At 41.7% G+C, this 72,089-nt stretch overlaps 1 long non-coding RNA gene across 2 annotated transcripts; it reads left to right on the top strand.

The window, feature by feature from the left end:
- Window positions 1-33,700: 33,700 nt before the first annotated feature.
- LOC121025876 (uncharacterized) lies at window positions 33,701-60,223 on the top strand. Of its 2 annotated transcripts, XR_005788181.1 has the most exons (4): window positions 33,701-33,983; window positions 34,682-35,290; window positions 38,545-38,739; window positions 59,989-60,223. It is a non-coding gene; the product is annotated as an uncharacterized LOC121025876 (long non-coding RNA). The 2 variants fall into 2 exon arrangements; XR_005788180.1 differs by lacking the exon at window positions 33,701-33,983 and having other exon boundaries at window positions 34,427-35,290.
- The last annotated feature ends 11,866 nt before the right edge of the window (window positions 60,224-72,089 follow it).

Genomic DNA, 72,089 nt, shown 5'->3' on the forward strand with positions numbered 1-72,089 from the left:
GTCCAAGCACCATTTGTTGAAAAGAATATGTTTTCTCCATTGAACTGCCCTTGTAGCTTTCGCAAAATTCTGTTGTCTATATATGTTGGGGTCTATTTGTGGACTCTTCATTTTGTTCCTTTGAACATTATTGCCTTCATCCTAATACCAACTGCCTTGATTACTTTCAAGTTATAATGAGTTTTGAAGTGAGGTCGTGCTTATTCTCCAACTTAAATCTTATTGTTCAATGTTATTTTCATAGTAGGCCTGTTAGATGCCACATGACTTTTAGAATAAGACTGTAAATTTCTTTTAAATACGTGTGCTGGTATTTCCACTGCTATTGCGTGGAATCTATAGATAAGTTCGGAGAGAATATACATCTTAACAATGCTGAGTCTTCTGACCCCTGAATACAGTACGCCTCTCCATTTATTTAGGCCTTGCTCAATTTCTCTCAGTAATGTTTTGCACTTTTCACAGTGCAGGCCTTGCATGTCTGTAGACATGGATGTGCCTCATGCATTATGTACATTCATAATTTTTGATGCCATTGTCATGACAGCATTTTTAATTACAATTCCCAGGAATTATATTTTGTTGAGCTATCAGTAGCCAAATGTTGCTGGGGAAACTTTTTGTTTGAAAATACAAGTTACTCTAGAACAGAGAAGCTACTTGTCACTTAACACATATATTAAGATTATCCAGAAAAGAGAACCAATAGGATATTGATATATAGATAGAGGGTTTTTCTGAGTTTTTATTTAAATTCCAGTTAGGTAACATACAGTGTAATATTAGTGTTGGTGTACAGTATACTGATTCCACACTTCCATTTATCACCTGGTGCTCATCAAAATTGCACTCCTTAATCCCCACCACCTCCCCTCTGGTAACCATCAGTTATCTATAGGTAAGAACCTATTTCTTGGTTTGCCTCTCTCTCTTCTTTCCCTTTGCTCATTTTTTTTTAACTCTACATATGAGTGAAATCATATGCTATTTGTCTTTCCCTGAGTGACATATTTTGCTTAGCATAACACTCTCTAGCTCCATCCACATCCCTGCAATGGCAAGATTTCATTCTTTTTAATGGTTGAGTAATATTCCGATATATAAATGTATATATTCTTTTTTCATTCATTGTCATGACTCAGTTATGTATGTACATACACACAGACACACATATATACATATATACACATATATTTATTCTTTATCCTTGTTTGGTATTTATTTATTTATTTATAGAGAGAAAGAGAGTAGGGGTGGGGCAGAGAGAAAGAGGGAGAGAGAATCCTAATCAGGCTTAAACAAACACGGGTCTTGAACTCATGAACTTTGAGACCATGACCCGAGCTGAAACCAAGAGGTGGCCACTAAACTGACTGAGCCACCCAGGTGCCCCTCCTTTTTTAAGATTATTTATTTATTTAGAGAGATAGAGAGAGAGAGAGGCAGAGTAGAAGAGAGAGAGGGAGACAGAGAATCCCAAGCAGGTTCCAGAGCTGTCACACAGAGTCTGATGCAGGGCTTGAACTCAGGAACCGTAAGATCGTGATCTGAGCCAAAACCAAAAGTCAGGTGCTTAACCAACTGTGCCACCTTGGTGCCCCTCTTATTTATCCTTAAACAAACTCACCCTGAAGAGCTTTTGGTTCAAGAATAAGAGAAGGAAGGCATGTGTGAACGTGTGTATGTTGCGGGCGGGGGGAGGATGAAACCAGGAGGAATATTTATTGTGAGGAATATGTGATGTAAATTACTGTGAATTAAATCAGTCTTCAGTTTTGAGCACATTAGGAGACAAATCAGGATGGTGGTTGTTTTTGTTTTTTGGTTTTTTTCCCCAGCTTTATTTGGCCAGAAGGGTGACTCAGAGACTCTTGTACAACTTGGGAGAAACTGAAATCTATTCATGATTTTTGCCTGAATCTTTCAAGTATAATAGTTGGTAAGTGTTGTTTTATGGTTCTGTCACTTTCTAGATGTATAAATTGACAATTAAAATATTGGGTAGAGCTTCTACCTTCTCTTCTATCACTTATTTATTCATGTGTATATTTCATGAATATGATTATGGATTCCTACTTTGCTCAAAGGATTACCATTTGACATTACAAGTGTATATTTTGATGCTGACATTGCCACAGAATTAGCCACTATAAGTCCCTGTAAATTAACTCCTGGGTCCATTTGTTACCCCCTTAGAATTCTTTGAGAATGGACTTTACTCTGTGAGCCTGAGTATCTCAAAATGTGGAGAAAGAAAGTAATATTGCCAACCTCAGAACAATGATTTGAGGATTTCAAAAGAAAAGCCAGAAAACAACAGTCTACACTGTGTGGCATCTGGAAATCCTTCCACATGTTAGCTGCTGGTTCCAGCTTTGCCTTCTTCATTCTATCAACATGATGCCTCTGACATGAACATCATAGCATGACTACCAGAGAGAACACTTAGACATGGTATAACAGGCAAAGATGAACCCACATTTCCATGATGTGAGAGGTTCAGTGTCACTGCACTGTGTGAGATGGAGCTGGGGAAGAGGCACCGTGTCATTGCAGTTTCCAGTGACCTGGGTGTGGACAGTGAAGCACATTTTCAACCGCTCTCCCTGTGATTATGTTCTTTGCCTTACTCTCTTTCCTCTTTATTCCATGCATTGTATGAACCCCTGACTCTCCCTTTTGTTGGGATAGCAGAGAAAGGTATGGACTCGATCCCCAGAAATAGGAGCTGATAGAGAAGAACAAGTATTGTATCCAATGTGCTAGAAAATTTGTTGTAGTCAGAGTGAAAAGATCATGGCCCTATCACTGGGACACTGTAATTAAGTCATTTCTTTCTTCCAGTGCTTTCTAAATAAGAAGATAACAATACCCAGTGCTCCCAACCACCCAGAATTATTGTGGACTTTAAGTGTGATTCCATGTGAGAATGCAATCTGTGGTCATAGGTGAGAGTGAAGGACCACTGCACATTTGACTAATCGTATTAATGGAAACACCCCCCTGAAATCACAGAAATATTCATGGTAGACATTAAATTTAATGTACATAAATGTCAGATATTTATGTCAGGATTTCTCCCAAGTGTGGTCCATGCACTAACTCATCAAAAAGAGCAGGGTGTGCATATTAAAATGGTGGGTATATTGGTCCACATTAGCTTTACTGTATACAAAACAAAAAAAGTTTTGGGATATCTCTCCATAATTCTTTGGAGCTTCTGGTGTTTTCCTCAAAATGTCTGTATTCCTTCACGTGCAGGTATTTGATAACCAACTCTGCCTTTATCATCACATGGCACTGTCCCTGTCCTGTCTTAACATGGCCATCTTCTTATAAAGATAACACTCACATACTCTAATATGACATCATAACTAATTACATCTGCAACAACCATACCTCCAGATAAGGTTACATTTGAGGCACTGGGTATTAAGACTTCAAAATATCTTTTTTTTGGGGGGGGGCAGTTGATGCAATTTAACCTATAATAGCCACTGAAAAAATTCATGGGGATACAACACAGTGAACAAGACAAGCCATATCCCCAGTGCTTTTATTCTACCTTGGGGAAACCGTCAATAAACAGACAAGCAAATCAATAAGCAGGACAATTTTATATGGGAATATATATTGTCCAAAGACAGTAAATGAATCCTTTTAGTAAGAAATGATGGGGTCATGGATTATTATAGATGGGGTTGTCAGTCTAGCTCGTTCTCAGAAAGTGATATTTGAGCTGATTCCTGAATGGCAAGAGCAAACCAAGCCTGGGCTGGCCTTTTGGTATGCAGAAGTACGCCAGTACTTCCAAGAGCAGATGATGAACTCAAGTGACTGAAGCCTGGCGGACAATGTGCAGATGGTGGAAGATGAGTTCCCAGGGCAGACAGGAGCCACAACATTTGGGACATGAGATTTAAATTTATTCTATTTGGATATTTATAGTATGAGAGTGACATGATGTGATTCATATGCTCAGTGGTGACTCTGGCCACTGTGAGGAGAATGGACTGGACAGGGACAGGATAGCTGTGGGGATAACCATAAGGAAAATCTTGTAGAAGTTCAGAGGAGGGACTGTGCCAGTGCTGCATCAGTGTGCAGGCAACAGGGGTGGCCCTGGACATGGGCATGTTGGACAATCAGGCACTACATTGGGTGTGGGTGGATGTGTGGGGGTAAGACAGGAGCTTAGGTGAGCCCTTGACTTTTTGTACCACCATGTGCAGAAATGGTGATGCCATTTTCTAAGATCTGTTATTTCAACCAATTTTGAGACATTCCCATGATAGGTATCCAATGGTGGATATAATTAAATTTAGTGATTTAAAAGACACAACAGTTGATGAATAGGATTCAGTTATAAGATTATCAAGGTTATCAACCTTTAATAAAGATACATGTAAATGTTTTTTTCTTTCTTCTTTCTTTTCTTTTCTTTTCTTTCTTTTCTTTTTTTTCTTTTTCTTTTTCTTTTATTTTTTTGAGAGAGAGATAGGGCCAGAGGCAGAGAGAGGGAGACAGAGAATCCCAAGCACCCTCTGCGTCATCAGTACAGAGCCTGATGCAGGATTCGAATTCACAAACCTGAGCCAAAATCAAGAGTCAGATGCTTCACAGACTGAACCACCCAGACACCCCATGGAAACGTTTTCTAAAACTATCCACAGTATTAGAAACTGAACTTTCATATATGTATGTAAACTTCCAGCTTTTATTAAGCTGTTACTATGTGCCTTTCAACTTTCTATGTGTGGTCATGTATACACTAAACCAATTCTCAAAACAACAATCCATGAGGAGTAGCTGATTGTTTTCCTCATTTACAGAGGAGGAAACTGAGGCATAGAGGTTCATTCATTTTCCTAAAGTTCAGAAACAGCCATTTATATCAACATTTCTGCAGTAGAATTTTTTAAATGACATGATTCCTGACCATGTGTCCTTGTAATTCCCAAAAGACAAATATATATATCACTATTTTTGTATCATTATATATACTATTACATATTATATTTGCATATTATTATATTATATATAGTTATATATATATAATAAACTATATATATAGTTACAGTTATATAATTATAATTAACATGCTATGTTATATTAGTTTTTGATGTGCAGCGTATTGTCAACAATTCTATACATTACTAAATACCATAAGGGTAGTCACTATCTGTCACCATACGTTTTGAAAATATTCTTGTCTATATTTCCTATGCTATACTTTTAATCTCCATAATTTATGTATTTTATAACTGAAAGTTAATACCTCTTAATCCCCTTTACTATTTCATCCATTCCCCCAATGACTTACCCTCTGGCAACTACTTTATTCTCTGTGTTTAGCAACCTGTATTTTTACAACTCACACTTGTCAGATTAGCTAAAATTAACAACACACACGCGCGCGCGTGCGCGCACACACACACACACACACACACACACACACACAAAACCGGCGTTGGAGAGGATGCAGAGAAAGGGGAACCCTGTTGCTCTGTTGGAGGGGAAGAAAACTGGTGCAACCAATCTGGAAAGCAGTATGGAGGTTTCTCAAAAAGTTAAAAGTAGAACTACCCTATGATCCAGCAATTGCACTACTAGGTATTTACCCAAAGGATACAAAAATACAGATTCAAAGGGGTACATGCACCCCAATGTCTATAGCAGCATTATCAACAATAACCAGACTATGGAGAGTCTCAAGTGTCCATCAAATGATGAATGGATAAAGAAGATGTGTTCTATATGTACATTGGAATATTACTCAACCATCAAAAAAGAAGGAAATCTTGTCATCTACAACAACGTACATCGAGCTAGAATGTATTGATAAGCAAAATAAATCAATCAGAGAAAGACAAATATCATGGTCTCACTAATATGTGGAATTTAAGAAACAAATCAGATAAACATATGGGAAGGAGAGAGAAGAGAGAGAAACAAACCACAAAGGACTCTTAATGACAGAGAACAAACTGAGGGTTGATGGAGGCAAGTGGGTGGGTGATGGGCTAGATGGATGATAGGTGTTAAGGATAGCACTTGTGATGATCACTGGGTGTTGTAAGTAAGTGATGAATCACTGAATTCTTCTCCTGAAATTAACATTGCACCGTATTTTAACTAACATTTAAATTAAATAAATAAATAAATAAATAAATAAATAGGATCTTGGAGATCTTTCCATATTAAAAAAAATGAGTATGTGTTTTTGTTCATTTGTTTTGTTTTGTTTTTTAGATTCCACATATAAGTGAAATCATATGGTATTTGTCGTTCTTTCTCTGATATTTCACTTAGCATAAAGCCTTCTAAGTCCATCCAGGTAGACCAAATGGCAAGAGCTCATTATTTTTCATAACTGAGTAACTATATATATATATATATATATATATATATATATATATATAGTTTCTTGAAATTGAATTGCTGATTCAATTTCATTATTATTCATTGGTCTGTTCAAACTTCCTATTTCATCCTAGTTCAGTTTGGAAGATTGATAAAATTATTGGCTAATTTTTTCCTAACATTTAATTCTTTCTGTTACTTTGTTATTAGCACGTAGAAATGCAAGATTTCCACATATTGATTTCGTATCCTGCAAATTTACTGAATTCACTTCTCAACTTGAAGTGTTTCCAGGTGGAGTCCTTAGGATATTCTATAAATAGTATCATGTCATCTCCCAAAAGTGAAAGGTTTACTTCTTCCTTACTAATTTGAATGACTTTTTTTTTTTTGTCTTTTTCTTGTCTGAATGCCATGGCTGGAATTTCCAGTATTAGGTTGAATAAAAGTGCTTAGAGTGGACATCCTGTTCTTGTTCCAGTCTTAGAGGAAAAGCTTTAAGTTTTCGCCATTGACCCCAATGTTAACTGTGGATTTCTTATACATGGTCTTTATTATCTTGAGGTATGTCCTCTCTACACCCCCTTTGTTGAGAGTTTTTATCATGAATGGATGCTGTATGTTATCAAATTATTTTTCTGCATCTATTGAGAAGATCACATGATTTTTATCCTTTCTGTCGTTAATGTGATGTATTGATTAACATGGAATGATTTGCAAATATTGTACGACACTTGCATTCCTGGAATAAATCTTACTTGATCACGGTGAGTGACTTTTTTAATGAACTATTGAATTCGGTTTACTAATATTTTGTTGCGCAGGACTTTTGCATCTATGCTCATCATATATATTTGCTGGTAGTTTTTCTATTTCTTGCTTTCACTATCTTTGTAGTGTATTTTTTTAAGTTTATTTATTTATTTTGAAAAACAGAGAGAGCGGGGGGTGGGCAGAGAGAGGGAGAGAGAAAAAATCCCAGGCATGCTTCATGCTTATATCCTTCCCCCCCACCCCCGCCACCGATGTGGGGCTGGAACTCACAAAACGTGAGATCACGACCTGAGCTGAAATCAAGATTCGGATGGTTAACTGACTGAGTCACCCAGGTGCCCCTGTAGTATGTTTTTCTTGTTTTGGTATCAGGGTTTTTGCTGGCCTTTTAGAATGAATATGGACATTTTACATTCTCTCCTATTGTTTGGAATAGTTTGAAAAGAATAGTTACTAAGTCTTCATTAAGTATTAGTAGAATTCACCTCTGAAGCCATCTAGTCCTGGACTTTTGTTTGTTGGGAGCTTTAAGATTACTGATTTGATTTCATGTCTGTTAACTGGTCTGTTCAAACTCTCTATTTCTTTCTGGTTCATTTTTGGAAGACTGTATGTCTCTAGGAATTGATCCATTTCTTCTAGATTGTCCAATTTGTTGCCATATAATTTTTCATAATATACTCTTATGATCCTTTGTATTTCTTTGGTTTCCGATTTGTTTCTCCTCCTTCATTTCTGCTTTTATTTCTTTGAATCCTTTCTCTTTCTTTCTTGTTGAGTCTGGCTAAGGTTTGCAGTGTTATTTTTAATAGAATCAAATGCTGGTCTTATCAATCTTTTCTATTTTTTTATTTGTTTGTTTGTTTGTTTTTAGTCTTTATTTCACTTATTTGCACTCTAATCTTTACTATTTCCTTTCTTCTACTAGCTTTGGACTTCTTTTTCTAGCTACTTTAGGTGTAGAGTTAGGTTGTTCCCTTGAGATTTTTCTTGCTTGTTGAGGTAAGCCTGTATCACTGTAAACATCTTTCTTAGAACTGCTTTTGCTGCATCCCAAAGATTTTGGATTGTTGTGATTTCATTTTCATTTGTTTCCACATTTTTTAAATATCCCCTCCGATTTTTTTTGGTTGGGACATCCATTGTTTAATAGCATGTTGTTTAGCTTCCATGTATTTGTTTTCTCTTCAGATTTTTCCTGTAACTTATTTCTAGTTTCATACTGTTGTGCTTAGAAATGATGTTTGATATGCTCTCAATTTTCTTAAATTTGAGACTTGTTTTGTGGCCTAACATGGGATCTATCCTGAAAAATATTCCATGTGCGCTTGAAAAGTTTGTGTATTCTTCTCGTTTTGAATAGTATGTTCTCTATATATCTATTAATTCCATCTGGTGAATTGTGTCACTCAAAGCTACTGTCTCCTCATCAATTTTCTGGCTCTGTGATTTATCTATTGATATACATGGGGTGCATCCATAGCTGTGCCAGAAAGACAGATTGCAAACACCTAGTCTGACTGTTGGACTTCCCCCCCCCCCCACCAACCAATGAAAGCCTCTCAGTTGGCCATGCACCAAGCAATACCTGCTATTCAGTGCACCAGAAACTATGGCAGAGAGGGTAATGGCAGACAGCTAGCCGGCATGCTGCCCTACCCACCTACCTGCCTATAGCAACCTCAGATAGGCTAATCAGCTACACAGGGCACAAAGTCTGCCAGTGCACCCACAGCAGGCAAAGTGGATCATTGCAGCAGCTTGGCTGAAGGCAAATATGGCTCAGCCAAAACAGTAGAGCACGTGAAGACCACCTAAGAAGTACCCCTGGGGTTCCTGGTTCTAGTGGCTGGGAGGATTGTGGTACAGGGTACCACAAGAACTCTTCTACAGAAGGCCACTCCCTTCAAGACCAGGAGATGTAGATGACCTCCCTAATGCATAGAAAAAAAAAACACAGAGAGTTAGAGAAGACAGGACTATATCTCAAGTGCAGAAACAACAGAAAAATCACAGCAAATGAGCTAAATGAAATGGAGATAAATAACACGCCCCATAAAGAATTCAGAGTAATGGTCATAAAGATGACCCACTGGACTTGAGAAAAGAGTGGATGAACTCAGTCAGAACTTCAACAAAGATATAAAAGCACAAAAAGAACCAGTCAGAGATGAAAGAGTCAATAAGTACAAAAAATACATCACAAGGAATCAACAACACATTACAGGATGAGGAAGATCAGATTTATTTTTGTTTTAAACTCTTTTTTCTGCACTCTGAAATGTAATTGCAATTTTGCAAATGAGGGAATTGAGTAACTGTGAGCTGAAGCAAAAGTCATCAAGCTCCTCCTGTTTGTAAGTAGAGAACTAGGGTTTAATCCTCGTCTGTTCCCAGAGCACACAGTTATAACCAGTACACTTAGGAAGAAGAGTAAGACTCCGGGTGCCTGGGTGGCACAGTTGGTTAAGCATCCGACTCTTTTTCTTTTTTAATTTTTTTTAATGTTTATTTATTTTTCTGACAGAGACAGAGACAGAATGCGAGTGGGTTAGGGGAAGAGAGAGAGGGAGACACAGAAGCAGAAGCAGGCCCCAGGCTCTGAGCTGTCAGCACAGAGCCCGACGCGGGGCTCGAACTCACGAGCTGTGAGATCATGACCTGAGCCGAAGTCGGACGCTCAACCGACTGAGCCACCCAGGTGCCCCAAGCGTCTGCCTCTTGATTTCAGCTCAGGTCATGATCCCATGGTTCATGGAGTCGACCCTAATGTCTGGCTCTGCGCTGACAGCATGGAGCCTGCTTGGGATTCTCTCTCTCTCACTCTTTCTCTGACAATCCCTCGCTGTCTCTGTCTTTCAAAATAAATGAATTTCTAATTTTTTTTTTTTTTTTTTTTTTTAAGAAAGAAGCATGAGTCTGTCAGCTTATGGTGAATGATGTTAGGTTGGAGCCATATCTTGATGGTGTCAAAAAGAAAACTACAGGCCCAAGATGGAATCATTTATGCTAGCCCAAGTCACAGAACTGGGCTTAATTACTAACCTAGTGACAACTTCAAACTCCCCTAGAAATGTGATTTCAACTTGTCAGTCAGGAATTTTCTTGTCATCACCAGTAAGGTAATCTGTCGCAAGGCAACTAGAGTTGCTCATTGCTACTGCATTCTTCATTGTTTCTTGTGCTGTTCAGTTCACGGAGCCTGTAAGTATGTATTATAATTTTTAGGAGAATATACATCATCTCCTTCCATCCTAGACTACCCCTCTGTCACCTTATATGTACTGATTCTTTTATCAATTTCTGTTTGAAACTTCCAATTTTTAAAAAATATAATGAATTACGGGGGCACCTGGGTGGCTCAGTCAGTTAAACATCTGACTTTGGCTCAGGTCATGAACTTGTGGTTCATGGGTTTGACCCCCATGTGGGGCTCTGTGCTGACAACTCAGAGCCTGGAGCTTGCTTTGTATTATGTGTCTCTCTCTGCCTCTGCCCCACTCACACTCTGTCTGTCTCTCTCAAAAATAAATAAAAACATTTATAAAAAAGAGAAAAGAAATAGAATCAATTACAATATACCTACTAGTTTTCTGCCCTGTGCATAGGTAAAAGGTAACATATTATGCACAATTGATCTTCAATACACATTTATGACAAAAAGAAAATGAATTTGATAAAACATATCAATAAAAGGAAGGATAAATACTATGTGGTCATTTCACCAGATGCAGAAAATGCATTTGACACGGTATAACATCCATTCATGATAAAGACCCTCAACAAAGTGGAATTAGAGGGAACATACCTCAATATAATAAAGACCATATGTGACAGACACAGAGCTAACATTATATCAATGGTGAAAAACGGAAAACATTTCCCCTAAGGTCAGGGACAAGACAAGGATATCCACTCTCACCATTATTATTTAACAAAGTATTAGTAGTCCAAGCCACAGGAGTGAAGAGGAAGGAAAACAAAGGCATCCAAATTATAAAAGAAGAAGTAAAATGTTTACAATTTTCAGACTACACGATGCTATATACAGAAAACACTAAACACTCCACCGGGGTGGGGGGAAACTACTAGAACTGGTAAATGAATTTAGTAAGGTTTCAGGATACAGAGTCACCATATAGAAATCCATAGCATTTTTTTTTTTTTTACTGAAAACTATGTTTTCTTATTTTTGAGTAAACTATGGAGTGATGCTTCAGACTGAATAAATATGGATACAAATTTGTCCTATCTTTGCCATATGGCTATTATTTTTTTAGTATGAAATTTATTGGCAAATTGCTTTCCATACAACACCCAGTACTCAGCCCAACAGGTGCCCTCCTCAATGCCCATCACCCACTTTCCCTCCCTCCCACCCCCCATCAACCCTAAGTTTATACGCAGTTTTTAAGGGCATTTTATATTCCAAAATGAAGCAAAAGAAAGAGAAGTTAAGAAAGCACTCCCATCCATATCACAAGAAAGATGATAAAATACCCAGGGGTAACTTCACTCAATAAAATATTGAAAAAAAAATATATCGAAAACAACACAAACAATTGGAAAGATATTCCATCCTCATGGATTGGAAGAAAAAGTGTTATTAAAATGTCCATACTACCCAAAGCAATCTATAGATTTAAGGCATTCCCTTTGAAAATACCAACACAATTTTTCACAGAAGTAGAACAAATAATCCTAAAATTTGTATGGAACCACAGAAGACTCTGAATAGCCAAAACAATCTTGAAAAAGAAAAGCAAAAATTGGAGGCATCACGTTTCTGGACTTCAAGTTATATTACAGAGCTGTAGCCATGAAAACAGTGTGATACTGGCACCAAAACAAAGCAAAACAAAACAAAAACACATACATGGATGGAATACAATAGAAAATCAGAAAAACTAATGTATCTATGGTCAATTAATCCTTGACAAAGGAGGAAAGAATATGCAGTGGGGGTAAAAAATAAAAAAGCGTCTTCCAGAAATGATGTTGGGAGAACTGGATGGCTACAAGGGAAATGAGGAAAATGTTCCACTGGCCTACACCATGCCAAGATAAATTCAAAATGAATTAAGTACCTAAATGTGAGACTGTCAACTATAAAAATCTTAGAAGGCAACAGAGGCAGTAATTTCTCCAACAACATAGCAACAACATATGTCTCCAACAACGACATAGCAACCTTTTCTAGATATAAGTTCTGAGGCAAGGGAAACAAAAGCTGGAACAAACTACTGTGACTTCATCAAAATATAAAGCTTCTGCACAGTGAAGGAAACAAACAACAAACCTAAAAGACAACCTACAGAATGGGAGAAGATATTTGCAAATGACATGTCTGATTAAGGGTTAGTATCTAAAACATATAAATCATGTATACATATCAAAACCCAAAAAAATAATCCAATTAGACAGTGGGAAGGGGGCATGAACAGATATTTCTCCAATGGAGATATTCACTTGACCAAACACACAGATGAAAGGATATTCAACATCACTCATCATCAGGGAATTGCAAATCAAAAGCACAATGATATATCACCTTAACCTATCACAATGGCTAAAATCACAAACACAAGAACCAACAATTGTTGTAGAGGATGTGGAGAAACAGGAAACCTCATGGACTGTTGGTGGAAGTGCAAACTGACGCAGCCACTGTGGAAAACGGTATGAAGGTTCCTCATGCACTAGCGGGTATTTACCCAAAGAAAACAAAAGTACAATTCAAAGGGATATATGCACCCCTACATTTCTTGCCACGCTATTTACAACAGGCAAAGTATGGAAGCAGCCCCAGTATCCATCAACAGATGAATGAATAAAGAAGATGTAGTATATAAATATATACAAAGGAACATTATTCAGCCATTAAAAAGAATGAAATCTTGTCATTTGCAGCAACATGGATGGAGCTAGATTGTATTATGCTAAACCAAATAAGTCAGTCAGAGAAAGACAAATACCATCTGATTTCACTCATAGATGGAATTTAAGGGGAAAAATTGAGCAAAGGAAAAAAAAAAAGAGTCAGACGAACCAAGAAATACACTATTTTTTGCCTTGTTACTTTAATTCCAGTTAGTTATCTGAGTCTCTCTGATGACTTATTTCACTTTGCATTATACTCTTTATCTACATCCATGCCATTGAAAATGGCAAGATTTCATTCTTTTTTATGCCTGAATAACATTCCATTGGGTATATATACCACTTCTTCCATTTGTCTATCAATGGACACTTGGGAAGCATCCATATCTTGGCTATTGTAAATTCTACTGTTATAAACATAAGGATTCAGGTATCACTTTGAATTAATGCCTGTGTTATTTGGTAAATACGCAGCAGTGCAATGACTGGATCCTAGCATAGTTCCGTTTTTAATTTTTTGAGGAACCACCATACTGTTTTCAATACGGGCTGCTCCAGCTTGCACTTCCCCCAACAGTGCAAGAGTGCTCCTATTTCTCCACATCCTTGCCAACACCTGTTGTTTCTTGTGTTGTTGATTTCAGCCACTCTGACTGGTGTGCAGTGATATCTCATTGTAGTTATTTGGGCAGGATATATATATATATATATATATATATATATATATATATATATATTTTAATTTACATCCAAGTTAGTTATCATATAGTAAAAATGATTTTAGTAGATTCCAGTGATTCATCCCTTGTGTATAACACCCAGTGCTCATCCCAACAAATGTCTTTCTTAATGGCCCTTACTCATTTAGCCCATCCCCCCACCAACACCCACTCCAGCAACCCTCAGTTTGTTCTCTGTATTTAAAAGTCTCTTACATTTTGTCCCCCTCCTTCTTTTTATATTACTGTTGCTTCCCTTCCCTTATGTTCATCTGTTTTGTATCTTAAAGTCCTTATATGAGTGAAGTCATATGATATTTGTCTTTCTTATATTGACTAATTTCACTTAGCATAATACCCTCTAGTTCCCTCCACGTTGTTGCAAATGGCAAGATTTCATTCTTTTTGATTGCTGGGTAATATTCCATTGTGTGTGTGTGTGTGTGTGTGTGTGTGTGTGTGTGTGTGTGTGTGTGTATACCACATCTTCTTTATCCATTTATCCTTTGATGAATATTTGGGCTCTTTGCATACTTTGGCTATTGTCAATAGCGCTGCTATAAACATTGGGATGCACGTGCCCCTTTGAAACAGCACACCTGTATCCCTGTGGGGGATAAGATTAGCAATCCCCCAGGCCTACACCAATGAGTTTACAAGGCATAAATAAACACAAAGTCAAAAAATGCTTACACCCGAGTTTGGGAAAAACAGATTGGCATTCCAAGAATAGGGAGGCACAAAGATGCCAAGAATAGGGGTGTGCAAAGGCACCCCAAAATAGGGAGGTGGTGATGAACCCCCAAAAATAGAGAGGGAAGGGCAAAGGCCTGAAATAGAATCGGTGCAAAGGTGCCCAATACATAGGAATAATGAGATTAGATATTCAGGGTGAAAGCACCCCAAGTTTAGTACTATAGCAGAAAGCTGCTTTCATAGAAGAATAGGGCCAGGTTAGGTAACTTGGTGAATTGGACTTTAGACCACTGTGCTGTAGGCAAAGCAGCCCAGAGTGGAGATGGTTAACAAAAGAAAAGGTGTCTTGTTAACCCTGAGGTTATTCCCCTTATCTGTCTCATCCCCTAAGCTGGCAAAGATAAACAGGCACAGCGCCTCCTGTCTGCTGTTAACAACCATCTACCCATGTTCCCGGCGCCTGGATTTTGCTTTATATTGACTCAAACCCCAAACACTGTATATCTTCAAGACCCCCTTTTCCCCCTCACATCCTCAAGTTAATGTTCACAGTTTCTTTGTCTTTTTTTGTGCACACCCATCACGTTTGTAAGCCTTCTGATCTGAATAAATACACGAGGCAAGGACCCTTCTTCAGGGCTCTTGTCTTTTTCCTGGACATTAGCCATCTCTTGTTTTAATCCTGCGTTCGCTCTTTTGCTAGACAAAAGAGAACTTTAGACTTAGAGTTTACGACCTAGCCCTTGGATAAATACCTCATAGTGTAATTTCTGGGTTGTAGGGTAGTTCTATTTTTAACTTTTTGAAGAACCTCCATACTGTTTTCCAGAGTGGCGGCACCAGTTTGCATTGCCACCAGCAGTGCAAAAGAGATCCTCTTTCTCCACATCCTCACCAAAATCTGCTGTCGCCTGAGTTGTTAATTTTAGCCATTCTGACTGGTGTGAGGTGGCATCTCATTGTGGTTTTAATTTGTATTTCCCTTATGATGAGTGATGTTGAGCATTTTTTCGTGTGTCTGTTAGCCATCTCTACGTCTTCTTTGGAGAAGTTTCTATGCATGTCTCTTGCCCATTTCTTCACTGGACTATTTGTTTTTTTGTGTGTTGAGTTTGATAAGTTCCTTATAGATTTTGGATACTAACCCTTTATCTGATATGTCATTTGCAAACATCTTCTCCCATTGTGTTGGATGCCTTTTAGTTTTGTTGATTGTTTCCTTCACTGTGCAAAATATTTTAATCTTGATTATGTCCCAGTAGTTCATTTTTGCTTTTGTTTCCCTTGTCTCCAGAGATGTGTTGGGTAAGAAGTTGCTGCGGCCGAGGTTAAAAAGGTTTTTGCCTGCTTTCTCCTCCAGGATTTTGATGGCTTCCTGTCTTACATTGAGGTCTTTCATCCATTTTGAGTTTATTTTTGTGTATGGTGTAAGAAAGTGGTCCAGGTTCATTCTTCTGCATGTCGCTGTCCAGTTTTCCCAGCACCACTTGCTGAAAAGACTGTCTTTATTCCATTGGATATTCTTTCCTACTTTGTCAAAGAATAGTTGGCCATACGTTTGTGAGTCCATTTCTGGGTTCTCTATTCTGTTCCATTGATCTGAATGTCTGTTTTTGTGCCAGAACGATACTGTCTTGATGATTACAGCTTGTATAAGTCTCGAAGTTGGGGACTGTGATGCTTATGGCTTTGGTTTTCTTTTTCAGGATTGCTTTGGCTATCTTGCATCTTTTTTTGCTTCCACACAAATTTTAGGATTGTTTGTTCTAGCTCTGTGAAGAATGCTGGTTTTATTTTTATAAGGATTGCATTGAATATGTAGACTGCTTTGGGTAGCATTGACATTTTAACAATATTTGTTCTTCCATTCCATGAGCATGAAATGTTTTTCCTTTTAACCGTGTGTGTCTTCTTCAGTTTCTTTCATAAGCTTTCTATAGTTTTCAGTGAATAGGTTTTTCACCTCTTTGGTTAAGTTTATTCCTAGGTATTTAATGGTTTTTGGTGTAATTGTAAATGGGATCAATTCCTCGATTTCTCTTTCCGTTGCTTTATTATTGGTGTATAAGAATGCAACCAATTTCTGTGCATTGACTTCACACCCTGCAACTTTGCTGAATTCATGGTTCAGTTCTAGCAAGTTTTTGATTAATTTTTTGGGATTTCCATGTAGATTATCATGTCATCTGCAAAGAGTGAAAGTTTGACTTCCTCCTTGACAATTTGGATGCCTTTTGTTCCTTTGTGTTGTCTGATTACTGAGGCTAGGTCTCCCAATACCATGTTGAATAACAGTGGCGAGAGTGGACATCCCTGTCGTGTTCCTGACCTTAGGGGGAAATCTCTCAGATTTTCCCCATCGAGGATGATATTAATGGTGGTTCTGTCATATATAGCTTTTATGCTCTTGAGGTATGATCCTTCTATACCTACTTTCTTGAGTGTTTTGATCCAGAAAAGATGCTGTATTTTGTAAAATGCTTTCTCTGCACCTATTGATAAGATCATGTGGGTCTTGTCCTTTCTTTTATTGATGTGATGTATCACATTGATTGTTTTGTGGATATTGAACAGGTTTGCATCCCTGGTACGAATCTCACTTGGTCTTGGTGAATAATTCTTTTAATGTATTATTGGATCCAGTTGGCTAATATCTTGTTGAGGATTTTTGCATCCATGTTCATCAGGAAAATTGGTCGATAGTTCTCCTTTTTACTGGGGTCTTTGTCTGGTTTTGGAATGAAGGTAATGCTGGCCTCATAGAATGACTTTGGGAGTTTTCCATTTTTATTTTTTGGAACAGCTTCAAAATAATCGGTGTTAACTCTTCTTGAAAGCTTTGGCAGAATTCCCCTGGGAAGCCATCCAGCCCTGGACTCTTGTTTTGGGGAGATTTATTTTTATTATTAATTCAACTTCTTTACCCCTTATGGGTCTTCTCAAATTTTCTTTTTGTTCTTGTTTCAGTTTTGGCAGCCTATATGTTTCTAGAAATTTGTCCATTTCTTCCAGATTGTCCAATTTATTGGGGGTATAATTGCTCCTAATATTCTCTTATTGTTGTTTGTATTTCTGCAGTGTTGGTTGTGATCTCTCCTCTTTCATTCTGTGTTTTATTCATTGGGGTCCTTTCCTTTTTCTTTTTGATCAAACTTGCTAGGAGTTTATCAATTTTGTTAATTCTTTCAAGGAGACAGCTCCTGGTTTCATTGATCTGTTCTACTATTTTGTTTAGTTTTTTCATTTCGATGGCATTGATTTTCTGTTCTAATCTTTATTATTTCCTGTTTTCTGCTAGTTTTGGGGTTTTATTTGCTGTTCTTTTTCCAGTTCTCTCAGGTTTATGGTTAGATTGAGCATCTGAGACCTTTCTTATTTCTTTAAGAAGGTCTGGATTGCTATATACTTCCTTCTTATTACTGTCTTTTCTGCATCCCAGAATTTTGGGGCTGTGGTATTATCATTTTCATTGGCTTCCATGCACTTTTCAATTTCCTCTTTAACTTCTTGGTTAGCCCATTGATTCTTTAGTAGGCTGTTCTTTAGTCTCCAAGTATTTGCTGTCTTTCCAATTTTTTTCTTGTGGTTGATTTCGAGTTTTATAGCATTGTGGTCTGAAAATATGCACGGTATGATCTCGATCTTTTTGTACTTGCTGAGGGCTGATTTGTGATCCAGTATGTGATCTATTCTGAAGAATGTTCCATGTGCACTGGAGAAGAATAAGTAGTCTGCTGCTTTAGGATGAAATGTTCTGAATTTATCTCCTAAGTCCACCCAATCCAGTATGTCATTCAAAGCCATTGTTTCCTTGTTGGTTTTCTGTTTAGATGATCTGTCCATTACTGTAAGTGGGGTGTTGAAGACCCCTACTATGATGGTATAATTATCAGTGAGTTTCTGTATGTTTGTGATTAATCTATTTATATATTTGTGTACTCACACGTTTGGAGAATATATATTTACAATTCTTAGATCTTCTTGGTGGATAGACCCTTTAATTATGATATAATGCCCTTCTTCATCTCCTGTTACAGTCTTTATTTTAAAGTCTAGATTGTCTGATATAAGTATGGCTACTCTGGCTTTCTTTTGTTGACCATTAGCATGATAGATGGTTCTCCATCCCCTTACTTGCAATCTGAAGGTGTCTTTAGGTCTAAAGTATGTCTCTTGTAAACAGCATATAGATGGATCTTGTTTTCTTATCCATTCTGTTACCATAGATATATTTTGATTGGAGCATTTAGGCCATTGACATTTAGAGTGAGTACTAAAAGATATGAATTTATTGCTATTATGTTGCCTGTAGAGTTGGAGTTTCTGGTGGTGTTCTCGGTTCATCTCTAGTCTTTGTTGTTTTTGCTCTCTTTGCTTTTGTTTCATCTTTTCTCCACTCAGAAAGTCCCCCTTAAAATTTCTTGCAGGGCTGGTTTAGTGGTCACGAACTCCTTTATTTTTTGTTTCTCTGGGATATTTTTATCTCGTCTTCTGTTTTGAATGACAGCCTTTCTGGGTAAAGAATTCTTGGTCACATATTTTTCCAATTCAGCACATTGAATATATCCTGCCACTCCTTTCTGGCCTGCCAAGTTTCTGTGGATAGGTCTGCTGCAAACCTGACCTGTCTTCCTTTGTATATTAAGGACTTTTTGTCCCTTTCTGCTTTCATGATTCTTTCCTTCCCTGAGTATTTTGTGAATTTTACTATGATATGCCTTTTTGATGGTTGGTTTTTGTTGAATCTAATGGGAGTTCTCTGTGCATCCTGGATTTTGCTGTCTGTGTCTTTCCCCAGGTTAGGAAAGGTTTCCACTATATTTACTCACATAAACCTTCTACCCTATTTTACCTCTCTTCACCTTCTGGGACCCTTACTATTTGGATGTTATTCCTTTTTAATGAGCCACTGAGTTCTCCGATTCTTATTGTCATGCCCTTTTGCCTTCGTTTCCCTCTTTTCTTCTGCTTCATTATTCTCCATAAGTTTGTCCTCTATATCGCTGGTTTGCTGCCCTGCTTCATTCACTCTTGTCACCGTAGCATCCATTAGAGATTGCATGTCTAAAAAGAAAAAAAAGGGGGGGGGGAGGAAAACGTGTGAAAGTTTAAAAAAATGAATACAATAAAATAAAATGATGAAAGTAAAATGGAATTTTTAAAATTTACAAAAAGTAAATAGTATAGGAGAAAAATGAAAGAATTATTTTTATAAAAACAGAAACTAAAAATATTTTTTCTCCATCTGTAATTAAGAATAAGAAAAGAAAAATTTAAAAAAATGACTGCATGGACCAGCAAACAGAATGAAATAAAATTTTTATTACATCCAGTTCCCCCTAGAAGTTAAACTATGAAGCACTTCACAGTCTGTAAACTAAGCAGGTGGATAGACTTGTGGCCTTCCTCTAGAGCTTGGTTGTCCCAGCTGGATGGAGCTTGGTTTAGCAGCTCTGTTCTCTACTGGATTGTGCTTCTTAGTTTACTGGGGTGGATCTTTGTGGCGTGTGTGTGTGTATATGCATGTGTGGGAGGGGTGAAACTGGTGTCTCCCAGCTATCCAGTCTCTAGCATCAGAACTCTGTGCTCTCTCTGACCAGCAATCAAGCTCCCCTCCTTTGTCTCCAGCTTCTGTCCACTCCCCACCTCTACACTGTCCATAACCAAGCCCTCAGCCTGCCAGGCGGTACCTCCTTCCCAAGTTTTATCTCAGATGGGGCTGTGTTCCCAAACTCACTTTAAATTAAAAAAATTCACTTTCAATTAAAAAAATAATAATAATAATTTTTTTAAATTTCTTTTTGAGACAGAGAGAGACAGAGCATGAGCACGGGATGGGCAGAGAGAGAGGGAGACACAGAATCTGAAGCAGGCTCCAGGCTCTGAGCTGTCAGCAAAGAGCCTGACGCGGGGCTTGAACTCACAGACTGTGAGATCATGACCTGAGCTGAAGTCCGATGCCCAACCGACTGAGGCATCCAGGCACCCCTCAAGCCCTTCACTTTTGAGGGCCCTGTGGCTTTGACTCGCTCAGACCCTCTGGGAGAGGGTCTCACCAGGCAGTGGCCAAGTACCAGCCTGCCCCCAGGAATGTTCGCATGACCACAATGCTGCAGATGCCCGAAGACTATGACTGGGTGCAAGCCCACCCCAGAAAAATTTCCTGTGATCGTATAGCAGCAGCATTTCAGGGATTATGGTAAATCACAACACACACCTGGTGCCAGGCTTCACCCTTAGAGTCCTTATTCCAACACCAATAAACGTGGCTGTTCTCTGGGATCCACTGGGACCTTTGCCTGTGGGGAAGCCACACAGCCCCTACCAAATCTCCTCCCAGCAGTGGAACCCCCTCTCCCCTTGTGGCCTGAGGACCTCTCTGACCTTGGTGTCTGCTCCTGGTGATTCACCCCTCTCACCAGAGCTCTACCCAGTATGGAGCTGCTGAGTTTCAGACTCTGCCCTCCACTGTTTATAGCTTCTTAAAGGTATTTAAACCCCTCTCCTTTCTCCATTCTCCTTTCTTCTTTCTCCCTTTCTTGTTCAGTCCCTTATGGGTGTTTCCACTCTTTCTCTTTCTCTCCAGCTGCTTTCGGAGGAAGTGCTTTTCCTGTACTCTCCCCTGTCTCCATCCTCTCTCGGCAATTAAAAACAGCTCCCTACCCTCCTCGGCTTCTATCTCCCCCAGTTCACCTCTCCGTGCCATGTACCTGCCATGTTCTGTGGTTCAAGTGGTGCAGATTGTATTGTTAATCCTTAAATCAGTTTTCTAGGTGTGCAAAATGGTTCGGTGCTGCACTAGCTGCATTTCAGAGATGAGAGATGTAAAAAAACTTCCATGCTGTTCTGCCATCTTGGCCCCTCCCTCTCATTATAGTTTTGATTTGCATTTTCCTGGTGATAAGTCATGATAAGCAACTTTCCATTGATGTGTTTGCCATCTATCTTCTTTGGTGAAATGTCTGTTTATGTCTTCTGCCCATTTTTTTTTAACTGAATTATTTGGTTTTTTGGGTGTTGGCTTTCATAAGTTCTTTATATATTTTGGATATTAACCTTTTATTAGATATGTCACTTGCAAACACCTTCTCCCATTCCATAGGTTGCCTTCAGTTTTGTTCATTGTTTCCTTCTCTATACAGGAGCTTTATATTTTGATGAAGTCAAAATAGTTTATTTTTGCATTCGTTTCCCTTACCTCACGAGATATATCTAGTAAGAAGTTGCCTGGGCCAATGTCAAAGATGTTTCTGCCTGTGTTCTCTATGATTTTTGTGGTTTCTGGTCTCACGTTTAGGTCATTGCTCTTTTTTGAATTTGTCTTTGTATGGTGTAAGAAAGTGGTCCGGTTTCTTTCTTTGGCATGTTAACATCCAGTTTTGCCACCACAATTTAATGAAGACACTGTCTTTTATCCATTGGATATTTTTTCCTATATTGTTGAATATCAATTGACCATATAGCTGTGGGGTCATTTCTGGCTTTTCAATTCTGTTCCATTTTCTATGTGTCTATTTCAGTGCCAGTACCATACTGCCTTGATCACTACAGCTTTGCCATATAGCTTGATTTCTGGAATTGTGATGCTTTTCTTTTTCAAGGTTGCTTTGGCTTTTCCGGATCTTTTGTGCTTTCATCCAAATTTTAGGATTGTTTTTTCTACCTCTGTGAAAAATGCTCCTGATGTTAAGATAAGGATTGCATTAAATTGGTCATGTTGTAGACACTAATTCTAAAGTTCTTTCTGGTCTATCAAGAAATCAGGATGCAGGAATAAAAGCGAGAGATGGCTAATGTCCAGGGAAAGACAAGAGTCCCAAATAAGGATCATTTCCACATTTTTATTAGGATCAGAAGGCTTACAAACATGGTGATGGATGTGCACAAAGAGACAATGATTCTGTGTACATTAACGCATGGACGTGAGGGAAAGGGGGTCTTGAAGACATTCGGGGTTAGGGGTTTGGGTTAATACAAAACAAAATCCTGGTGCTGGGCAGCTGGGCAGAAGATTGTTTACAGTGGACATGAGGCACTGCCTCTGTTTATCTTAGGTAGCCTAGGGGTTGAGACAGGACACGTGACCTCAGGGTTAACAAGGCACCTTTCTTTTGTTAATCATCTCTGCTCTGGACAGCTTCACCCATAGCACAGAGCAGTGGTCCATAGCCCAATTTACCCATTTACTTAACTTGGTCCGTCCTTCCTGTGAAAGCAGTTTTCTGCTATGGTACTAAATTGGGGGCAATTTTGCCCTGAACTCCTGGGGGGGGGGGGAGAAAGAGAGAGAGAGAGAGCCCCCTCCTCTCGCTCTTCCCCCCACCCCGCTCCTAATCTTGTTTATTTCATATACCTATGTTCTATATTGGGGCCTTTGCCCTGCCCTCTCTATACTGGGGCTTCTGCCCCGCCTTCTCTATACTTATTTACCTAATCTTGTTTACCCAAACTTGGGTGTGAGCATCCTATGGCTTTGTAATTATTTATGCCTTGTTAACCCATTGGTATAAGCCCAGGGAATTTCTAAGCTTATTCCCCACAGTTTCACTGTTTTTGTTTCTTTGGTTCTTCTAGTTTTGTGTTTGAGGGCCGTCATGATAAGCGCCTGGTCCTTGTTTTGCTTTTGGATGGCTTGAAGCGTGGTTCTGCAAAGACATAAAAAGAGGCATAGTAAAAGCATTCCACTTCCCAAAGTTACCCAGAATTTGAGATGGGTGCTAGCCGCAAGTGAGAAAGGATTTACATCACGCCACATTCCCAAGGAATCAGCCCATTTATTTTTAAGCCGATCCTCTGCATATTGTAGCTGTTGGCGCAAAGTCATATCTAAATCTTCTATATTGTCAGAGGGGTGGGAAGAAAAGACACGGCGGAGGTGTGTCTGGACAGGACAGCATCCCAAGCCAGGGGATGACTATAAGGAATGCCAGTCATGCAGATATGCTGGTAGTTAGGGTCACAGGGCAGCTTAGAGTGAAGGAACAAGGCCTCTTGTTCTTGCAGGGAGTATGGCCAGAGTCGCAAAAAATGAGTCTGCAAAGTGCAGTTAAGTGAAGATCCTCATACTCCAGTCTGAATGAGGCCCCGACTCCAGAAGGAAGCTTCTTTTTATTAGGATAATTGCTAAAGACTACGTGCATAAAGTCAGCTAAGCAAGCGTGTTAATCAATCTAATGGTTTAGCTTTTCAAGGTTGAATTTCAAGTTACTTGGTTTCTATAACACTAGGAAGGGTCAGGTGTCAAGGAGGATCCAGCCCTGGACAATGTTAATGGCTCTAGGCGTTCCTTACTAGCAGCAGCCACCTTCAGCTGTGTAAACATGTCCTAAGGCCTTTCACCTTCTCCAGCCCTTCCCTTTTGAAGTCTTTTCCTTTGGTGCTTCTCTCCTGCATCTCCCACATCTGCCCCTTTTTCTTTCATTTGGCAAAGCTGGAGGGCAAAGACAGAGGCTAGTGAGGCATATTCTCGCCTTCGTTGTTGTCTTCTTCTCTAGGCTAAGTATATGCAAAGTAATAAGACAAAGAATCTCAGAAAAGCTTAAGGGTTTTATGTAATTCATTGGATTCAATTCCGATTCCGAGATTCAATTAGTTATCTCAGATAGAGAAGGAGCACCAGAAATCATCTCAAGTTAATTTTTGAATGTTTCATAAACGTCCTTTTGCAATTGAGCTACATCAGCAGGGGTATTGCCTTGATTAAGAAGGTGTTCACACACCAGGTCCCATGAAATCTTAGATTGATTATATGCATGGGGGAGGGGGGGTGACACAAAAGGTGGTTATGTTCCAATCACATTGAAGCTTTATCTGTTGTTGTAAACTAATCAATTGATCTCCCAGAAAAAGAACAGCTTGTTGCAAGTCAGATAATTGGCTCTCTATTTGTGTATCAATCAGCCGTTGGCTGTTCCACAGCCTTTCTGAATCTTGATGCCAGTTTTGTAAAAAGTGGGTGGTTTGTACAGTCTGATGCAGAACAAAACCGGCTGTTGCTGCTGTAGCTGTAATAGCTGTAGCTTGTAAATAATCCCAAGTACAGCAGTTACCAGTAAAGCTACAAACCGTCGGGTGTGGTGTAAGACACGTTTCAATATTTCATTTATGAGATACATTTCTGGGGAGTATTGCCAAGACAGATCCATGGTTACAGGCATCCAAACCCCATTTCGTGCCTTAAGGATAATATAAGCTTTGTTCTTTTTTCCTGGTTAAAAGAAATAGTAGAATTAAGACAAGTAAAAAAAAAAAAAAATGACGGCAAGTAAGAAGATTGTTATCAAGGTCCCAATGAGGCATGCCTAACATAAACAGAAAAGGAAGTCTGACACATGCTTGAATTTTATGAGTCTCATTGATTCTAAAAGAGATGGAGAATTTATTTGAAATATTCATTAAGTGGCCTTTCCAAGTGGTCATGCCTAATAATCCAGTACCAATTTTCCAGAGTTCTGAATGAATTGGTCCATCAGGTAAACATGGGCTGGGGGGAGTCATCGCTCCTTCATGCCATACAATGGGTTCAGATGTTACATCTGAAATGATGTCGTCTTGATATCGACACCATCGGAGCTCTCTTTTGGAGTATTTGGTCTGAGCAGAGCCTACAGAGGCTCAATTAAGGATGCTTCCATTGGAAGTATTAAGAAGAACTCTACCAACCTCTCCTCTACAGAGTTCCCAATTAACCCATTCCTCAGGATTTATAACCTTTCTTAATTGACATCGAGGCAATTTAGGAGGGTGAGCATATGTAATTCTCTGACTTCTCATGGAGACTCCCTGTAGTAAATACAATATAGAGACATTAGTCCCATTGGTTATTTTTGCTATCCATGCCTGTGAACGAAATGTAACACAGTGTTCACCTATTCCAAAGCATATAAGTGGCCCATCTGCACCTACAGAATATTCAGGGATTATTTTTCCTTCTTCTTCTGGCTTAAATGGGCCTCTATTATCATAAGGTTCAGGCAACCGGACTGAATCACTTACATAAACTGGGAAAGAGGGATCATCCCATGTAATTAATCTATTAAGAGGTGGATTTGGAATATAAGCCCAATATGTGTGATTCTCTTTAGTACTCACGGTTAAAATAAGAACTGATACCATGGCAATAAACAGAGTAGAAGTCTTAGGTGTTCCTGTTTTTTTTGGAGGATCTGTTCTGCTTCTAGAGTCATCTTCTTCGTCTGTCCCCATGTCGGAGGTTTGGCTTTCATTGTTTTTTCGGTTCTTTTTTTTATTTCTCGTTTGAGGCTTAATTCTTCCCTATCTTTCTCCAGTGGTTGAAAATTATCGACTCTTTTTCTCTTCGCCCATCTGTTCATATTGTGGTTTTAATTGCCGGGCTGGGAGCTAGATATCTCCATTATCTGTGGCTACAAGAGAAAATCCCCAACCCCACGATTTAACATGCCCAGGGAACCATTGGTTATTATCATTTTCCAAAATATTGGTTGTGAAAGGGATCTGGTATTAGAAGCTGTGTGATGTTTTACAGCTGTGGTGAGCTCTTGTTCAACTCTTACATCCAGAAAATTAAGCGTAAATAATGCTTTCATTAATTGATTCTTTGGATTCAAGGCCATATCCCCCTGTTTTTGTTTTTGTAACATGGTTTTTAATATACGATTAGCACGTTCAATAATACCTTGACCTTGTGGATTGTAAGGAATGCCTGTAGTATGGTGAATGCCCCATTTTTGGCAAAATATAAGAAAAGTGTGAGAAGTATGAGCGGGGCCATTGTCAGTTTTAAGATTCCAGGGGAGTCCCATTGTGGCAAATGCTTCTAAAAGGTGGTGAATAACCTGGGCCATTTTTTCTCCTGACAAAGGTGTAGCCCATATAAAACCAGTATATGTATCTATTGATACACGTACATATGCAAAGCGACCAAGTTGTGGAACATGAGTAACATCCATTTTCCATAAATCATTAGGTTGTTGACCTCTGGGATTAACGCCCAGAGAGTACAGAGGAATGACAATAGGCCCACAAGTGGGGCAGTGTGTGATAATTTCTCTAGCTTGTTTAAGGGAAATAGAAAAGCGTTTACTTAAGCCTTTAGCATTAAGATGAGTCAGACTGCAGGGGCGCCTGGGTGGCTCAGTAGGTTGAGAGTCTGACTTTGGCTCAGGTCATGATCTCGCAGTCCGTGAGTTCGAGCCCCACGTCAGGCTCTGTGGTGACAGCTCAGAGCCTGGAGCCTATTTCAGGTTCTGTGTCTCCCTCTCCCTCTCTCTCTCGCCCTCCCCCGTTCATGCTCTGACTCTCTCTGTCTCAAAAAATAAAATAAACTTCAAAAAATTAAAAAAATATATGAGTCGGATTGTGAAAATCTTGTGCTGTAATAACCAGAGTTGCCAATAAGGAATCCACTGTAGCGTTCCCTTCTGCTAAGGGGCCAGGGAGGCCAGAATGAGATTGTATGTGAGTATGATATGCCCCGATTCGAGAGACCCCCGAAAACAAACCACCAGAGTCCAGAGTCAAAGCCAAGCGGCAAGGGTCGTTTATTGCAGGTTCGAACCCGGACCTCTGCGCACTCGTTGCCGGTGACGCAAAGAGGCCCCGAGCGAGGTTTTTACGGCACTTTTATAGACAGGCACAAACAGGTTATGGGGAAGTTAGGGATTTTTCGCGGTTACAGAGCTGTTATTGGTTGACATTTAAATTTGAACACTCAGCAGAACTTGATTGGTTCCCGCCTTTAGGTCAAAGCACAACCGGGCACGCCCTGGCTGGTTCCAGGAATGGCGGAGAAGGGGGGGGGGGGTCTTTTCCTTGCGGTTGTGGGTACACCTGATAATTTTTCTTTAGTCTCTCAAGTAATGTATATAGGATGGGATCAGTGTTGGAGACAATGTTGGACTTGAAAAAATAAGTCAGACAATTCTGAGACATCTGAATAAATATTAACGGTTTCCAAGTTTTCAATCACTTTTTTAGAATAGGCTTAATCCTTTAAGATATTGATGGAGGAGGGAACATCCTTAAGTAATAAAAATATGGCCAAGAGTTCATCCTTTTGTACTGAAGCATATGGGGATTTTACACATTTAGAAGTAGGACCATAATATGCAGAATAACTGGATTTGTTGGCATCTGTAAAATAATTAGGTCCATTTACAGGAACTGACTGTACAATTCGAGGCACGATAAAGGAGGTGGTTTTGATAAATTCAATTAATTTGGATTTAAGATAATGGTTGTCTATGTGACCTATATCATTTGCAACTCCAAGTTGCCATGAAATGCATTGCCGATATGCCATGGATATTTGTGCATGAGACAGAGGTACTATAATTGTCTCAGGGTCTTGGGTTGTTATTTCCTTAAGTCTGTCCCAACTCTTTAAAATTAACATTCCTGTTTTGTCTAAATATGTAGATAATTTTTTTAAGGCTTGTTGGAAAGAAATATCCGTTTTAAGATTCCATTAGCCTGCCAAAGTATTCCTGCAGGAGAATGAGGTAACAGTAAATTTAACAAGGAAACAGGTAGCAAGGAGTTAATTCAAGTAAGCTGATTGGAAGCAATTTTTTGTTCAATCCATTGTAATTTTTGGGGTGCTTCCGGAGTTAATTTCCTAGGGCTATTTAAATTGGAATTCCCTTTAAGTACATCAAAGAGAGGAGTCAGTTGATAAGTAGGTATACCTAGAGTAGGACGCTACCAGTTAATGTCTCCTAGTAACTTCTGGAAATCATTCAAAGTATGCAAGGTATCTCTACAAATTTGAACATTTTGAGGCATTATTGAATTTTGTACTAATTTTTGACCTAAATAGAACAAGGGATCTTCAAATTGAACTTTGCCTTCTGCAATAAGGAGGCCATATTTTGGGAGGGTTGCCTGAGCTGCTAAAAAGAGTGCATGTAAATCATGTCGTTCGGGTAAAGCTAATAGGATTTCATCCATGTAATGGATGATCTTAGCATGAGGAAACTGAGATCGTAAATATTGGAGAGGTTTTGCAACAAAAAGCTGACAAAGACTGGGACTATTTAATATTCCTTGGGGTAAAACTTTCCGCTGAAATTTGCTTATGGGCTCCTCATGATTAATTACAGGAACGGAGAACGCAAATCTCTCCGAATCTTTAGGGCTTAAGGGAATGGAGAAAAAACAATCCTTAAGATCAACAATTATAATTTTCCAATCTCGAGGGATAGCAGCAGGCGTCGGAAGGCCAGGCTGTAGAGCCCCCATAGGTTGTATGATTTTATTTATGGCTCGGAGATCAGTCAGCATTCTCCATTTTCCAGATTTCTTTTCTATGACAAAAACCGGAGAATTCCAGGGACTAGTTGAAGGTTCAATATGCCTCGCTTCTAATTGTTGAGAAGCTAAAGATTTTAAAGCTGCCAGTTTTTCTTGAGAAAGCGGCCGCTGCTCTATCCATATGGGCTCATCAATAAACCATTTTAAAGACAGCGCATATTTTTGTTCTCTGGCAGGGGCCGCTAGGATACATTTGGATATCCTAGCCTTGTGGCTTTGTGTTTGGGGAAAAATATCGAGGGGTGTCTTATTGCCTTGTTGAGTTTTATCTAATTCCTTCAGTGGGTCATATCCCATGGCACACATTATATTTTTATTTTGAGTAGATATAGATGGGATATTAATATATGCACCCCACTGTTGAAGTAAATCTCTACCCCACAGATTAATGGCAATGTTAGCCACATAGGGTTTAAGAGTTGTTATCTGATCCTCGGGTCCTTCACATCTCATAATCTGTTGACTTCTTTTTATTCCCCCTAAGGAGCCAAGTCCTGTAAAAATTACAGGTATGTTCTCAACAGGCCAAGATGAAGGCCAAAACTTTTCAGATATGATGGTAACGTCAGCTCCAGTGTCTAGTAATCCTATAAAAGATTTATTGTTAATTTTAAGATGTATTTTGGGGCGAAGATCTTTCAAAAAAGTTTGCCAATATAGTTGTTTCCCAGTACTGCCAAAACCTCCAGTTCTGATAACAGGATTGCTTTGGCCCTCTATATAAGGAAGAATAAGTAATTGAGCAATTTTATCTCCTGGTTGAATAGTATAAGGGTTACCGGCCGGTATCATAACTTGAATTTCATTTTCATAATCACAGTCAATAACACCAGGATGCACATGAACACCTTTAAGTGTAAGACTACTCCGCCCAAAAATAAGGCCTACTGTGCCTTTTCCCAAAGGTCCATAGATTCCTGTTCTAACTGTAACGACACCCAAGGAAGGCTGTAAAACAACTGGGTCTACAGCAGGGAGATCTAAGCAGCACTCCCAGTTGTTGCATGACGGAGGTCTGTGACCTGTCGATGTTGTGGTGTTGAGACCCATTGCTGGCTGGATAAAAGCTCATTTTGTTTGTTGGGCCATGTGATAGGCCCCGTGATAAGTTTCCCTGATTTTGATCAATATTAGGAGGTGGAAGAGGATGCCCATCTTTGTGATATTGGGAATGGCACTGATTGGCCCAATGATATCCTTTTTTTTTTTTTTTTATAAAAATTTTTTTTTCAACGTTTATTTATTTTTGGGACAGGGAGAGACAGAGCGTGAACGGGGGAGGGTCAGAGAGAGAGGGAGACAGAGAATCGGAAACAGGCTCCAGGCTCTGAGCCATCAGCCCAGAGCCTGACGCGGGGCTCGAACTCACGGACCGCAAGATCGTGACCTGGCTGAAGTCGGACGCTTAACCGACTGCGCCACCCAGGCGCCCCAATGATATCCTTTTTTTATAACGAGGGCATAAAGCAGTTGGAGACATTAATTTAGATAGATTATTAGTACTGGTATTATTAACATTATGCTTATCTTTTTAAAAAATTTGTCCTTTATTTTTCGACAGTCTTTTTTTTTCATGTGGCCACTTTTTCCACAACCAAAGCATTTGGTGTTAGATTTAAAAGGGTCTGTCCCTCTTATAGCAGCAGCGAGGAGGTTCATATTGTAAAGTGGGGTACCAATATCAGCATATGCTTTCACATAGTCAGCCATGGACCCAACAGCCACTCTTATAGCAGGAAGAGCTCACTGGCATTCTGAATGAACATTATCATAAGCCACAATAGGAAGCAACAAATCCCTTAGGCCTGCTTGAGGAATTGTTTTAGCCAAAACATCTCTTAATCTTGCTACAAAGTCAACATAAGATTAACTATGTCCCTGTTTAACATTTGCAAATGAGGGGGTAACCTCCCCTGGGGTAGCTATACGTTGCCAAGACATCTTACAGCAATTGTTGTATTACTTGTTGTATTGCTTGATCACCCAAACCACATTGATCTCTTAGTTGAGAATATTGTCCTTGTCCACAAAGCTGTTCCTTGTCAATAGGAATATTATCATGAACGTTTCTTTCCCCATGAATCTTAGCTTGATCTTCCCACCAAGTCATAAATTGTAAATATTCAGCACGGGATAAAACAGTTCTAGCCAACATTTCCCAAACTTTAAGAATCAAGCGTTCGGTGTCAGCAAATGCTGAAAGTAAGCCCTGCGTATAAGGAGAGTTAATGCCATTTTAAGATCTTTCAAAAATTTTTACAGGGATCTGAGAGTATTCAGCATTATAGCTTCCATTAGGATATTGTGCATTTGGTGGAAAAGCATTCAGAGTAACCGGAAATATTTCTGATACCGGTTGTATCAATTCTAAATCTCCTTCCTGCTTAGCTTTTATCAACCCTCGCATCAGAGGTGGAATGATAGGGCCTTCATGTTCCTTGGAAGGAACTATTATGTGAGGCTGGTCATTAGAAAAAGGTTTGGAAGTGACTGGAAAGGCAGTCTTTCGTTTAACATGAGTAGCAATTTCTGTATTTTCAGTTAAAGCAGTAGGGGGTATACTTTATTATAAGGGAGGCAGTAGCCTCCAAGTTATCATTTGTGGGTGGCGACAGAGGCCATTCTGGTAAAGTATCTTCCTCAGGCACTATAGCTTTGATCTTCAGAGGAAGACTCATCCTCAAAACTATCAGATGTAAAATCCAACTCATCTCCTTCTTCTTGATGAGTTTTTAACTTAGGTGAACATATATTTTGTTCTGAGTCAGGCTGTAAAGCCATCTCAATTAAAGAGCATAAAGACCAAACTTTTAAAGAAATGATATCTCCATTTTGATGAGCACGTCTAAGCATTTTCATAATTAGTCTCCACTGTTTAAGGTTTAAAAGATTTTTCCAGACGGATTAAACCAATAGCAATGTTTTTTAACCAAGTACCAGAGCTCATCAAAAGTTCCCCTTTTCACTTTTACTCCTGAACTTTGCAATAAAGTACGAAGTGATTTAGAGTAAGCGTCATGATCATGAGACTGGGAGTTTCCCATCCTTCACTATCCCAAAGCCAGGACTTACCTGTCCTACTGCTCTGTTTCGGTCCTCTGTGACTGTAAACCAAAGTAGTCTCGAAGACTGTTTTCTGTGCCGTATCCTGCCAACTATGCCAATTGTTGCAGGGTGTATGGCCGGAGTCGCAAAAAATGAGTCGGCAAACAAAGTGCAGTTAAGTGAAGGTCCTCATACTCCAGTCTGAATGAGGCCCTGACTCCAGAATGAAGCTTCTTTTTATTAGGGTAATTGCTAAAGACTACGTGCATAAAGTCAGCTAAGCAAGTGTGTTAATCAATCTAATGGTTTAGCTTTTCAAGGTTGAATTTCAAGTTACTTGGTTTCTATAACACTAGGAAAGGTCAGGTGTCAAGGAGGATCCAGCCCTGGACAATGTTAATGGCTCTAGGCGTTCCTTACTAGCAGCAGCCATGTTCAGCTGTGTAAACATGTCCTAAGGCCTTTCACCTTCTCCAGCCCTTCCCTTTTGAAGTCTTTTCCTTTGATGCTTCTCTCCTGCATCTCCCACATCTTGTCTCTTTCCAGTAAATTCCATTGCAGCCTCAAGAGCTTCGAGGGGGGCCAAAACTTGTTTATCAATGGAAGTCTGGCTTACAGACTCTTTGGTAGTATTTATCATAAACTTATTAAGCACATGGGCTGTCTGGATAGTATGATGCAGGCTGACTCCAGCTACAGAGGCAGAGGCAATAATGCCTACTGCTGTGAAGATGCCCGTGATTAACAGGCCAACAAATCTTTTCTGCCATGCAGCAGAGTGCCAGTGTCAAATAAGCTTGAAATGCACACCTAGTCCTGATGGATGCATATAGGGCTCAGACCTATTTAACAGGAACCCAGGCTGAGACACGGTGTCTAAGTACTAACTAAGAGGATATATTTAATTGGGTGATGATATTATTACTTATGCAGGACATAAACCAGCCCTGAGAAGTAGAGATATTATAATTAGTTTCTAGTTGTTGGACCTGTAAGGTGGAGGTAGCAAAGAGAACGTAGGGAGAAGGGACACAATTAGTAGTCCATGCAAGTTGGACATTGTGCAGGGAGGCCCAAGTTAAGTTAACATGTCATTTTACATAAATTTCACCATGGCTAATTGTAGTGTGAAGAAGGGAAGACCTAGCTTCCAAAGACTAACAAGCCAAGGTCCTTTTAATTTCCCTTTATATGAAGAAATTATAGGGCCAGACAAGCCTCCATCTTTCCAAAAAAAATATCTTCCTTACTAGACTGGCCAAAGGATATGGTCTTATTAGAATATTTTGTTTCAAGATGTCCTCTAGGACCCCTGTCAATAATAGTCCAATTACCCCAGTGAAGATTATGCTCAGTCTCTCCATGACAGGTTGCCCAAGGAATGTTGTTCCAGGGGTGGTCTGAATATTTGAGACTGGAGCAAGCTATAACATTAGGAGTGTGAGATATGCTTGTTTTTTTTTTTTTTTTTTTTTTGTGGTATATCAAAGCTTGTGGCTGAGAAAAAGGTAAAATTATCTGGCCTGGTAGAAGTTTTGGGCTGTACGTGTAAAAACCAGTTGATTTTTAGTTTAAGGCAGGCAGATAAATTGCTAAGTTTAGTAACACACATACTGAAGTAAGCCACCATTCAGGTCTCGGCATATAAAGCCAATGTTCTTGTTTAGTTTGGAAGGGAGGGTTAAGGTTGGCTCCTCCCATGAACTCAGTGTCAGTATTGCTAATAGGCATATCCTGGCCTAGGAGGGCTAGGCTATTGAATATAGGTGGGTTAACGGGATGAGCCAAATATGAATATTGACCTTGGCCTAGGCAAATGAGGGCAAGGAGTAGAATCAGTGTTGCTTGTATCGAATTTCTGTCAATGATGGAGATCATGGCCATCAGGTGCGAGTCAGGAGTGTATGTAATACCATTGTGTTGTAAGAGGATGCCGGCCTGGTTAGACAGGCATTTAAGGCTTCCTCATGTTATATCAGGGGCAAGGACTTGCGTTTCTGGAGTGGCTTCAGCATGAGCAGTCCATAAAGAGGCTTCATCCATCTTGAAAAAGGGGGCTGGTGACCGCTCACTCAGAGTCATTCTCTGGAATTTTTGGTTCACTGGAAGATATCCTGGGGGTCTCCACCACGCCATGGCACAGCTTCACCAACTGAGAGGGGTTCCACAGAAGTCCAGAATCTGAAAGAACACAAGCATTATCCTCTACCCCAGGTGAGAAGTTTAGTGGGCCCAGACCATGTGGGCCCCCCCTTTGGGGGTTTTGTACAGCACCATAGGGTGAAAGGGCTTCTCTTCGTTTTGAAAAGTGCCATTCAGTTAGTAGTCAGTCCCTGAGGGTCAAGATTTAAAAAATTAAGAGTAATCATAGCATGGTCGAGGAGAAGTTGAGGTTGTAATGTAGACCGCCATGGGTATGTTCCCCTTTTCTGTTTTTGTTTTTGTTGTTGTTGTTTTTTAACATGGTTTTTAGAGCACTATATGCTCGTTCTATAATAGCTTGGCCTTGTGGGTTTTAAGCAATACCTGTAATATGTCAGATATTCCATAAGGCACAGAAGTCACGAAATGAAGAGGAGACATAGTCTGGGCCATTATCTGTCTTAATTGTGTGGGGGAAGCCCTAGGCTGCAATAGCATGCAGAAGATGCTGAATGATCACTTTGGTGTTTTCTTTTGTATGAGCTGAGACAAAAATAACACCTGAATAAGTATCTATAGATGCATGGATATACTTATGTTTACCAAATGCAGGGTAAACGTTAACATCAGTCTGCCAAATCTCACTAGGCTTGAGGCTCCGGGGTTTTGTTCCTGCTGGGAAGGAATTCAGGGGATAGTAATTAACAGTCTGAGCAGAAGTAAATGATTTGTTTGGCCTCATTCACAGTAAGGGTAAATTGTTTTCTTAGAGCTTGCCAATTTTGATGGTAAAGATTATGGGAGGCTCTGGCTTCAAAAAGAGGATAACATTCCTGAGAAACTGTTGGGAAAATGAATAAAGTTTTACACCATAAGATGGCCGACGGGACTAAAACAAGCTCTGGTCTCTAGCTTGGAGACCCCTCTTCCGGGTTCTTCTTGCCCTGTTTGTGGAGCGGGCGCGCGCGTGCCAAAACCCTATGGAAGCTGACAACTATAAATTACCCTTCCCACTTGCATTCAGCGCTCAGATCTTTGGAGAAACGGTCTCCTCTGAGCCCACCAGTGTGAAATAAGCCTCTGATCCACCGAGATCTCCACCTCCGAGTGCCGCTTGGTTTTTCCGCCAGCGTTCCATCCTGGTTCCCTAACATATTTGGTTCCCTGATTGGGAAACCCAACTGCGCCGGCCCATTGTTGCCACTGGTTTGGGAAAATGACGAGGCGGTGATGGAATGAGGATTCGCAAGGGGGAAGGCGCACCCTGCCTGAATTTCAGCAGTCTCCCACTTGGTCGCCCCGGGCCAACCCTGCTCCGCCATTCCTGCCGGACTGGAGGAGACTTGGCAGGTGAGGACCTGGACCCGACGTCGGAACCGGTAAGGCTGGGGCCCAATCTAGCCAGGCCCACTCACAAGAGTGGAAGGGGGGCCTGATCACTCCCCGGAGACCTCAGAAGTCTCACAGGTAGGGATTCTGTGAGAGGGAATGTAATAACCTCTGGTGTGTATGTGAGTGTGAATGTGTGACTCGGTCTAGCTTGCTTGCCAACTTCGCTTCTGTGCCTCCACGGGCAGGCATCCTTAAGGTCCCCAGAAGCCCGTGGAGTCTGAGTGGGCTCGTCTGTGATTCCGTGGTACACGGAATGGCACACACTCTGTGGTGGCATTGGAATAGTTTCTGATCGTAAGTCACAAAGCTGAGACCGCTATGGCTAAACGTCCCCTAAGTTCCTTCAGGACACGGACAGATGGGCATCTGACCGGTCTCCTCATTAGAGGGGACACCCCTATCCCTCTGTCTGCCTTTGTGACTCCACCTCACGGGAACATGGGGTCGGGACAGAGCAAAGAAGGGGTTTTTGGGAGACTATGGAATTAAGATAACCGCTGGCATGTTAAGGACCCTATGTGAGTTAGAATGGTCCACTTTTGCTGTAGTAGGGTCCTCTGAGGGAACCTTGGATGTCCCAATGATCCGCTGCATCTGGCATGTTGTCTCCAGAGACCCAGGTCACCCTGATCAATTTCCATACATCAACTACTGGCTTGAAATTGCCTGAAATCCTCCGCTGTGGGTGCAATTCATCCATAGCAAGCAGAGCCAGGCAAAGGTTTTAGTTGCTTTATCCAGAGACTCACCCAGGGAGCCAAAGAAGCAACCCACCACTTCCCTAGTGTGTGCAGGAGACCCGGAGGAAGATCCTGTCTTTCTGCCACCTTATGACTCACCGGGCTCCCTCCCCCCACCGGTACGAAGAGGCTCTCCTCTGGGGGATCAGAGCAGGGGCTGAGAAACCCATGAATATGACCAGCAGCAAGGGGATTCCCCTGGGGATTATCATGAGAGGCGATGCGAGGCTTACACCCTCTTTACTCCAGAGGCACAAGAGAGTCGTGACCAAAGGATGGGGAAAGTCTAGCCGCCAAAAGGGGGGAGGCCCATAACCTCCTTAGCAAGGGGTCAGTGGGCCTACTGCAAGGAGAAAGGACATTGAAAGAATAAATGTCTCAACCAAGGAAAGTCCCAGAAACCCAGCCGATATCAGGAGGAATCTCAAGAAGGGAACCGTATTGGTCTGGCCGAGATAGAATCATACTGAAGGGGACCCTGGCTCTCTCCCCCTGTTCCTCTGCCTAATAGATGTGAGGGATTCTCCCTCACTTCCCAGGTTAACAGTTATAAGTGGAGCCAACTGTGGTTAGTCTACCTCGGGATGGGGACTTTAAAGAATGTTCCCAAGCAGTTGCTGAAACTCCATTCATTTCGGGGAAATTCCCAGTCTTCTCTGGACTGATGTGGACTCCATATTTCCACTTTGGTGGAACAATAAAAACATGGCATCTGCTCCTCTGAGTTAAGGTTTTGAATTAGGTTTTCCTTCTCTGCCTTCTACTGGCACCTTGCCTCTTCTGCCTTCCCCCTACCCCTGCTGTTTCTGCACCAGCTTGGGTGTGGTCTACGTAACTGGTTCCTATACCCTCCTCAGTACCTCAACACCATTGGCTCCTCCTCCCATCCTCAAGGTCAAGGAGTAAAGTGCACCCCCTTGGACATCTAGGTATTTTCCAAATAGAATAAGTTGCTAAAGCTTTGACTACTGACACGGGTTTGTGTTTTTAACTTCTTACTGCAGAGAAATTAAGGCTATTTGGACCTATTGGAAAACATGCTTTGTACTTAATTGGTTCATGAATTTACCATGTAAAAAAATTCTGGTGTAAACACCTCTCAGTTGGTTACTAAGTCCTCAATTGGAGACTAAGGTTTCCTAAGAGTTAAAATTCTGCTAAGTGTACTTGAGACTGATGGAAATTAAGGAAAGCAACCCTGTATGTAGGCAAGTAGGAGGTATGTAAGAAAGATATAAGGAATGGAAATACATTTTTGTTGAGGGTAGATGAAAGTAATTTTGTCCTAAATGAGACTGGCTATTTGGAGAGAAATGGCTTTGGGACGAAGTTTGAAGGCAAAGGAAAGTTGTAGAAAGTTCATGAAGGGAAATCTTTGGAAAGGAATTTTATGTGTGCTCAGGATGGACTAAGATTGAGATGAATGGAATTTAAGGTTGAAATTCTGCTTTTCTCTCTGCTCAAATAAAAAAGTTTTCTTGGACTGTTGATCTGCTCTTGATAAGAATGCAAACAAAGCCTTGTCTTCTGGGCAAACCAAAGTTTTAGGTTTGATCTTTATCAGGTCTTTGATTACTTAGTTAAAACTTCTCAATGTTAAAGGAACTAGGTTTTGGTAACAACTATATAATGCTATACATTCACCTTTAGGTTCTTTTATTGCCACCTTGGTTGAATAAATAAAGTTTTAAGATTTGTAATGATCTGTAATCCTATTTACGATGTACTTATAACTTCCTAAGGTTTTAGCAAACTTCCCAGGATTTAAATGATAAATGAAAGTCTTTTTTGACCAATTAGGGCCTTTCATTTGGGATCCTAAGTTACTTGGAAAGGCACTGTCGTGCAATGGTAACCCTTAGGTTGTATTGCACAGATAAATGTTGTAACTGCCCAAATATATATGCAATTCCAAAAGTTTTAATGTTTTGGTATAAGGTCATCACTTATATTCTGATTATGTGTCACAGTGTTATGTGTCACAGAAATAACCAGATTTCTTTGTCAATTGCATCATAATGAACTCTCATCAGATCTTTAACGATGCCTGTTTCTGAGATTTTTGTTATTCTCTCACAAAACGTGTTTCTTCTTCAAGGAGATTTATAAAAAAGGACTTTGGGGACAAATACAGGTATTCGACATCTTTAAGATTAATACTAAAATGGGTAAGAATTTCCAGAACTAAAAAGCTGCATTCAAATTGAACAAGAATTAGGAACATGGGATTAAATGAACTGAGGAAGATTACAGTTTTGTGATTCTTGTTGAAAATATTGCTGGTTCTCTAATGTTTGCTCTTCCAGATTAAGGAAAATTTCTCTTAAGATATCTATGATATACAGAAATGTCATAAAGTATTCATTTATACCCTGAAGCATTTATCTTTTCTCTCTGTATAACTCCCCTGAAATTCAAAACCTCTCAGTGAGTATTCTTTCCCTGATGGCATTTACAATTGTTTGCATAAGTTCAATAAGAATCTGTTCATCTTGTAACAGGTCACCATCGGAAATACTGGTTATTTTACCAAGGCTTTGACTGGAATGTCATATTTGAGAGTGACATTCATAGACTCAGATGTGACCAGACAGCTTTGAGGAACTAAGGTTGGCTTTATGAAACACGGAGCCATAAAGCCCCTTGGAAATGTTGGCCTGATACCTTGCTTACAGAGTTCCCAGCAGCCTCACCAGGTGAGTAAATAAGGGCACTTCCTGGCGGGTGCAGGAACCTCAGGATATCTTGGGGACCTCATGAAGAGGAGTTTGCCCCATTCTACAGGTATTGCAGGCCTATCTGATGGCAAGTATTTGTCTTGACTTCTGGCCTGGAGAGGCTACTAAAAGTTCAACCCAGAGATTCCTTATAAAATGTTCCAGCAAAGCAAACTTTAAAAGATCCTCATGATCAATCGCTATTCTTGCTGAGCTTATATGAATAGTTAGGCCAGGTTTGTTAAGACTGGACTTGTTCTACAAATGCATTGGTCTCAATTTGGCTATCTCTGGAAAGGGGGGTTTTTAGGGAGAAAAACTATGTTTCAACAATGCACCATTATGGATGTTAAATTCTAGTTATGATTGTCTTTAAATGTTTGTTGTTTGCCTAAACTAGACAACTTGAGGTAAACTTCAGAAAAATTGTCACAGTATTTCATGTATAGACAATCTTCTGTGCTTGTTATTCTGTGGGGATAATAATAAGACCCCATGGGCATATGATTATTTCAACAACTGGAAAACAGGATGGATCTCTAAATATGCAAACCATATCTTCCCTAAACCTGATCTGACAGTTAGCAGAAACCCGCCCCTTTTGAAGACTTGGAGGTGGACTTTACAGATATACCACCAACTAGAGGATTCAGTTTCAGGTATCACCCCATGGGTCCATCACTCCAGAGTTAAGAAGGCCAAGTCAGAGGAACCCTCAACGTGGCGAAGTGATCCAGATCAAGTCAACCCGCTTAAAGTGACCCTCGAAAAGACACTGGCCCCTGAGCTCTCTAGCCCTGCTCCAGCCACACCCCAGAAGCTGGCTGGCCTGTGCATGACAAAAGCTTGAGGAATCAATGTGTGGGCCAAGCCCAGGGGTTCGGATGCAACTCTGCCAGCCTTTCCCCCTTACTGGTGTCAGAGCTCTGATCTTGCTTCTTGCTGTTGGGCTAATAGAGACTGCACCAACAAACTGGACATGGAACGGATGGCAGACTCCCTGGTAACCTTACAAAGCCAAATAAACTCCCTGGAAGCAGTGTCCCTCCAAAATAGGTGAGCCCTCGACCTCCTCACTTCAGAAAAAGGAGGGACTTGTATCTTTCTGGGGGGAGGAATGTTGCTATTTTGTAAACCAATCAGGAATAGTCAGGACTAAGGTTGAGGAACTCAAGGAAAGAATTCAACATAGACAACAAGAAAATATCAGTCAGTGGAGAGGATGGGATCTCACAGACTGGGCATCCTGGCTCCCTGCCCTGGCAGGGCCCTGCCTTTCCATAATTTTACTTGTGACCATCGGCCCCTGTATGCTAAATACCCTGGTACGTTTTATTGAAAACACTGTTGCTTGCCAAACTGCAGCACGTATCTTAGCCCTCCGAGGGTACCAACCCCTAGAGCTAAAAAGTGGTGCCTAATAAAAGATTTTTTAAAAGGCATCAAAAGGGGGAATGTTGGGAAAATGAATAAAGTTTTACACAGTAAGATGGCCGATGGGACTAACACAAGCTCTGGTCTCTAGCTTGGAGACCCCTCTTCCGGGTTCTTCTTGCCCTGTCAAAGAAGGATGGCCTTGTCAAAGAAAGTGCTGCGAGTTGGCAAGTGGATGTTTACAGGGTCCTGACCTAACAACGCCCAGCATCTCCAACATCCCTTTTGGATTAATTGTGCTATGTTGAATATGAGTGCGGTGAGAGTACTTTTAAGACTTATGGGGGTAAAACCAAGGAGGAAGATGGTGGCATAGGAGGACGCTGGGCTCACCTCGTCCTGCTGATCACTTAGATTCCGCCCACATCTGCCTAAATAACCCAGAAAACCACCAGAAGACAAGCAGTACAGACTCTCCGGAGCCAAGCGTAGACGAGAGGCCCACGGAAGAGGGTAGGAAGGGCGGAGAGGTGGTGTGCCCTACACCCACTGGCAGCAGGGAGCTGGGGCGGTGGAGCAGCAGCCCACCAGGCCAGGCCAAGCCCCTGAGTCTGGCTTGCAAAAGGCAGAGGGGCCGGACTCCGTGAGTTCTGACAGCCAGTGGGACTTAACATCTGGAATGTTTTAAGTCAACAGCTCTGCTCAGAGAGTGGAAGGGCTAGAGGACAATGGGAGGGAGAGTTGTTGAGCCCTGGAAGACAGAGTTCAGCTCGGTGGGGGACAAAGGCACTGGTCAGTGTCATCTCCCTCACCCATCCCCCAGCCAAAATCCCAAAGGGAACCAGTTCCTGTCACGGAACTTGCTTGCACCGTGCAAACACCCAACGCTGTACTTCTGTGGATCCATCCCTCTGACGGGTCTGCCTGCCCCCTCCCAGTGTTGTAAGGCCCCTCCCGCAGGGGACCACTGATGGCAAAACGAGCTAAGCTTGTCCCTCCCGCCCCTGTGCACCTTGCGGATCCACCCCGGCTAATACGCCAGATCCCATAGAAGCAGCACCAAAAGGCTGGCAGTGTGCAAGTAGCCCAGACAGGGGCCACACCACTCCATGGTGAGTCCCGCTCCTGGGAGAGGGGAAGATAAGGTACACACCAGTCTGACTGTGGTCCCAGCGGTGGGCTGGGGGCAGACATCAGGTCTGACTGCAGCCCTGCCCACCAACACAAGTTAGTCCAGACAGCACAGGGGAAGTGCCCTGCAGTTCCACACCACCCCAGGGACTACCCAAAATGTCAAAACGGAAGAATTCAGCTCAAAAGAAACTCCAGCAAGTAGTGACAGCTAACGAATTGATCAAAAATGATTTAAGCAAAATAACGGAACATGAATTTAATATAATAGTCATAAAATAAGTCGCTGGGCTTGAAAAAAGTATAGAGGACAGCACAGAATCTATTGCTACAGAGATCAAGGGACTAAGAAACAGTCAGGAGGAGCTAAAAAATGCTATAAATGAGCTGCAAAATAAAATGGAGGCGACCACAGCTCAGATTGAAGAGGCAGAGGAGAGAATAGGTGTATTAGAAGATAAAATTATTAAAAAGAGGAAGCGGAGAAAAAGAGAGATAAAAAAATCCAGGAGTATGAGGGGACAATTAGAGAACTAAGTGATGCAATCAAACGTAACAATATCTGTATAATGGGGATTCCAGAAGAGGAAGAGAGAAAGGGGCTGAAGGTGTACTTGAACAAATCACAGCTGAGAACTTCCCTGACCTGGGGAAGGGAAAAGGCATTGAAATCCAAGAGGCACAGAGAACTCCCTTCAGACAACTTGAATCGATCTTCTGTGCAACATATCATAGTGAAACTGGCAAAATAGAAGGATAAAGAGAAAATTCTGAAACCAGCTAGGGATAAACAGGCTCTAACTTACAAAGGGAGACCCAAAAGAGTAGTGGCAGACCTATCTACTGAAACTTGGCAGGCCAGAAAGGAATGGCAGGAAATCTTCAATGTGATAAACAGAAAAAATATGCAGCCGAGAATCCTTTATGCAGCAAATCTGTCATTCAGAATAGAAGGAGAGATAAAGGTCTTCCCAAACAAGCAAAAACTGAAGGAATACATCACCACTAAACCAGCCCTACAAGAGATTCGAAGGGGGATTCTGTGAGTGAAATGTTGCAAGGACCCCAAAGTACCAGAGACATCACAACAAGCATGAAACCTACAGACATCACAATGACTCTAAACCCGTATCTTTCTGTAATAACACTGAATGCAAATGGACTAAATGTGCCAACCAAAAGACATAGGGTATCAGAATGGATAAAAAAACAAAAAACAAACAAACAAAAAAAACACCAAAAAACAAAAAAACAAGACCCATCTATTGGCTGTCTACAAGAGACTCATTTTAGACCTGAGGCCACCTTCAGATTGAAAGTGAGGGGATGGGAAAACTATCTATCATGCTACTGGAAGTCACAAGAAAGCTGCAGTAGTCATACTTATATCAGACAAACCAGACTTTAAATTAAAGGCTCTAACAAGATATGAAGAGGGCATTATATAATAATTATAGGGTCTATCCCTCAGGAAGAGCTAACAATTATAAATGTCTATGTGCCGAATATGGGAGCCCTCAAATATATAAAACAGTTAATCACAAACGTAAGTAACCTTATTGATAAGAATGGGGTAATTGCAGGGGACTTTAATACTCCACTTACAATAATGGATAGATCATCTAGACACAGGATCAATAAAAACACAAGGGCCCTGAATGATACATTGGATCAGATGGACTTGACAGGTCTATTTAGAACTCTGCAACCCAAAGCAACAGAATATACTTTCTTCTCGAATGCACATGGAACATTCTCCAAGATAGATCACACACTGGGTCACAAAACAGCCCTTCCTAAGTATACAAGAATTGAGATCATACCATGCATAATTTCAGACCACAGTGCTATGAAGCTTGAAATCAACCACAGGAAAAAGTCTGGAAAACCTCCAAAAGCATGGAGGTTAAAGAACACCCTCCTAAAGAATGAATGGGTCATCCAAGCAAGTAGAGAAGACATTAAGAATTATATGGAAACAAATGAAAATGAAAAGGCAACAATCCAAACGCTTTGGCATGCAGCAAAGGCAGTCCTGAGAGGAAAATGCATTGCAATCCAGGCCTATCTCCAGAAACAGGAAAAATTCCAAATACAAAATCTAACAGCACACCTAAAGGAAATACAAGCAGAACAGCAAAGACACCCCAAACCCGGCAGAAGAAGAGAAATAATAAAGATCAGAGCAGAAATAAACAATAAACAACATAGAAGCCAACAAAACAAAACAGAACAAAACAAAAACTGTAGAGCAGATCAACGAAACCAAGAGTTGGTTTTTTGAATAAATAAACAAAATTGATAAACCGCTAGCCAGGCTTCTCAAAAAGAAAAGTGAGATGACCCAAATAGATAAAATCCTTAATGAAAATGCAATTATCACAACCAATCCGTCAGAAATACAAGCCATTATCAGGGAATATTATGAAAACTTATATACCAAAAAACTGGACAACCTGGCATAAATGGACAAATTTCTAAGCACCCACACACTTCCAAAACTCAAACAGGAAGAAATAAAAAGCTTGAACAGACCCATAAGCAGCAAAGAAATTGAATCATTTATCAAAAATCTCCCAAAAAATAAGTCCAGGACCAGATGGCTTCCCAGGGGAATTCTACCAGACATTTAAAGCAGAGATAATACCTATCCTTCTCAAGCTATTCCAAAAAAATATAAAGGGAAGGAAAACTTCCAGACTCATTCTATGATGCCAGCATTACTTTGATTCCGAAACCAGACAGAGACACCGCAAAAATAAGAGGACTACAGGCCAATATCTCTGATGAATATGGATTCCAAAATTCTCAATAAGGTACTAGCAAATCAAATAAAACAGCATATGAAAAGAATTATTCACCATGATCAAGTGGGACTCAAGGCTGGTTCAATATTGGCAAATCAATCAATGTGATATATCACACTAATAAAAGAAAATAAAAGAACCATATGATCCTGTCAATCGATGCAGAAACAGCATTTGACAAAATTCAGTATGCTTTCTGAATAAAAACCCTCGAGAAAGTCAGGATAGAAGGAATATTCTTTTTTTTTTTTATTTTAAAGTTTTTTTTTTTTTCAACGTTTATTTATTTTTGGGACAGAGAGAGACAGAGCATGAACGGGAGAGGGGCAGAGAGAGAAGGAGACTCAGAATCGGAAACAGGCTCCAGGCTCTGAGCCATCAGCCCAGAGCCTGACGCGGGGCTCGAACTCACGGACCGCGAGATCGTGACCTGGCTGAAGTCGGACGCTTAACCGACTGCGCCACCCAGGCGCCCCTAGAAGGAATATTCTTAAACATCCTAAAAGCCATGTATGGAAAGCCCACAGCTAATATCATCCTCAGTGTGGAAAAACTGAGAGCTTTCCCCATGAGATCAGGAACACGGCAGGGATGTCCACTCTCACCGCTGCTGTTTACCATAGTGTTGGAAGTTCTAGCATCAGCAATCAGGCAACAAAAGGAAATCAAAGGCATCAACTGATGCATGAATTCAGCAAAGTCGCAAGATGCAAAAACAATGTACAGAATCCAGTTGCATTCTTATACACTAATAAAGAAGCAACAGAAGGACAAAAAGAGAAACTGATCCCATTTACAACTGCACCAAGGATCATAAAATACCTAGGAATAAACCTAACCAAAGATGTAAAAGATCTGTATGCTGAAAACTATAGAAAGCTTATGAAGGAAATTGAAGAAGATATAATGAAATGGAAAAACATTCCATGCTCATGGATTGGAAGAATAAATATTGTTAAAATGTCAATACTACCCAAAGCTATCTACACATTCAATGCAATCCCAATCAAAATTGCACCAGCATTCTTCTCCAAGCTACAACAAGCAATCCTAAAATTTGTATGGAACCACAAAAGACCCCGAATCGCCAAAGTAATATTGAAGATGAAGACCAAAGCGGGAGGCATCACAATCCCAGACTTTAGCTTCTACTCCAAAGCTATAATCATCAAGACAGCATGGTATAGGCACAAAAACCGACACATAGACCAATGGAATAGAATAGGGACTCCAGAATTGGACCCACAAAAGTATGGCCAACTAATCTTTGACAAAGGAGGAAAGAATATCCAATGGAAAAAAAGGCAGTCTCTTTAACAAATGGTGCAGGGAGAACTGGACAGCAACATGCAGAAGGATGAAACTAGACCACTTTCTTACACCATTCACAAAGATAAACTAAAAATGGATAAAGGGCCTGAATGTGAGACAGGAAACCATCAAAACCCTAGAGGAGAAAGCAGGAAAAAACCTCTCTGTCCTCAGCCGCAGCAATTTCTTACTTGACACATCCCTAAAGACAAGGGAATTAAAAGCAAAAATGAACTATTGGGACCGCATGAAGGTAAAAAGCTTCTGCACAGCCAAGGAAACAATCAACAAAACTAAACGGCAAACAATGGAATGGGAAAACATATATGCAAATGACATATCGGACAAAGACTAGTATCCAAAAATCTATAAAGAAATCACCAAAGTCCACACCTGAAAAAACAAATAATCCAGTGAAGAAATGGGCAAAGGACATGAATAGACACTTCTCTAAAGTAGACATCCAGATGGCCAACAGGCACATGAAAAGATGCTCAACATCGCTCCTCATCAGGGAAATACAAATCAAAACCACACTCAGATATCACCTCACACCAGTCAGAGTGGCTAAAATGAACAAATCAGGAGACTCTAGATGCTGGAGAGGATGTGGAGAAATGGGAACCCTCTTGCACTGTTGGTGGGAATGCAAACTGGTGCCGCCGCTCTGGAAAACAGTGTGGAGGTTCCTCAAAAAATTAAAAATAGATCTTCCCTATGACCCAGCAGTAGCACTGCTAGGAATTTACCCAAGGGATACAGGAGTGCTGATGCATAGGGGCACTTGTACCCCAATGTTTACAGCAGCACTTTCTACAATAGCCCAATTATGGAAAGAGCCTAAATGTCCATCAACTGATGAATGGATAAAGAAATTTTGGTTTAGATACACAATGGAATACTACGTGGCAATGAGAAAGAATGAAATATGGCCTTTTGTAGCCATATGGATGGAAGTGGAGAGTGTTATGCTAAGTAAAATAAGTCATACAGAGAAAGACAGATACCGTATGTTTTCACTCTTATGTGGATCCTGAGAAACTTAACACGAGGACATGGGTTAGGGGAAGGAAAAAAAAAAAAAAAGGTTAGAGAGGGAGGGAGCCAAACCATAAGAGACTCTTAAAAACTGAGAACAATCTGAGGGTTGATGGGGGGTGGGAGGGAGGAGGGGTGGGTGATGGGTATTGAGGAGGGCACCTGTTGGGATGAGCACTGGGTGTTGTATGGGAACCAATTTGAAAATAAATTTCATATTAAAAAAACAAACAAAAAATAATATCAAAACCAAAAGAAAAAAAAAAAGACTTACGTGGGTGAAGAGCCATTCTATTTTTAAAACTTTTTAAACAACAGCTTGCCCAATTAATGCCGTAGAAAAATCCTTAGGATTAAGAATATATGGCTGTAGAGGAAGGTTGGGATCTTTCCTATCATAACTACGAGAGGTGAGAATGGACTGAACATCGTCCAGCTCCTTCTTTGCTGCCGGGGTGAGCTAGCGCGGTGATGTTAAGTTGGGATCACCAGAAAGCAGTGCCAGGAGGTTGGTTAAATGGGCGTTAGTAATGCCCAGGAGAGGACGAATCCAGTTTATGGTGCCCAACAATTTTTGTACATCGTTAAGAATACGAACATTATTAGGAATAGTCTGAATGAGGGGACGAATTTGAGTATTAAACATGCGTAGCCCCAGGTAAGAAAATGGAGTCGACCTTTGTACTTTTTCAGGGGCTAGTTTTAAACCCTGTTGGTTTAGTTGATCAGGGAGCATGGCAACGAGCTCACCTAGAGGCTGTTGATGTGGGTCACAAAAAAGGATATCATCCATATAGTGATAAATGATCAAAGAAGGAAACCGCGTCCTAATCGACTCTAATGCTTTATTGGCATAAAATTGGTATATTGTTGGGCTATTAAACATCCCTTGGGGTAGGACTCTCCAGTGGTAATGGGGTGATGGCCAGCAGTGATTAACAACAGGAATGGTAAAGGCAAATTTCTCTCTATCTTGTTCAGCTAAGGGGATTGTGAAAAAGCAGTCTTTTAAATCAATAATAAATCAGCCAATTTTGAGGCAACATGGAGGGAGAGGGGGTTCCTAGCTGTAAGGGACCAAAAGGCTCAATTACTGCATTAATAGCTCTGAGATCACGAAGAAGTCGCCACTTGCAAGTTTCTTTTGGAACACAAAAGATAGGAGTATTCCAAGGGCTATTACTAGGCTCTATATGCCCGTTTTTTTAATTGTTCATCTACTAATTATTGGAGATGAATCAATTGGTCCCTTTTATTGGACACTGCTCAACCTATACGGGTTTGTTAGTTTTCCATTTTAATGGGAGGGGCTCAATTTGAGCAGTGGCTAGGAAAAACTTGTTTTAAGATGAATATTCCATTGACTCAATAAGTCTTGAAAGGGCGGGCCTACGCCAGCCGACTCCATCTTGTTCTGTGTCCTTCACCTTGACCACACCTCCTCCCCTTGAGTAACCACCCCCCCTCACCTGCCTAACAGGACTCGGACCCTTCCCCAGGACCCTTCCCCAGCCAATCGGCTGAGGCCATAGCCATTACCTCACCAACTGCCCCCAGGCCCCAATAAAACCTTTGTCCTTTTGAAACTCGCTCTCTTTCCCTGGTATCTCACCGCTGCGTCGGTGCAGGTAGGGGATTGAGCTCGAGCTAGCTCGAATAAAGGCTCTTTGCTTTTGCATCGGACTCGGCTCCCTAGTGGTCTTTGGGGATCACGAATTCTGGGCATAACATTTGGGCGCTCGGCCCGGGATCCCCAAGAACCCCGAGGGACCCCCGACCCGGAGAGCCTGACTGGCCACGGTTAGTGTCTGTTTGTTCTGTCTTTTCTGTGTGAGCTCATTTCTGGAATTCTGGTAGTGCCCGACGCGGTCTAAGTGGACGCACTGGAGGACCACGGGCCGGGAGTTTCGGAAGACGTTCCGATCCTCCCTTCTGGAGGGACGTGGAATCCCCTCAAAGGTCTGAGACGAGGCGGGTCGCTCCCGCTGGTCGGCGTGAGGCCGTCGTCTTTGGAGGGACGTGGAATCCCCTCATCGGTTTTGGAGGGACATGGAATCCCCTCAAAGGTCTAAGCTAGCTTGCAGTTTTGCTTCCATGGAGTTGGAAGACTTTCTAGGGGCCCTCTGTTTGTCTGTTTTTGTGTTTCTCTGTTTTGTTCTGTGGACTTACTGGACGGACGTTATGGGACAGACTCAGACTACTCCTCTAAGTATTATGATTGATCACTTTAAGGATGTGAGGGGAAGAGCTAACAACCTCAGTGTGGAAGTCCGAAAGGGTCGGTTGCAGTTTTTTTTGTTCTAGCGAGTGGCCAACTTTCAATGTCGGATGGCCACCAGAGGGGACCTTCGACCTCCCTACCATCCACCGAGTCAGGAGTATCATCTCTCAGCCTAAGGCGGGCCATCTTGATCAGCTCCCTTACATTATCACTTGGCAGGACCTTGTAGAAGACCCACCCTCTTGGCTTAAGCCCTTCCTAACCCTGCTCCCTCCGGGGCCAAAACCCATTCTTGCTTTGCAGGAGACAGAGAAGAGGAAAAGTCTTACCCAGCCTTCAGCACCCCTCTACCCTGTCCTACAGGGGGGTACTGAAGAAGAATTAATTTTTCCTCCCCCGTATAACCCCTCTAGGATGCCGGAAGAACACCATCCTCCCCCTCCGGGGGAGGCAGACGCTGTTCCAAGAGCGGGAGGCGGAAACGCTCCAGGGGGAAGCCCGCCCTTTACCAGACAAAGGGCTCAGAGGGGGCAATCCGCCTCCGCCGCCGACTCCACTATTCTGCCCCTGCGAGCCACCGGACCCCCAGACGCGGAGGGGAATCAGCCCCATCACTATTGGCCTTTCGCCACTAGTGACCTCTACAATTGGAAAGCTCAGAATCCTAAGTTTTCCGAGAAACCGGCAGGGCTTATTGATTTATTAGACTCTGTTCTTTTTACCCATCAGCCCACGTGGGATGATTGCCAGCAGCTTTTGCAGGTCCTGTTCACGACTGAAGAAAGAGAAAGAATCCTCAGTGGGGCCCGAAAACTAGTTCCAGGCGCAGACGGCAATCCCACCACCAACCAGGCTCAGATAGATGCCTCCTTCCCCTTAACTCGGCCCCAGTGGGATTTCAACACGGCAGAAGGTAAGGAGAGGCTCCGGGTCTACCGCCAGACTCTAATGGGGGGTCTCCGAATGGCTGCTAGAAAGCCAACCAATTTGGCCAAGGTAGGAAATGTACAACAGGGAAAAGATGAATCTCTGGCTGCCTTTTTAGAACGGATCATGGAGGCATTCCGTACCTATACCCCCATGGATCCAGAGGCTCCGGAAAGCAAGGCAGCTGTTATCATGGCCTTTGTAAACCAATCGGCCATAGACATTAGGAGAAAATTACAGAAAATAGATAGACTAGGAGAAAAAAGTCTGCAGGACTTACTGGTGGTAGCCGAAAAGGTATATAATAACCGGGAGCCTCCTGAGGACAAGCAGGCTCGCGCCATGGTGGCTGCCAGCAGTAAGCAGACTCGAGACCTGGCCAGAATACTACTAGCTACCACTGCTGACTTCCCCGAGGAACGAGACCGCCGTCTCCGGCAGCTGGCAGACGACACAAGAAAAGGTAAAAGCACCAAGGGGGGGAAGCAGAGGCTGCAGAAGGATCAGTGCGCATACTGCAAGGAGATAGGGCATTGGGCCCGAGATTGTCCAAAAAGAGCTGGCAGGAAGGGAAGCAAGACTGATCGAGTAAAAGTCCTAGAGCTGGATGAACTAAGTGATTAGGGGAGTCAGGGTTCGGACCCTCTCCCCGAACCCAGGGTAACTCTTAAAGTGGAGGGGACCCCTATTGACTTCCTTGTCGACACCGGAGCACAACATTCGGTCCTCCGCACCCCACAAGGAAAACTAGCTAGCAAGAAGTCCTGGGTACAAGGGGCAACTGGTATGAGCCAGTATTCATGGACTACCCGAAGAACAGTAGATTTGGGAACGGGCCAGGTATCCCACTCCTTTATGGTAATACCAGAATGCCCCTACCCGCTGTTAGGACGGGACTTACTGACCAAGATTGGAGCTCAGATAACTTTCAGACAAGGGGGGCCTCAGGTCACCGATGGCAAGGGCCACCCCATCCAGGTCCTGACCATGAAACTGGAGGATGAATACCTCCTCCACCAGGAGGCGCTCCCGAGAGAGCATAATATAGACAGATGGCTAGGAGAATTCCCCTCGGTTTGGGCAGAGACAGGGGGGATGGGACTAGCCGCTCACAGGACCCCAGTCCTGGTAGAGCTCAAGCCAGGAGAGAGTCCGGTAAGGATCAAACAATACCCCATGTCTCAGGAGGCCTGGAAGGGGATCCAGCCACACATCCAGAGACTACGAAGCCTAGGGGTACTAGTTCCTTGCCAGTCTGCCTGGAACACCCCCTTACTGCCGGTCAAAAAGCCTCACACAAATGACTACCGACCGGTACAAGACTTCCGGGAAGTAAATAAGAGGGTCGTGGACATACACCCAACTGTTCCCAACCCATATACTCTCTTGAGCTCCTTGGCGCCCTCCAGGGTCTGGTATACTGTACTAGATTTAAAGGACGCCTTCTTCAGTCTGCTGTTGGCACCCCAGAGCCAACCCTTGTTCGCCTTCGAGTGGCATGATCCGGAGGAGGGCTACAGTGGGCAACTCACCTGGACACGGCTACCTCAGGGATTCAAAAATTCACCCACCATCTTCGACGAGGCACTACACGAGGACCTGGTATTTACAGACACCTCCTCTGGCTGGGTGGAGACATACCCAACCAAGCATGAAACGGCTCAGACGGTGGCTAAGAAGCTACTAGAAGACATCTTACTCAGGTATGGTTTTCCTGCCATGGTAGGATCAGACAATGGACCAGTTTTATCTCGCAGGTAACACAGGCAGTAGCCAAGGCGGTGGGGGCAAACTGGAAATTACATTGTGCTTATAGGCCCCAGAGCTCAGGACAGGTAGAAAGAATGAATAGAACCCTAAAAGAGACCCTTACCAAATTAACCATGGAGACTGGCGGGGACTGGGTGACTCTCCTACCGTACGCCCTTTACCAGGTTAGAAACACTCCTTACACTCTGAGTTTTACTCCCTACGAGATCATGTTTGGCAGGCCACCCCCTGTTATTCCCAGCCTTCGAGCTGAACTTATTGCTGAGTTTAAAGATCAAGAACTTTTTCTTTCCTTGAGCGGGCTCCAGAGGGCGCACGAGGACATTTGGCCACGCCTCCATGCCATCTACAAGGCTGGCCCGATCCCGACACCTCATCAGTACAGGCCGGGAGACTGGGTCTACGTCAAGAGGCACCACCGAGAGACTCTCGAGCCGTAGGGACCCTACATCGTGGTGTTGACAACCCCCACCGCTCTCAAGGTAGACGGCATCGCGACCTGGGTCCATCACACCCACGCTCAGCCAGCGGACCCCTCCTCGATCCGGAAGGACGTTGTCACGCGATGGGCCATCAGTCGGGACCAACACAACCCGCTCAAGCTCAAGCTACAGCGCATTTGACCTACCTAATATTGGTAACTCTGTTAACTCTCCTTGTCATTGCTCATGCTGCCAGGAGTCCCCACGCCCCCCAAAACATCACCTGGCAGATCATAGACACCAGCTTGGGGACAATACTTAATCAGACGTCCCAGAGCCACCCCAGGGACACTTGGTTCCCAGAACTTTGCGTAAACCTCCAAACTCTGTTCCCCTTGTCACCATAAATGCAGCCGGTCCCATGATTGGGTCCCTAAGCTACATGACAAGGGGGGAATGAAAGGGCGGGCCTACGCCAGCCGGCTCCATCTTGTTCTGTGTCCTTCACCTTGACCACACCTCCTCCCCTTGAGTAACCCCCCCCTCACCTGCCTAACAGGACTCGGACCCTTCCCCAGGACCCTTCCCCAGCCAATCGGCTGAGGCCATAGCCATTACCTCACCAACTGCCCCCAGGCCCCAATAAAACCTTTGTCCTTTTGAAACTCGCTCTCTTTCCCTGGTATCTCACCGCTGCGTCGGTGCAGGTAGGGGATTGAGCTCGAGCTAGCTCGAATAAAGGCTCTTTGCTTTTGCATCGGACTCGGCTCCCTAGTGGTCTTTGGGGATCACGAATTCTGGGCATAACAGTCTCTTCCCCATAAATTGATAGGGATACTCATCGCATAGGGCTGTATGTAGACTATTTGGTCATCGGGCCCTAAACATTTGCAAAATGTCAGACTTTGTCGGGAAGGCTGGCTGTCTCCAACTCCAACTAGGGTGGCCGTACGGACAGTAGCCCAGTGAGGCCATTGTGAGGGGGATATAACGGTTACATCAGCCCCTGTATCAATTAACCCTGAGAAAAGTTTATCTTTGATCTTTATTTGCAAGAGAGGTTTGTCTTGAGAAATGTTGGCAAGCCAGTATTGTTCTAAAGGCGAGTTTGTGCTCCCAAACTTGCCTTCTCTTCTAGGTTTGTTCGCAGCTCCAGGGACCCAATAAGGAAGGATAAGGAGTTGAGCCAATCGCTGGCCTTTGTTAATGGTTATTAATTTGGAGGCCTGCGCCATAATTTTAATTTCCCTGGTGAAATCACTATCAATCACCCCTGGAAGAACTAGAAGTCTGGCTTTGGTAGGGCTACATCTTCCAAGAAAGAGACCAACATAGCCTTTGGGAAGCAGGCCAAATATGCCAGTAGGGATGAGGTATACATGCCCAAACTGATTAAGTGTGATGGTCTCCTGGGATTCTAAATCTAATCCTGTGCTTCCTTTGGTGGCAGCACATAGGGACCCCATGGGTTTGAGTAGCCCAGGCCTTGGGTGGGGGAGGGTGACTTTTCTTGTGGGCAGAAAGGAGCCATCCCCTCCCTTTGTTGTCCTGGGTGTGGAGGGGGGCACACGTTTGGGAGTTTCCCAAACTGAGGGGGCGACTGTCTTTATCAAATTTAGATCTACAGTTATTTGCCCAATGATTCCCTTTCTTGCATTGAGGGCACAATCCCGGCAAGAGGGAGGTTTGGGGAGTGTTTATAAAGGGGCAATCCTTTTTTAAGTGTCCCACTTTTCCACAGCCAAAACAGGTTGGGTTAGATTGTTTGAGGGCCAAGGCAAGTAGCATTGTTTTGTGGGATTCTGTTCCCACAGTTTGACAGGCTTTAACATATTCACTGATAGTGGCTGCAGGGCTACTTGCATTGGGTTTGATATGCTTAAGAACTCTTTTGCAATCCTCATTCGCATTTTCAACAGCCAGGGAAAGAAACATTGATTCAGTTGCTTCCATATTATCAAGCTGTCTTTGAATAGCTTCTTGGAGGTGATTGATAAAAGCCATATAGTTTTCAGTGGCCCCTTGTCGGATATTAGTAAAGGACCATGATGATTTTCCTGAAAGGGGGATTTTATGAAATCCTGTCACACTACATCAGTGCATTGCTCCCTGACGATGATCGGGAGCTGAGCTTGCTGCCTTGGTTGGACATATTGCCCTGTGTCAGACAATTGTTCAAAAGTCACTGGAATAGCAGCATCGAGGTTCTGCATAGCACTAGTGATGAAATTCCTGAGCAAAGACAGCATATTGGGCCGGGGTCAGGAGAGAGTTCCAGTCCCAGGCACACATGGAATAAGGCAAACAGTTTCCAAAATCCCGATCGTAAAAGGGCTATGAAGGCAATAGAGTTGAACTGCCTTCTGTAATTCTTTTACTATTTGGAAGGGCAGGCTTTCATGGACATATTGTCCATTTTGCCTGACAACGGGAAGCAGGTGGAATTCACCGGCCTTATGGGCTTCTTTAAGGCACTTTTGCATTGGGGAAAGGACCTTATCAGAGCAGGTTGATGAGGTGTTTTGAGGCTCGATATCGTCCCACCCTTTTGGGGGGAGGGGGAGTATCTTTTTGCTGTAGAGATGCCAGAGGCACAGCCTGACCAGCGCCCCGGCGCGCCGAGGTTTTTCCTTCTTTTTAGATAACTCTATGTTTTCACCTACATCCTCCGAGCTCAGTGGGAGAAGGGCAGTGCAGAGGATGGATCAGGTGAGGATTACCTGGGGGGGTGGGAGTGGGGGGACATTAGCCCCTTCAGAATGCCTGGCCTTTAATATTTTCCCTGCTCATTCCCTCACGTCAAGATCACAAGTTCCTTGTTCTGGAAGCCAAAGGCAATTCTGTTGGACAGTCAGAAATAATTTAAAGAGAGCCTTATAAGTTAGAGTCATTCCTGCTGTCTCTCCTAGTGACTGAAGAATTCGAATATAGCGCTTTTGTTCAGGGGCTGGGGAGTTTCCCATGGGAGATCTCTGAAAAAGTTCCATGGCAGTGAATCCTAATATAGTTTCGCTTTATCCCTTACCTCTTCAGGCAGAGACTGTACCTGATGCGTTTTTTTTTTTCTCTCTCCGTTTCTTGGAGCTCCTTAATCATTCCACGCCATCCTGCAGTCCTTGTGTGGCACCGCCTTATCACTTTGGCTCCTTGTCCATGTTGGCCCATAGTCCCCTTTCCTTCTATCACATCAGGGTCACCATCTGTCGTAGACTCCAAGTCTAGAGTTCTTTCTTGTCTAGCAAGAAAGTGGGACACAGGATTAAAAGCGAGAGATGGCTAATATCCAGGAAAAGACAAGAGCCATGAATAAGGGTCCTTGTCCCATTTTTATTAGGATCAGAAGGTTTACAAACATGGTGCTGGACGTGCTCAAAGAGACAATGAATCTGTGAACATTAACTCATGGACGTGAGGGAAAGGGGGTCTTGAATATAATCAGGGTTAGAGGTTTGGGTTAATACAAAACAAAATCCTGGTGCCGGGCACAGTGGCACGTGCCTGTAGTCCCAGCCACCCAGGTGGCTTAGGCAGGAGGATCGCTTGAGCCCAGGAGTTCTGGGCTGTAGTGCGCTATGCCCATCAGGTGTCCACACTAAGTTCGGCATCAATATGGTGACTTCGCGGGAGTGGGGGACCACCATTGTAGATTGCTTTAGGTAGTATAGACATTTTAATAATATTTGTTCTTCCAATCCATGAGCATGGAATGTTTTTCCACTTCTTTGTGTCATCCTCAAATTCTTTCATCAGTGTTTGTAGTTTTCAGAGTACCTCTTTCCTTAGGTTAATTTCTAGGTATCTTATTATTTGGGGCGTAATTCTATATATGTAATTGATTTCTTGATTTCTCTCTCTGTTGCTTCACTATTGGTGTATACAAATGCAACAGATTTCTTTCTTGTTTGATTTCAAGTTTTTATTTAAATTCTAGTTACTTAACACATATGAAAAAATTAGTTTTAGGCGTAGAATTTAGTGACTCAACATTTGCATATAACACTCAAATCTCATCACAACCAGTGCTCTCCTTAATACCTATCACTCATTTGGCCCATCCACCACCCACCTCCCTCCACCAACCCTGTTTTTTCTCTAAAGTTAGCTGTCTATTATGGTTTGCTTCCCTCTCACTTTTGTTTCTCTTCCCCTATGTGCATCCTTTTTTTCTTTAAAAAAAAAAATGTGTATTTATTTTGGGAAAGACAGTGCATGAGTGGGGGGAGGGTCAGAGAGAGGATAGAGAGAATCCCAGACGAGCTCCATGGTGTCAGCACAAAGCCCCACATGGGGCTTGATCCCACGGACCATGAGATCACGACCTGAGCCAAAATCAAGAGTTCAATGCTTCACTGACTGAGCCACCCAGGGGTCCCCATCTACTTTTCTTCTTTAATTCCACATATGAATGAAATCATATGGTATCTGTCTCTTATTTCACTTAGCATAATGCACTATAGCTCCATCCACAGATTTCTGTACATTGATTTTGTGTCCTATGACTTTACTGAATCTGTGTATCAGTTCTAGCAATCTTTTGTGGAGTCTTTCAGGTTTTCTATAAAGAGTATCATGTCACCTGCAAATGCTGAAAGTTTGACCTCTTCCTTGCCAATTTGATACCTTTTATTTCTTTTTGTTGTCTGATTGCTATGGCTAGGATTCCCATACTATGTTAAATAACAATGATGATAGTGGACATCCCTGTCTTGTTCCTGACCATAGAGGAAAATCTCTCAGTTTTTCACCATTGAGGATGATGTGGACTGTGGGTTTTTCATATATGGCCTTCATTAGGTTGAGGCATGTTCCTTTAACACTCCTTTCTTGTTTTTTTTTTTGTTTTTTTTTTTTAATCATGAATGGATGTTGTACTTTGTCAAATGTTTTTTTTTTTCTGCATCTATTGAAAGTATCATGGTTCTTAGCCTTTCTCATATTAATGTGATGTGCCTTTTGTATTGACACGGTGTGTGTGTGTTTGCATGTCCTCCTCCAGCTCTACTACCTCACTACACACTCACAGTTGCAGCTTTAGTCTCAGGTAAGCCTGGAGCTGGACTTCCAATCTCAGGTTTAGATATCCCAGAAATAGTGTTTATATTCTAGGAAAGTGATATATACAGATGATTATTCCAATTAAGGGAAAATCCAAAAAGCTGGCTGATTCCATGAAGTCAGTCTCCCAACCTCCATCCTCCCTCTTCCTTACCATGTACCCTTGGTCTGAGACTCTTAAGAGCTGTCATCCTGGATCTCACCACCAGGTGCCATGACATTTATCTCCATTTTTATTGTTCTCTTTTCATTGAAAGAAGTACATGCTGAAAAGACTATAAAAACAATCATGAAAAGGTTTGTTTACCACGATACCAAGTCTGCTTGGAACTTCATATGTATATTAAAGCAGTTCCATTTGCTATTGACCCCAAACTGCATCATGCTCATTGATTTCTCTATCCTCTCACCACTGTCAGCTAATGTGCAGTGTAGACTGTTCTGAGGGTGTCTACCAGAGAACAAAGCATTCATTCTTGATCACCCAACCCTTGTGTAAGCTGCCCACACCTCCTCACACACCATCTGTCATCCTTTCTGCATCACACAGGACACAGCTGCCCAGATTCCTCTCTGATGGCCCATCCAGTTTCAGCTCACTTATCCCCTGTTCTGACATGTACTGCCTTCACAAACCTGCCACTCAATGCCAAGGCACACCACTGCCACCTGGTGTTTCATCATTTGCAGGCCCTAGAGTGTATGTTTTCACAATCCTTTTTACACCTAACAGTTCCTTCAGCCAGTGTTAGGATCAATTTGTATATATACAAATCTTGGATTTTAAGGGAGTTTGTTTGGTTCTTTTCTCCTCCGTCCACCCCCTCCAACCTCCCCCTCCCTTCTCCTCCTTCTCTGCCTCCTCCTCCCTCCTCCTCCTCCTTCTCCTCCTCCTCTTCCTCCTTCTTCTCCTTGCAGAAAATTTTTGGGAGCGGAGTTTAATGATGATGACACTTCAGTGCCATCTGCTGACAAAAACCTGAACAGCTGCTTGAACAATATGGTTATCCTTTGGTGCCATCTGGTGACAAAAACCGGAACAGCCGCTTGAACAATATGGTGATCCTTTGGTGCCATCTGGCGACAAAATCTTGAACAGCCGCTTGAACAATATGGCGATCCTTTGGTGCCGTCTGGTGACAAAAAACCTGAATTGCTGCTTGGACAATATGGAACAGGAAAATGGGAAGGAGAGTCTGTGACATAAACTCACCAGACAGAGCTTTCTAGAATCAGGATGGAAAGTGTTGGGTACAGCATATTGGTGAACTCTCCCTGGACATTTTATATAAGTGAAATCATGCAATATGTGGTCTTTTGCATTTTTGGCTCCTTTCATCGAGTTCAACATTTTTCAAGTTTCATCCACACTGTCACACATATAAGTACTTCCTTTCTTTTTTTGTCAAATAATGTACCAAATTGTCTTTATTCTTTTATTAATTAGTATACATTCAAGCTGGTGCTATGTACATTTGTATACAAGTTTTTATGCAGACACATGTGGCCCTTTCTCCTGACTGTGTACCTAGGAGTGGGATTGCTGTGTCATATGGTAACTCTGGTGAAGTGTTTGTGGAACTGCCAGAATGCTGTCATGACCCTGTGTGTTGAGGAGTGCGTGCATAGCCTGTTACTTTTCTCCCGAGGGTTCTGAGAAAGAAAAAAGGTTGAGGTGCCCTTCTCGTCACCTCACCTCTGGGAGGATGGGAGGGCATGATACCCATGAGACCTCACTGGATCACTGGAGCTATTGACTCTCATCGCAGGATTAAGGTGGTGTTTGTCTACTTTTTCCAATGTACAGTAACTATCACCCATTCATCTACTCTACTTTTTAGAAATGAAACAAAGTCAGCCCTGGGCTCTAGTGTGAGAGGTGGAAATAAGGTTCTCCTCATAGAGGCATGGTGTGTACATTTGGAATTATTTGATAAAGACAGTTTGTCTCTTATCATGAATTTTTATTAATTCAAACATTTTTTTACATTTATATTTATTTATATATTTTGATTCATGCATAGTGTTTGGGTAGATTTTCTTTTTCATGGACACATACCACAAGAGAGTCTAGCATCATGGTTTTTATGATGCATAAAATGAATTTTAAATAAACAGAAAACTCCAAGAGTTCTGTATACCCACCATTATATATCACCATCATTGTGTTGTCTAAATATGGTATATTAGAAAATGCACTTACATTTTTTAAAAATTTTAAATGGTTATTTATTTTCAAGAGAGAGAGGGGGGAAGATTGTGAGCAGGGCAGGGGCAGCAAGGGAGGGGCAGAGAGAGAGGGAGACACAGAATCAGAAGCAGGCCCCAGGATCCAAGCTGTCAGCACAGAGCCCAATGCGGGACTCAAACTCACGAGCTGTGAGATCGTGACCCGAGCTGAAGTTGGATGCTTAACCAACTAAGCCACCCAGACATCCCTAGAAAATGCATTTAGATAATATATTTAACCATGTCAGAGTTGGGAACATTATAATTTCACATGATTTTATTCCATACATGCGAATCCCTTGAGAAACAAACAAGCATACAACAGCAGACACATAAGACAGCTATTCCTAGAGTGACGATAAAAAAAATAATAATTATTGCTAAACTGAATGAAAAATATTTACAGAACCCTTTTCAGTGAAGCAAAAGCATGAGATATGTCATAGAAAATGTGAGCTTCATTTGAAAGCCCATTGTCTAAGGCACAGCCTTCCAGTTATGTGACTCTGACTCTATGGGAGGTATTTTAAAATTCTAGCTTTTATGTAACTCATCTTGTTCCAATGTGCTCCTTAACTATTTTCAAGCAATTACATTCTTTTCTGGGGTAAGGAATTCTTTTTTTTTTTTTTCCTAAACTCCTGTCTGTCTTCATTTGAACAATCATTTCAACATTTCTGATCTGTACATGTGACAAAAAAGTTGTTGAGCTGGAAATTGTATTTTCCACTGAAGCATGGGGAAATACGGTCTTCTTAGATGATGGATGAAGACTGAGTAGGAGGGGAGGCACAGGGATATGTGAATTTAGTATCCAGGAGAAGTATTTCTGTGCAAAGGTGAGAATATAAGTAAAGAGGACAGCCGTTAAAGATGTGGAGAGGGGTGCAGGGCTTTAAAGCATATATTTATTTATTTATTTAATTAATTTTTTTTTGACTAGGCTCCACATCCAGGGCAAACCCCAGTGCTGGTCTTGAACTCACAACCCAGAGGTCAACACCTGAGATGAGATAAAGAGTTGGACACTTGGACACTTAACCCATGCAGCCACCCAGGCCCACCTAAAGCATAATTTTAAATGATCAATTATAAAAACTTGGAAGGTTGGAATTAAGGTTCTTTCATGGGAAAGAACCATATCTTTTCAGATTTAACATCTGAATTTACCACACCACCCTATTCAGATGCTTGGTCTTTATTTCTATTTTGGCGAAACCTAAACCTTAACCAAGGGGTGGTGTAGAATTTGGTCATAGTGCCTGTTAACTGAATGAATGGGTGGATGGATACAGGATTATTTCAAACATGCCATGGAAAGTCTTGGATATTTACGTCCCAGGGCAGAGCTGTTCATGCAGCTGTCTAAAGCCATAGTGTTGGGTGGCTGAGAGGATGCAGCTTCTCAAGACCCAGGAACCGATGGCTGCAAGATGGGAAGCATTTCAAGTGTGGAAGACCGGCATACACTTCATGGTTGCCATAGAAACATGACTCTGTTGTGACAACCATGATGACTTTTCTTTTTTTTTTTTTTTTTAATTTTTTTTCAATGTTTATTTATTTTTGGGACAGAGAGAGACAGAGCATGAACGGGGGAGGGGCAGAGAGAGAGGGAGACACAGAATCGGAAACAGGCTCCAGGCTCTGAGCCATCAGCCCAGAGCCCGACGCGGGGCTCGAACTCACGGACCGCGAGATCGTGACCTGGCTGAAGTCGGACGCTTAACCGACTGCGCCACCCAGGCGCCCCCCATGATGACTTTTCAATACAGAGACGGATTGGGAAGAAGAGGGGCCTTCAAGTGTTTGGAGCTTAGCTGAAGGTGTGGGTCCCCTCAGTGGAGCTGATCTGTCCCAGAGTCTGAGGAGACAAAGGAATCCAGGTCCAAGTCTCCTCTTTCCTTCTTTGGAGCTCGGCACCCAGAGTGTCTCATGGGTAAACCTGCTGGGGTCTGGTCTGGGTCCAGTGAGTGTGGGTCCTGCTCCAGGGGTGTCCTGGAGCTACTGTCCTGTGAAGGCAGGGGTGCGGGAGGGAAGGCAGATAATGACTATGCACCTGGCTTCCCTTCTGCAGAATGGGGGTGTGAATGCTTCACCCACAGGGTCGCCGAGAACACTCGGTGATACACATGACCAAGTCCCTGGCCCTGTGATTACTGCAGGATCATGAATGCCTGTATGATTTCAGGCCACTTGTTACTCCTTTTCTTCTTTGTTGTTAGGGGATAGAAGAAAAAGGCCCGGTGACAAGTTCATTGTAACATGTAGTTGTTATGATCACAGCCCACTTGTTGTGAAGTAGGGAAGCTGAAGGGGCTCCATTTTACAAGTGGTTTTTCTACCAGGCCCCATTTAGCCTGCCAGGCTCCACATTTGGCCTCTGAATAAGACAAAGAGCTATGTTCTCACTTCAACGGGGAAGCAAGAAAGTTAATCATTCTCTGAGATTTGTCGAAGGCCCCAGACACCTGATAACACCTAAGAAGAGCCAGATCCAAAACATGTTCCAGGACATTGGCTTCAAACAAACCTCAGCTGACGATGGCATCAATACCCCTACCTTTGGTAATTTATGAAATAACACCTATTGTTCACCTGACGCTTGCCTTTGATTGGACACTACCATGGATTCCCCTGGAACGTGTACCCTAAACCCTTTTTAAATACAAACTCCTGGGGCGCCTGGGTGGCGCAGTCGGTTAAGCGTCCGACTTCAGCCAGGTCATGATCTCGCGGTCCGTGAGTTCGAGCCCCGCGTCGGGCTCTGGGCTGATGGCTCAGAGCCTGGAGCCTGTTTCTGATTCTGTGTCTCCCTCTCTCTCTGCCCCTCCCCCGTTCATGCTCTGTCTCTCTCTGTCCCAAAAATAAATAAACGTTGGAAAAAAAATTAAAAAAAAAAAATAAATAAATAAATACAAACTCCTAGCCCAAAGCAATGACAAGGCTCATTCTCCTTTCCTTTCTGAGTCTCCCCCAGGCACTCTGCTATTTTCTGTCATTCATGCTCTTTGATAAACTCTGTTAGCACTTTCTCCAGCTAACGTTTGATTTCTACCACTTTTGAAGCCAAGGACCCTCTTGGCCGGTCCTGTGGTACCGTTCCCTGGGTTTTTGGACTCAGATTGACTGCATCAGTATCAATGTCAGTGTCACTAGACTAGTGCCTAGCATGCTGCTGGGCACATAGTTACTCTTGCAAATCATAGCGATAGCTGGATCTGTCTCTCCCTCTTCAGAACTTCATTCCATTGGCCACGCTCTTATCAGGTGCTGGAAGGAGACAGGTTATGAGGATCTGAGTCCTGGTGGCTGCTGAAACCTCTACCCCATATTCAAGGACAACAGTCCTCAGGAGACACTAACATTTCACATTCCTGGTGGGATATGATGCCTGGCACAAGTGAGTTCATAGACCTGAACAAAAGCATGTTGTGGAATAGCTCCTGTAAGGTTCAAAAACTAACCTAAAAGCAGAGAAACTACTTAAACCACGTCATGGGAGGAGAAGTTTAGCAGGTGGAATTTCAATCCACCAACAGGTGTGTTAGTAAATCTTGAGGCCCATCTTAGAGAATTCCTCATTTGTCTGAAAGGGACAAATTGTGCACCTGAAAATGACTTGATCATTAACATGCACTTGCAATAAATATATTTTTTTTCTGATTGCATAAATAATAATTAATGAATTCTATGTTTCCTCAGAACGATGTGAAAATAGGCATTTAGAAGGGTTCGTAGCAACTTGAGATCTTAACACAGATTCTTTCCTGGTTTGCTTGGTTTTACCCATACTACAAAGAAAAAAATTAAGGGCCTAAAATTTTTGTAGTGTGAGTTAAAAGTGTCACTTACAAGACTTTGGAATTTTTATAATAATAATTACCAACGTGTCTTCCCTGCTATCATGATACCCAGAATTTTCCCTTATACAAATCAGAGGTTGTTAAATGTCAGTATGATTATATTCCTGGTACATGACGTTTTAAGTTCAGTACTCATGGACCACAGTTTCCCTCAACATGCCATGTCCCCAAGCAACTATTTAGTTTTTTTGTCAATAGATTAGTTTTGATTGTCTGTAACTTTGTGTCAATCATTGCATTTTATTTTTATCTGGCTTATTATACTCAGGCATTTATTCATTTATTAACACTTCCATTATCTCTTATTTGACATGAATATATAAAACACTGTTGATGAGAAGCTACTTTGACTCATCATGGGCAAAGAAATTTAGCAAGTAGAATTGCATTCCATCAGCAACTACACGTTGTGCAGTAGCCTTTGAGGCCCATCTTACAGGTGCCTGATTGCTGAAAAGCAATCGATTATACAAATGGAGACAGAAGTTGGTCTTTATAAGCATGTGTAATAAATGTCGCTAATGTTTTACTAAGAAAAAAAAAAACTAAGTATGCAAAGGGCCACATATAGTATGATTCCATTTTTTTATGAAATACTTAGTGGGAGGCCCTCAATATGCTGTACCCAATAAATTACCCTCTTTCCATTCTGACTTTCAGAAGCTCTGGTAGGTTTGAGTCATAGTCCCTCCCTCTTATCTTTCCTGTGATGTTCAACAGCAGTTCAGGCTTTTGTCATAAGATGGCACCAAAGTACCACCATCATTAAACTTCTCTTCTAAGAAGTGTCTGCAAGGAGTAAAAACGTAACAATAATATCCCCTAAACCCAGGTTTTGTACGTAAACAAGAGAATTTTAATTTTTTCTGAAAAAGAAAAAAAAAAAAACCCTTGTAGGTGTTAAGGAAAATTGTTAAAACATATACTCCATTTTCCCCATTGAGGAGGATATTAACTGTGAGCCTTTCATATGTGGCTTTTATGATGTCGAGGTATGTTCCCTCTTACCCCTACTTTCTTAAGGGTTTTTATCAAGAACTGATGCTCTATTGTGTCAAATGTTTTTTTTCTGCAGTTTTTGGAAAGGATTATAGAGTTCTTTATTCCAGAGCCTGCAGACTTTGAACACCTGGTGGCAGTAGTGCACCTTGACAATCAGTGGCAGGTATTCCAAGGGTGGTACAGGTTAGACACGGGTAGGTGACTCAGAGAGGATGGGGGTGTCAGAGCTGGATCTGGGCAGCTATGTCTTGTGTCATGGACAGGGAATGATAGAGAGGAAAAGAAGGTCTGAGCAGCCTCTACAAGGTTGGAGAAATGGAGGGTGAACACCCTGTTCTCTGATAGGGAACTTCTGTACAGTCCACACTACACAACAGAGGACAGTGATGAGGAAAGAGATAAATCAATGATTATGATGAAAGTTAGGGTCAACAACAAATGGAACTTTTTTAACATACTTATGACATACTTATACATAATTGTAACATACTTACATACATACTTAGTGCACTGACCATGGTGTCCTCAATAAGAGATACCTGAGTGCCTTAATTGCTTCAGAGGAATGTGGAAGCCTTTCAAGCACAAATGATTAACTGCTGAGCACCAGCTTCTTCTGCATATACCCCTCACCATTTCCCCGCACCTTCCCCTTAAAAAAACCTTCTGCTTTTCCTGGACAGGGAAGATGGTCTTTGCAAAGTTATTCTGCCATTTTCCCAGGTTGCTGGCTTCCTGAATAGGGCAACTTTTCCTTTCTCACCATCACTTGTCTCTTGAGCATTGGCTTTTGGTGGGAGATGCAGGAGAGAAGCATCAAGGGAAAAGACTTCAAAAGGGAAGGGCTGGAGAAGGTGCAAGGCCTTAGGACATGTTTACACAGCTGAACATGGCTGCTGCTCATAAGGAATGCCTAGAGCCATTAACATTGTCCAGGGATGGAGCCTCCCTCACACCTGAGCCTTCCTTAATCTTATAGAAACCAATTAACTTGAAATTCAACCTTGAAAAGCTAAACCATTAGATTGATTAACACACTTGCTTAGCTGACTTTATGCACATAGTCTTTAGCAATTATCCTAATAAAAAGAAGCTTCATTCTGGAGTCAGGGCCTCATTCAGACTCAAGAATGAGGACCTTCACTTATCTGAATTTTGTTTGCACACTCATCTTTTGCGATTCTGGCCATACTCCCTGCAACAGCTTTTGAGCTGTCTTAAAGATTTGCTGATTTCCCTAAGTCTGCAGTCACCATCCAATACTTCCCTTTCTCTCTTCTTTTCAGCTTCATTATTTTCATAATTTTATCTTCTACATCACTGATTCACTCCTCTGCTTTGTGCATCCTTCGTTGTCATGGCATTCATTCAGGTTTGCATCTTGGTTATAGCATTTTTTATTTCAACCTGACTAGTTTTTAGTTCTTTTATCTCTTCAGTAAGGGATTCTCTAAGGGATTCTCTATGCTTTTTTCAAGCCCAGCTACTATCCTTATAATTTTTGTTTGAAATTCCCTTTCAGGCATCTTAATGTGAATTGATTAAATGCCTGTTCTCTCTCTTGGGGTTAATTCCTCCATCTTGTGATTTTGAGGTCAATTAAAAAAAAAAAACATGAATGTAGATCCTTGGTGTGGGTTGTTCTCCTTCTTAGAGAAGTTTGATCCAAATCAATCAATCAATCAATCAATCAATTAATAATGAAATAAATCATTAAAAATAAGTAATTCCTTTTCCTATACTCAAAAAACTTGTAAATAAAACCCAAAGGAACCTAGATCATGCTTCCCATAGAGTTCAAGCTTTGAAGCACTCTATGATTCACCAGTAGAGTTGGTGTATGTGAGGGGCTTGTGTTGGACTTCTAGGGGTGGGGCCTGTTGTGTTGATTCTTAGGCGGGACTTGCCCTAATGGAGATGCACTTGCAGGGAGCGACTCTGGCCTTCACCTGGTGGCACTGTTTGCTCACTGAAGTAAGTCAGTGTTGATGGGTGTGGAGGAGGGGAAATGGTGTTGCCCTGCTCTCTTGTCTCTGAAGCAGGGCGCTCAGGCCTGCCACTCCATAGAAAGCCTGAACATAAGATCAATCACCCCTCTTGTGTCCCTGGCTGCTGTCATATCCCTGCCTTAATCTTGTCTTTATTTCAGCTGTCTGCCTGCCAGGCAACACAGTACTCTCATGTTTTATCTCAGGCACAGTTGGGTCTCAAAACTCCAAACTTCAGAGAACCCCATGGCATAGACCTGCACTGATACTCTAAGAGAGTGTCTTGCTGTGCTGTGGCTGAGTGTTGGTTTGTCCCAGAAAATAGCTGGGTGACCCTGCAGGGCTTGGAGTTTGTGGTAAAGCATAGCAGAAAGATGGCACCAAGGCTCACTGCCCTCACCAGGCATCTTTGTTCTTATGCTGATGAATCACACAGGTTAATGGCACCCATAGGTTCTTTTGTCTCCAGAGAGACAGTGCCCCCTTCCTAAATGCACTCCAAGATTGGTACAGTTTCTCCCAGTGTGACCCAGGGCATTCTCAGACCATGCTGCCCGCTCCTGGGTCCTCACCTTCCTTCTCCACTGGGATACCACTAAACCCACCAGGTGTGACCCTGTTGATGGCATAGACATCTAAATCTTAAGACTTGGTACTCTGTTGCTTACTTAAAAATGTGCGGTATTTAACCCCTCTCCTCCACCCAGTTAATGGCTTTAGGGAAGAGTTTTCTTGTGCAATCCCCTATGCATGTTTACACATTTTTTATTACTCTCTCAATCCTCTCTCTGTGATCAGGGCTCCCTCCCCTCTACAGCACCGATGGCTCATTTCTCCCCCAAACCAACCCTCCACGGTTCCTGCCGTCCCCAGGGTCGTTGTTTTTCTACTTGTAGATGTGCAGGTTTGTTCTCTCAATCCTCAGATTGATTTCTTGGGTGTTCAGAATTATTTGATATTTATCTAGCTGTATTCAAGGGACGAGGGAAGCTTAGGGTTGCCCTCCTCTTCCACCATCTTAACCCATCTCCATGGTATTGTATGAAATCTATACATCAGTTTGAGGGAATAGACATCTTTTTTTTTTTATTTATTTATATATGAAATTTATTGTCAAATTGGTTTCCATACAACACCCAGTGCTCATCCCAAAAGGTGCCCTCCTCAATATCCATCACCCACCCTCTCCTCCCTCCCACCCCCCATCAACCCTTAGTTTGTTCTCAGTTCTCAACAGTCTCTTATGCTTTGGCTCTCTCTGAGGGAATAGACATCTTAACAATACTGAGTCTTCTGACCCCTCAAGAGGACATGTCCCTCCATTTATTTAGGCCACTGTTTAATTTCTCTCAGCAATGTTTAGCAGTGTTGAGTACAGGTCTTGCACATCTGTGGGCCTCCATGTTTTACATAGGGTATGCCTATGTAATTCATACTTTTTGACGTTCTTGTCAATGACTGTTTTTATTACTATTTCTAGGCCTTATATTTTCACTTAACTGTTAATATCCAAATGTTGCCGGGGAATATCTTTGGTTGAAAGCACACATTACTCAAGGACAGACAGGATACTTGACTATTAGCACCTATAGTAGTCATAGGTTACTGGAGGAACAGAACCAATGAGATGCTGATATATAGATAGAAATTTATATTAAGGAATTGAGTCAAGAGGAAGTGGAGGCTAGGCAGAATCTGATAGGAAACTTTGACAAGTTGGAGACTCAGGAAAGAGTTAGAGTTGGAATCTGAATATTGTCTGCTGGGGAACAACAGGTGCTGATGTGAAGTCAAAGGCAGTCTTTGGGCAGAATTCCCTTTGACTCAAGGGAGATCAACCCTTTGTTCAATTCAGGACTTCAATTTATCATTTGAGGTCCAATCACATTAATGGAGGATTAATTGCTTTACTGAAGTGTACCCATTCAAATGTAAATCTTACTCAAAGGCATCTTACAGAAATATCCAGAACAATGCTTGAACAAATATATGAACACTATGGTCTTCCCACGTTGGCACATTAAAAATACCATCATATTCATTTGACTAGATTTCCATAGAGGTTTTTAGATATCATTGGCAATGTACTGAACCTAGGGAGTAAAATATCCTTCAGAAAATTGTACAGGTGGTCTCTAGAAAATCGGTCACTAATATGAAACAGTTTAGTAACTTTCAACTTTCAACCTACACCCACAACTGCATTATTTCCTGTGCAGTCACCCAGGTTTCCAGGAGTCATGGTCAAGCTTAGACTAAACTTTCATGGGATGGAGTCCACTTGAGGTAATATCTCATCACCCCATGAGGTGGGCACTAACATCCATCCTGTTTCCGGGGGCGTTTTGAGTAATCCAGTCGAGGTATCAAGAGAAATAAGATGTGGATACTAGTGGTTGAATTGGATGGACAGTGCCCGGCACACAGTAGACATCTAATATACATTTAATTATGTGAGACATAGATGTAGGTGTAAGTAGGAAATGAAACCATGTATATGTTCTTTCATTCTTTTTATACACATAGAAATTTTTCAGAGCATTGGGGTCACAATTTTGTCATTGTTTCAACCGGTTTTAAGAAAATTTTTGTCTTGTTATCTAAAATAATGTCTTTTAATTGGGAAAAGATAAACTGTAGAAAATGAAAAAGATGCCTCTGTGTAGATGTGTATGACCCTGCAGTGGGTCTTCTGCAAAGTGGGCAATTGAAATTTACCTTACACAGCTATTGTGAGGAGAAGTGAACAAACCAATAAAACATATCCAACATGTAATATTGTGAAACTTCAGCAAATATGTGTGGGGTCACTCCTGCGGTCTCTTCATAGCAAAAGAGATGACTTAACCATGAACAACTCATAGACATCATTGGGATTTGGTGCAACAAGGAAGGAAATGTACACATATTATATGCTGGGTTAGCTTTAGTACCATTTATTTGTACATGAGTTACCTGATTATGGTGAAGAAGAGGAAACACTCCATCCCCTAAAACTGTTCGTTTGTGTGTGCAACATAGTAATTTGACATTTATATTTGTATTATGAAAAAATCACCACAATAAATCTATCTGACATCCATCACTTTACATAGCTACAGATTTTTGTGTGTGTGATGAAAACTTTCAAGATGCACTCTCTTAGCAACTTTCACATACACAATACACTATTAACGATAAGACCATGCTGTACATGACATCCTCATGACTTATTTATTTCATAAGAGGAAGTTTGTACCTCTTGACTTATTTATTTTATAAGAGGAAGTTTGTACCTCTTGACCTCTTTCCCATTTTTGCCCACTTCTTGGCCACTGCCTAAAGCAACCACCAATGTGTTCTCTAAATACATGAGGTCTTTTTTCAGCTTCCTTTTTTTTCTTTTAAATTCCACATGTGAGGTCATATGCTGTTTATCTTTCTTTGTCTGACTTATTTCATTTAGCATTTTGCCCTTGATATCCATCCATGATGTTACAAATGACAAGATCTTATTCTTTTTTATAGCTGAAAAATATTCCATTCCATATATCAAATCTTCCCTATCCATTTATCCATTGATGGACAGTGAAATTGTTTCCATATCTTAACTATTGTAAGTAATGCTTCAGTGAACCTTGCTGATTTTTATGTAATCCCTTCAGTGAGTCATATCCCATGGCACACATCACATTTTTATTTTGAGTAGATACACGTGGGATATTAATATATGCATCCCATTGTTGAAGTAAATCTCTACCCCATAGATTAATGGCAATGTTAGCCACACAGGGTTTAAGAGTTGCTCTTTGATCCTCGTGTCTTTTACATCAACCTCCCCCAGAAATGTAATCTTATCCAGTCAATGAGGAATGCTGGTAATGGCTACTATTGCCCACGAAAGAATATTATGTCCAATGTGTTACTCTCCAAACAGAAGTCAGAGTTCAACAGTCGCTAATTGTTGGGCCTTGCCTTCCTTCATGTGCCTAGTGGCTTGATGGTGTAGGGGCCTCTTTTGTAAGGACACTTAATCCCCTTGCTTTTATCCTCTAAAGAAAAGTTACCTTGCAGTAACAATCCTTTTCTCTTACTAATCACTTTCCTGTCCCACCTTCCTTGTATTAAAACCTTCCATTTTGTACATCTCATAGGAGCACCCCTCTATTTGCTTGATGTACTGGTACCTAATCCATTAATTATTTAATACAGCTAATTAGACCTTTACAATTTACTCAGTTATAGTTTTGTTATTTTCCTTACTAAATGCTTTTGAATGTTTATCATAATTGGGAACGTTTCCTCCACCACTGGTTCAGGAGGAACTTCACTGGGCATATTTCTGTGGACAGAAGAGAGAGGATAGATTTGGGTCATACTGGTATATCAGGTATAAGAGGAACAGGGGGGGAGCTGACCATCATGTGAAAAATGTATGAAAAACATGTGAGTAAGTCAGGAAAATTAGATGTTGAGATCAGGTTCCAGTCTTGTGCTTGTCTTTGATAACTCCTTCTGTACTCTTTCTCCTGTGGGTGTGGGTCTGGGTCTCCACATCAGATGAACCCTCAGAGTACTAAATGTAATCTTCAGAGGACTAAATGGGAGGGACTACCGTCCTAGGGATAAGACAAACACAAAATCAATTCCAAAATCTACCAAGCAACCTGACCACAGACCAAAGAGAAGCTAGCATTTCTACTGACACCCATGAGAAAACCAAGACTGAAGGCACACAAGTGTTACTTCACTTTCCACTCTCTGGGAGTGAGGTCTCCTCTGGAGAAGGTAGTATCCTCTGAGTGCTATTGAAGACAATGGAGGTCTGGGTTACAAGTCGCCTCAGTTTCCCAAGGCAAAACCTTTACCTTCAACCAAATATTTTCTGTTTAGATCTCGGTTTCCAGGCTTCAAGATCAAGGTTGATCAAAACTACTTAGCATGGAGACTATTTGAGGCCATACATCATTGGGTGGGCACTAACATCCATCCTGCTCCTTGTGGGCATTTTCAGTTATCCACATCTAGATACCAGTAGAGGAGTGATGTGGATGCAGGTGTAAAATTGGACTGATAGTGCCAGGCACACAGTAGACATCTTTTTCACATTTAATAAACATGAGATATAGATGTAGGCATCAGTAGGATATAAAATTATGCATATATTCTTTTAGACTTTTTATTGACCTGCGAATTTTTCAAAGAACACTGGGATGGTGACAGTTATTGTTTCATAATCTGGTATAAAAAAAGTTTTTATTTCTGTTTCTAAAAGTCATGTGTTTTCATTGGAAAAAAGTAACAAGTAGAAAATGAAGAAGATGCCCCTTTGGTGGTGTGTGTCACCATGTGATGGGCCATGTATAAAATGGGCAGGTTGATACTTACTCCAGACCTATTGTGAGGAGAATGAACACTTGTTCACAGAGGAACAACTGGTTCTATTATCAGGTATAAGAGGAATAGGTAGGGAGCTGACCCTCCTGTGAAAAATGTATGAAAGGGTCCATCAGGCGTTCCTGGGTGCAGCCGATATTCGGCCATTGCTCATTTGGCCATCGCTCGGTGAGACCCTCCCGCAGAGGGGTGGAACGGGTCAAAGCCACAGTCCTTCGGAAGCAAGGGGCCAGGGAAAAACAGCCGCATCTGAGACAAAACTTGGGAGAGAGGTACTGCCTGGGGCCTGGTCACGGAGAGTGAAAAAGCAGGGAGTTGACAAGAGCTGAAAACAGAGGACAGGTGCACGATTGCCGATCCAAGAGAACAGACTGGGTAGCTGGGTGGTGCCATTTTCACCACTCCCGCACATGCGCATACACACATATAAGTGCCTCAAGAATCCACCCCAGTGGGCTAGTGGCGCCATCTAGTGGAGAGGGGTGCTGTTACACTGAACCCCGCCCAACTGGGCCTACTTCGCTCTTCAAGAACAAAAGTGTCACCGCCGCCTTAATTTATGGACTATAAAGAGCTACACAGACTGACTTCTAGGTGAAAACAAAGCAATTTCAGTCCTACTTCAATCTGTTAGCAGGTTCATCTATACAATTTTCTTTCTTTTTTTCTTTTTTCTATTTCTCTTTTACAATTTTTTTTTAATTTTCTAGAATACAGAAAGAGAAAAAATCATTTTTATTTTCAATTTTTATTAAAAATATTTTTGTTTAATTTTTATTACTGTATTTTTTACTTTTGTGTAAATTTTTTTC

This window comes from Herpailurus yagouaroundi, unplaced genomic scaffold (assembly GCF_014898765.1).
Source record: "Herpailurus yagouaroundi ecotype Mexico unplaced genomic scaffold, PumYag 67757, whole genome shotgun sequence".
NCBI lineage: Eukaryota > Metazoa > Chordata > Mammalia > Carnivora > Felidae > Herpailurus > Herpailurus yagouaroundi.